We start from the raw sequence: 72089 nt of genomic DNA on the forward strand, positions 1-72089 counted from the left end.
TCACTGGGAAGCACTGTCATGTCATGGTCATGGTCGAGTCATAACACCCATGTGGGGGGATCGCTGGGTCCCAATGAAGGTCCTCAACCCCACACTGTGGGGACAAGCTTACCTTCCTTGATGACGTCCTCTACAGAGTGGTAAAAGATCCACTGGCAAGACACAAAAGATTCCAGTTTGTTGTTCCTGATCCCCTAAAATCAGAGGTGCTGACTGGTGTTCATGACCATGCTGGCCATCAAGGTCAACCATGCACACTCTCCCTAGCTCGTCAGCATTTCTTCTGGTATGACATGGAGAGGGATGTGCGCAACCATGTGAGGACCTGCCATAGATGTATTCTCAGCAAAACACCAGAGCCAGCTGCAAGAGCCCACTTAGAGAACATTAGGACTAGTGCTCCACTGAGGACAGAAATAACAAGTCTGTGGATGTTCTTGTGATCACTGATCATTTCACAAATTATGCACATGCATTCCCATGCCAAGACCAGACCGCTAAGAGGGTGGCTAAGAAGCTTTGGGATTAATTCTTCTGTGTGTACGGCTTTGCTCAGCGTATACACTCAGACCAGGGAGCAAACTTTGAGAGCGAGTTGATTGCTGAGCTCCTGGAGTTGAGCGGTGTTGGTAAATCTACCCTAAATCCTATGGGGAACGGGACAACAGAGAGATATAACCGCACTCTTGGCAACATGTTAAGATCTCTCCCCCCAAGAGCAAAGCATAAATGGCCACAGATGATCCAGTCCATGACTTTTGTGTACAACTGCACTGCCCATGAAACCACGGGATTTGCACCATTCTATTTGATGTTCGGGCAGGTTCCCAGACTGCCCGCTGACCTTGATTTCTGGAATGTCCTTCATGACAACACAGTTTGTGAGTATAACAGCTATGTGAAGACACTTGTGGATGATTTGCGCACTGCCATGTTCCTGGCCCAGGAAAACAGTGCAGTGGAGCGAAAACACCAGGCTGACCAGTACAACAAAAGGACTAAAGGTGTGCCTCTTGCACTGGGTGACCAGGTGCTGGTGGCAAACAAGGGAATCCGTGGCAAGCGGAAGCTTTCTGACAAATGGGAGCCTGTCGTCTATACAGTTGTGGACTCTAAACCTGCTCTTCATATCTACCGGATCAGGAATCGGGATGGGCATGAGCGTGTGGATCAGGAATCGGGATGGGCATGAGCGTGTGGATCAGGAATCGGGATGGGCATGAGCGTGTGGTGCACCGCAACTTGCTCCTTCAAGTGAACTTTTTGCCCTTGGACGTATGTTTGGATGAGAATGTTACCCACCGTGCTGTCAGCATAACCAATGGCCCCTCAACCCCTTATGTACATCAACATGAAGTGTCAGCTGTGGACACTGGAGCTGTGGACACTGGAGCTGCAACTGTTGCGACCTCTCTTGCTGATCCCCTGGCCTGTTTAAGTGTGAGTGAGGTGAGGACCATACAGCATCATGGGTCCAACAGTCCCCTGCCGCCACAGACCTTATCACAGATCTTCCACCACTACCTGAGACATCCTCTTCTGTCCTTGGTGGTTTGGGTGGTGAGGGTGCCTCCCCTTACTCTTCCATTCAGTCACAGCCTCCGCACATGTCGTACATGTGTGATTCTGGTTACTGTATTCAACTGTTTCTATGAGAGTTCCTATGCGATGTATATTGAGCCTACATTGTACATTTTTGTTTCTTTCTTTTTTTTGTTGATGGAAATGTTTATTTTGCGATGATGCCCAAGTTTTGTATGGGCTATTTGTGTGGTGTAAAAGGCACCTCATTTTGTCTATAGAGTATTTTGAGATTTTGCTGGACAGCGAGCAGGTCTCTGGTCTCTTAACCCTTTTTTTTAGGGTGGCTGATATTGCTGATTTATCCCACTGTGTGGTTATTTGTGGTTTTGGGCAGGTTTTGTTTTACTTTTGTTTTGGAATTTTGTGTAATTCTGAAGGGGTGAATGTAACTGGGTCAACCTTGTGTGTTGAATCAAATGTATATAATTACACCAAAATCTGTTATTGCCTGACAAGAAAATGCCTCCAAATCCAGTGTAGACTGTGTGTGTAGCTTGGAGCTCCTCCTCCTTTAATTTCTTTTTTCGGTGGAGTACTATAAATGCTTTCTGGGTTCCCCACCTCTGCCCTTCGTACAATTCTCCTGTGGGAGAGGTGGGTGTCATTGTTTCATTCAGTTTATAATCATAAACCATCCTAATGTTTCCCTTTGTTTATTATATGTATTTCTGGTCTCAATGTTATTAGTATGTATGTTCCTGTCTAATAATGTGTACATGTCAACAGAGTAGCATTTAAAAGTAGTAGTTTTAACAGTTGAAAGCCGCTAGTTTAAAGTCATGACAAACTGAACTAACTTCCGGGTTTGTCGATATCTTTATTTAATTTGTATAGGGGCTCGAGTAGACGGTACGAGTTACATGGAGGTTCTGCTTGTTATTCTTTCTGTCAGGTATGTTTTGCTGAATATATGGTTTATTCACTGTAAGATATTTTTACTATGTAGTTGTACTTCGTACAATTCTCCTGTGGGAGAGGAGCCCGAGTGGACAGTACGAGTTACATGGATGTTCTGCTTGTTATTCTTTCTGTCAGAAATAAACAGAGATCGTCTCCAAAGAGGTCCCGGTGTCACAGCATCATTCAAACCAACACAACGCAGAAGCACACCGGTCACATTTGCGCCACATTTTAAGAAATTAAATGATTACTTATAGATACTATCCAAAGGCTTTATCATCAAATGACATGGCCTTGATGCCCTGTCAGAGAGGAGGCACTTTATTTGACACATAAACAACCCAAACCCATTCTCTGTTTCTCATTCTCAAAGATGCAAACATAAATTTACAAGCCTTATTGTTAACAACGGAGGCATAATATAAACAGAAGTCACCTGACTGCAACTCCAGTTCTATGAAAAGTGCTTTAACAGCCTTAGAGCCAGCTCACTGTAGAGAAGGAGTCAGCAATCTTTTTGAGAAATTAAGTGCTGTTTAAAAATGTTCTTGTTAATCAGTGTGCAATATATATGTTAAGGATAATATTCAGTATAATTATGACATTGCATCAAAATTTTAATCTCCAAAGGAATCCATACAACCATTTTCTGTAACAGCTTATCATATTCAGGGTTGCAGGGGTGGGCTGGAGGCATTGGGCGAAGGCATCAAATTCTGCAAGTAACACGTGAAGCAAATCAGAGGATGTGGGTGGGGAAAACAACCAAACTGCTGTTGATGATGCAAATGCCAATGGCTGTGAAAGAGGTAATTTGCCATGTAGATGAAAAGGGCACACCGTAACTCTCTGGATGGGTGCTGGAGAAAAATATATTATGATACGATATGCTCATATATCTTCATTTCACAATCTGCAATACATCCGTTAATACTGGCTGTTTGCTTACCATGGTTGTACGAAGGGTTGTTTTATTGTTCAGGCGCCTTAGCAGATAAGGTGGTCCTTGTTCCCTGAGACAGCTCCCCAACACAATGGGTATCTATCTCTTAACCCCAACATTATATTAGCCCTTAAAAGATCAATGTACTCACAGCTGATTCAGGTGCAAACATGTTCTAGAAGTGAACTGAATATAAGGAGAAAATCTGGGCAGCTCCTTCCAGCAATGACCCTTGGCTGAATAATGTTTGACAGAAAAGGGGAAATAGATATGGAGAAGCAAAGGAAGGCACACACCAAACCCTGCTTTCCCCTAATTCACTGAACTTAAGTGAAGCAAACAAAAAGAGAAGAGAAGTGCAGAAGGCTTGGACTGTAAAATCTGGTCCTGGAGGTGGAATCAGTCTTCCGTGGTCCAGGGTTCTTCCATGCGAGAGAAAGTCAGGTGAGACTGGAGTCAGCCTTGGATGATGTCAACTGTTACAACCCAGAAGATATGAAGTGTGTCTAGGGGCAAAATAAGGGAAGTAACAACGGGAAATCTTTGGCTAGCAAACCATTTATTTAGGAACCAGCAAAACGGAGGCAGCAAACACACACACGCACACCCTTGGAGCTTCGGGCTCGTACAAGACTAAAGAAACACAAAGAGGGCGGCTGGTGGCAGGCACAAAATAAACTAAAGGCGGGAGCAGAACGCTTGCTCAGTAACTTAACCCCTGAAAAAGCAGCTCTCACATAGAGCTGCACCTCAGCAACAACAGACACTGGAACACAGCGTCGGTGAGCCTGTGTATGGGAAAACACAGCCTCCCGAGCAGCGCCAGAACAGTGCTTTTAAACCCTGGTGCGAAGACCGGAAGTGGGCCCAGCTGATCAGGGGAAATGGCCAACAGCTGGAGCATTAGAGGTGCGGCGAAAGGCGGAGCACCCCCAGGGGAATCCTCGGTGACGTCACGGGCACCCCGCTCCTCCCACAGGACCAGACGGCAGCAGGCGAGAAAGACAGAACATGTTTCAATACAAAAAACACACATTCCCTAACATGTCCCCGGATCCTGGAATCCGTAACATCAACCAAGGAGGCAAAAGTAAGTTAAGTGACTTCATTGAACACATAGGAGCGGAGAAGAAGGGACAGGTTTTATCTACATTTACATTTAGGTCATTTAGCAGACACTTTTGTCCAAAGCGACTTACAATAAGTACATTTGTCAAAAGAAAGAAACAAAGAAACCACAACATATCATTGCCGATAAAGTAAGAGCTAAAAATAGAACAAGTGTTAGATCCTCGTCTGAGTAAAGTAGTAGCTGCCTTAAGAACAACAGTGCTATGATCAAAGTGCTATAGGTAAGGTGTTAATGGGTCACGCTATGCAGAGTCGAGGTGAAGTCTGAACAGGTGAGTCTTGAGCCTTTTTTGGAAGATGGCAAATGACTCTGCTGTCCTGACATTGGTCGGGAGTTTGTTCCACCACTGAGGCGCCAGAACAGAGAAGAGTCTGGACTTTTCTGAGCGACATTTGTTTGATTTCAGCGATGGTGGTACTAGCTGGCCAGCTGAAGTAGAGGAGCGAAGTGCTCGCTCCGGGGCGTGTGGTTTGACCAGTGTTTGAAGGTAGATGGGTGCCGTTCCATTGATGGCCTTGAAGGCCAGTGCCATCGTCTTGAATTGGATTCGTGCTGCAACAGGAAGCCAGTGGAGGTCACGGAGGAGGGGGGTCACATGGGAGAATTTGGGTAGATTGAAGACGGCGTGCTGCAGTGTTCTGGATACGCTGCAATGGTTTAGTCGCCGAGGCCGGGAGTCTAGCCATAAGAGAGTTGCAGTAGTCAAGGCGGGAGATGACCAGTGCTTGGACCAGGAGTTGCATTGCATCCTTTGTGAGGAAAGTCCGAATCCTGCGGATATCGTAGAGGGCAAATCTGCAGGATCGGGCCACAGCAGTGATGTTCGGGTGGGCAGGATAGTTGATCATCGAGGATTACCCCCAGGTTCCTCGCAGTTGAGGAAGGCAATACTGTGATGCCCTCGACAGTGACCGACAGGTCCATGCGAGGGCAGTCTTTCCCCGGGATGAAGAGGAGTTTGGTTTTATTCAGGTTAAGCTTGAGGTGATGTGCAGTTGTCAACACAGAGATGTCTGCCAGACATTCCGAGATGCGAGTTGCAATGTGAGTGTCAGAGGTTGCGGGAAAAGAGAGGAATAGCTGGGTGTTTTGTCTGGAGAAAGGAAGGAAGCTGCTTTGTCTCTTGTTGGTAAGTCAGAAACTAATTGTAGATTTGGGTTCAGGCATTGTGTGAGTAAAGCTAGTTGTAACATTTAGTCTTGTGTTGATAGCTTGTTGTTGAAATCCTAGTGAAACTGCCTATGCTAAGTGAGTAATCAACTAAGTTTGAGCCAGCTCAGGTGTAGTGAATAGACTTGATTAGAGGGAGGGATCACACTCAGTACTTGCGGTAAACTGAGCACTTAAAAGGCTGTCACTACAGCGTCAGCTGCAGCGTCTGGCCATCAGAACGAAGACAGCTGAACAAAGACAAGGGAGTCTACCTGTGGGAGTCCACTGAGGTAGGCATAACATCTTACCCCCCCCTCGCAGCCATGTGTCTCATCCCAGTCAGGACATCACACTGGAGAAGATTTCACCGGAGACCCTTCACTCGAGGCTGTAACCCATCCAATCTCTGCTACCCACCACTCTCCACCGGTAAGGACCTTGAAGTACTAGGGGGGCTGTGGAACTGCCAGTCTGCAGTCAAGAAGGCGGACACCATTTCAGCCTATGCGTCCCTGCAGTCTCTCCACTTCCTGGCCCTCACAGAGACCTGGATCACCCCAGAAAACACTGCCACTCCAGCTGCCCTTTCAACTGCCTACTCGTTTTCACACTCCCCAAGACGAACAGGGCGAGGAGGAGCAACTGGGCTCCTCATCTCACCCAGATGGTCCTACCAGGTCCTTCCTCTGGACCACCTACCCCAATCTACACTTGAATTCCACGCCGTCTCTGTCACCCTTCCTTTCAAACTCAACATCATAGTGATCTATCGCCCACCCGGTCCTCTCGGTGACTTTTTGGATGAGATGGATGCCCTCCTGAGCTGCTCCCCTGATGATGGCACACCACTCGTCGTCCTCGGTGACTTCAACATCCACTCTGGAAAGCTGCACTCATCTGAATTCATTGACTTCTTTTCCGCATTTGACCTTACACTCTCCCCCTCTCCACCAACTCACCGCGCCGGGAACCAACTTGACCTTGTCTTCACAAGATCCTGTGGCATCTCGGCACTCTCTGTTACCCCGCTCACCGTGTCCGACCACCACTTTGTGACTTTCTCCCTCCCCATGGAGCCCACAACACCCCTCCCCTCTACGCCTCGAATGGTCACCAGCCGCCGCAACCTGAAATCCCTAACTCCCTCCGCTCTCTCCTCAACTGTTATCTCCTCGCTACCATCCTCAGAACAGTTCTCCTTAATGCCTACTGAGGAAGCCTCCTCCATCCTGATGTCCTCACTCTCCTCTTCTTTGGACACTCTCTGTCCCCCAATCTCACGACCTGCGCAATCATCTCCCTCCCCTCCCTGGCTGTCTGAACCTCTGCGAACCAACAGATCATTGTTGCGAGCGTCAGAGAGAAAGTGGAAGAAATCGGGCCAGCACGAGGACCTTGCTCACTACCACCACCTCCTCTCTGACTTCACCTCAACTGTTTCGGCAGCTAAATCTGCCTTCTACCTGGCAAAGATCAACTCTTCTGCCTCCAACCCCAGGAAACTCTTCTCCGTGTTCTCCTCCCTCCTCACCCCTCCTACCCCTCCCCCCCCTTCCTTCCTTACTGCCGATGACTTTGCTACTTACTTTACCAAGAAAGTAAATGACATCAGCTCCTCATTTACACCTATTCCCTCCCAGAAGACATCTCCCCCAACCCTCAACTCGGATGGTCTTACCAGCTTTACGTTAGGTTACATCTAACCGTGCCACCACCTGCTCCCTCGACCCGATTCCCTCCTCTCTTCTCCAAGACATCTCACACGACATCTTGCCATTCCTCACCACCCTGATCAACTCCTCCCTCACCTCAGGTGTCATTCCAGCGGATTTTAAGACAGCTACCGTAAAGCCTCTCCTTAAAAAACCCACCCTAGACGCTACTGACATCCAAAGCTACAGACCTGTATCTCTTCTTTCATTCCTCTCTAAAACCTTGGAACGTGCCGCCTACAACCAACTGTCATCCTATCTCTCGCTGAACAACCTCCTAGACCCTAATCAATCAGGATTCAGGGCTGCGCACTCCACTGAGACGGCCCTCCTCACAGTGACCGAGTCCCTGCGAGACGCCAGAGCCTCGTCCCACTCCTCCGTTCTCGTTCTCCTCGACCTATCTGCTGCATTCGACACAGTCAACCACCAAATCCTCCTCTCCACTCTGGCTGAACTTGGCATAACTGACTCTGCTCTCACCTGGTTTACATCATACCTGACAAATCGCACCTTTCAGGTCACATGGAATGGTTCTATGTCCAAACCCTGTTCTCTGGACACGGGTGTCCCTCAAGGCTCAGTATTAGGACCACTTCTGTTCTCACTATACACCAGATCACTAGGTTCTGTTATCACATCGCATGGACTCTCCTACCATTGCTACGCTGATGACACCCAGCTGTTCCTCTCTTTTCCCCTGTCCTCTGACACTCACATTGCAACTCGCATCTCGGACTGTCTGGCTGACATCTCTGTCTGGACAACTGCACATCACCTCAAGCTTAACCTGAATAAAACCGAACTCCTCTTAATCCCAGGGAAAGACTGCCATCGCATGGACCTGTCGGTCACTGTCGAGGGCATCACAGTATTGCCGTCGTCAACTGCGAGGAACCTGGGTGTAATCCTCGATGACCAACTATCCTGCACCCCCAACATCACTGCTGTGGCCCGATCCTGCAGATTTGCCCTCGACAACATCCGCAGGATTCGGACCTTCCTCACAAAGGATGCAACGCAACTCTTGGTCCAAGCACTGGTCATCTCCCGCCTTGACTACTGCAACTCTCTCCTGGCCGGACTCCCGGCCTCTGCGATTAAACCATTGCAGCGTATCCAGAACGCTGCATCACGCCTTATCTTCAATCTACCCAAATTCTCCCATGTGACCCCCCTCCTCCGTGACCTCCACTGGCTCCCTGTTGCAGCACGCATCCAATTCAAGACGATGACACTGGCCTTCAGGGCCATCAATGGAACGGCACCCATCTACCTTCAAACACTGGTCAAACCTCATGCCCTGAAGCGAGCACTTCGCTCCTCTACTTCAGCTGGCCGGCTGGTACCACCATCGCTGAAATCAAACAAATGTCGCTCAGCAAAGTCCAGACTCTTCTCTGTTCTGGCGCCTCAGTGGTGGAACGAACTCCCGACTAATGTCAGGACAGCTGAGTCATTTGCCATTTTCCGAAAAAGGCTCAAGACTCACCTGTTCAGACTTCACCTCGACTAGCATGACCCACTAACACCCCCCCCCCAAACCCCCCCCCCCCCCCCCTTACCTATAGCACTCTGATCGTAGCACTGTTGCTCTTGAAGTACTAGTTTACTCAGATGAGGACCTAACACTTGTTATATTTTTAGCTCTTACTTTATCAGCAATGATACTTATTGTAAGTCGCTTTGAACAAAAGCGTCTGCTAAATGACCTAAATGTAAATGTAAATGTGTCATCTGCGTAACATCTATGATGACATCTTAAAGTGACACTGGTAGGTAACGATCGTTCTCACTGAAGAGTGCTTGGCAAGAATGTCATGACTAAGGTCAGGTACCTGTAAGTGAAAGGGACAGATGAGTGTTGGGCTAGCTGCTCATTTACAAAACAACAGAGTATCAGACAAGCTGTCACAGTTGTGGAATACAAAAAACAACCCAAATGCAGACAAGGAGGAGGGGAGGACAGAACTAAAAAACAAACCAGTATGTGATGAGGAACACAAGGATAAATTGTAGACACCAGGACGGAACATGGACACAGGACCTGACAGATGCACGGACTGAATATACAAGAAACAAATCAGATAACAAGACACAGGTGGCAAGAACTCATTGGTGGAAACAGAAGGTACAGATCAAGACTGACGAGACTAATTAAGTCAACCAAATAAAGGAGGGCAGAGGGCAAGTGAAGTGATATTAGCCGATCAGATAAAAGGCAGATAGAAAGGCCTTTAATAGTATTATCCAGCTTTGCCTTTCACATTACAAACAATGCAGCAAGTGTTGTTTGTCCATGTGGAGTTTTGAATGCAACTGTGACTGCTGATTTGTTTCTCTCAGATGACTGTGTTCGCAGCTTTGAGAGCAACGCCTCTTGGTGACGTAGACCAATGTTACAAATTGAGACACAGTTGAGTGCATTGCCATTGCTCAGCCACTACTCTGGGCAGACACTGTGCATACTCCATACTCAATCACTATACAGTACATACAAGTAAATGAACAATTCAGTATTATTTTACAAGCAGACTATTTACACTTAAGTATGCTCAAGCAACAATTGGGCTGGTATCCTGCCAGCAGGTCTGTCACATCTCTGAAAATGGTACAGCATATTTCCAATATTATATAAATTAATAAATGATAATAATTGTGGGTTGTTTTCATTCAGTAAAAGATTACAGAAGTGGTTGTTGCAGACAAACCTGGTGGAGATCTTCACTCTACTGAGTGCAGCTTTCTTTTTAACCTTAATTGTATCCATTAACCGAACCACAATCCAAACTTGATTCAATCTGCTTTCATAATTTTTCTCAGCAGACAAAAATAATTAGTGCAATTAGTTCTTAGACAGTGGAGCCATTTCACCAAATCAATACCAGGAAAAGGATTTTCTGTGAAGTTCTACACTGTAACTCCTCTTTCAATTCCATGGATGATCTGTGTCTAACCGAATTATTCTTTCAAGAATATTTCAGCAGCAGGGAGTATTGTAAAATTCAATGTGGGATGTATTCATCATTAATATGAAATGTTTTTTTTTTAAACCCCAATTTCCAGTGCTTTTATTTCTCTGAAAGTACTTCTGGCAAGGTTGTTGAAAACAAATGTCCTAAGATTGAGAAGTTGTGGGTGAAAGAAACTGTGATCAGCAGATACACAAAAGAAGTCTCATCATGGGCAATTTATTCTAAAATCATCCAATTAGCGAGACCATTTATGAAATATTCTTTGTCGTTTTCCCACAATTATTTTCTTCCAACCCATGGTGGTTCAAGACCTTCATCAACCCTTGGGCATTGCACCACAAAAGGCCGCTCTTTTCTTTTCTTTTTGCACATGCATGGGCCCACTGGTGAGCTGGTCCCCAGAGTGCACAGGAAACTCTACAAGCTATGCACTAAGCTTGAGATGTTTGTGTTAAAGCTACTGTAACCAGAAAGGGTCACATAAACAGTCTGCCTGTAGCAAATGTTGTGCTGCCATTTGCCATTAACTATAAGACCCCTTTATACTTCCTTCTGTGTGGCATCCTTTTACTCTGTGGAAGTACATTTGTCATACATCAATATGATGGCTAACATCCATGCTGGCTGCTTCTCAGCTATATAGAGAGCTATTTCGGTCGACCACCGTTGGACCTTGTTTTGTAGAAAATATATTTGGTAGTCAATGGCAAGAGACAAATCATTTTGATTTTGAACGTTTGATTGAACTTAAAAGATTTAGCATGTCAAAAAAGTTTAATTTTGTGGTATGAGTGATGTAGTAAGCATATGAAAATATGTTGTTAGAAAGGCAACACCCCCACAAAATCACACACAGGTGTACACAAAAGGAGAGACGGACGGTGAAATGGCAAAACAAATATTTTAAAGAGAAAAAATAAGAAGGGAGGGGAAGCGGGTGGGCATCCGGGAAATGGGTCCCCTCTGAAGCTGGAGGTGAAGGCTGCTGCAACTTCAACTGGCGGCTAGCCAATTGGAATCTACGAGGCCCTCTCAGGGCCAGGCAGGTTCCCAGAAACGGGTTAGGGGCTGTAGCAGGTTGGGGTGCAGATAGGACGTTGCCTGACTGGGGAGGTGGTTCAGGATCAGGGATAGCCAGTAATTATTTGGTCCAATCAGACAAGAAGCTCCTCAAGCCAAGGCTCGGAGCATATCTCCTTCTGATCCTGCCTCAGAGCTTAAGCCCTGTCCTCCTGACTAAGAGCACCTTGTTCTGTCACACAGATATCACACAGGTTTGGACCCAAATGCAGCAACGAATGGCGAAGTGGCAATATAAATAGTTTAATGACAACAAATAAACTTACTTGAACAGTCAAAAAACGAAGGTAAACAAAGAAAAACTAGAATCGCAGGAACAAAGGGACTACACGATAGCCAAAAATAAAACTTACAGAAGGCAAAAAACAGAAAAGAGAAAACAGGAGCACACTGCACAAGGAAACCAATATGAACTGTAGAAATGTACACTGTAACAAATTGACTGTAGAATTTACAGTAAATACCTGGGAAAAAAGTTGCCAGTAAAGTATTGTAAAATTGCTGTTAATTACTGTAAAAAGGATTACAGTATATTACAGGATAACTTTTACAGGTTGTTGTTGTATATAAATTACAACAATGTGTTGTTTTTTTCTTCAGAAAAACTATTTGTAATCTAGTTTACAACATTATCTTGTATTCTATTCAAATTACAGAGGTTACCTGGCAACTAAAGTTGCCAGTAAATAGCTGTTGATACTTCACAATACAATATGTTGTTGTGAATGTTTTTACAGTTAATTTTTGTTTTTCAGCACCTTTGAAAAATTGCATTAGGTTTTCTTCACCTGTTAAATAAAACCAGAGTCAGAGCTGCAACAAAACAAAACTTTTATTAAAACTCAATAGTTTTACAGCATGCCTCCAGAACTCAATTTGAATCCCTATGAATAAATAATAATTAATAAAATAATAATAATAATTGAGAAATAAATACCACTCTCATATCTGCCTGTTAAATATAAGGCTTCAGACAGAAGCTGGTTAGCCTCATTAAGCACAGACTGGAAACAGGGAAACAGCTAGCCTGGCTTTGTACACCTTTTTTCTGGGCATTATGTGCCTTTAATGGACGTGGTACTTCTCATCTTAGTCTACACCAGAAAGCGAATAGGAGTATTTCCAAAAATGTCGAACAATTCCTTTAAAAAACAGGTCATGAAAATATACTACTTCTAAAACAGCTGGGCACTGTAGTTTCTGGCAGAAATTACCCAAACAGAAATAAACAGTGTATTTTGTAATAGGACAACTTTCAGCTATGGATTTGGTGAGCTAGTGAGTATTTGCAGCAGAAGAACGGTGATAACGCATTGACTCAAAATAAACTACAGTGTAAACAAAAGATTAAACGGAAATGTTGTCAATCTTCAACCTTAAAGGGATAGTTGGGAAGACAAGAATCCTCATCTTTTGCATTTGACTTACACTCAAAGCCATTCAAAGTCCATTAATCGCCTGGGGAGAGGAGACATGAGGATTGACTAAGCTGTTCTTCTTCTCATGCACCTTCCCACTTCTTTGGCTGACCAGCTTTGCCGTCTTGGTGCCACTGGTGGGGTTGAGTCCAATAAAACATCTGAAATCCCAAAATCACATGAAAAGAAACTTCATGAAAAAACTGCGCTCACAGCTGCTCCACAAGAAGAGCAGAATATCAGGTTGTGCAAGACAAGCTAATCATTTGCCCGACCAATATGAAAAACTGCAAAACATGAAAAAACTAAAATAAGGCTGTTAATCATTTTTCATTATCATTTCACTTGTGCTGTCCAGGCAAGCTGAACCAGGAAGTGGCACTACAATGCAATGACTAATACAGTGGAAATGTCATAATGGTTGTCCAAGACAACAACACAAAAACAATAAGCACAGCTTTAACTAACCACATTGGTGCCACACGTTGGGACACGTTTTGCATCAGGGCTTTCTGCCAGTGCAGCAAGGTTATCAAAAGTAGTTTACTTGAGCTAACTAAACTGATAAATTAGCACAGTTTATGCTTAATCCCAAATCTGTCAAATGCCATAGAAAATGATTACACAGTCAGACACAATCACATATATGACGAATTGTTTTTACCTGAAAATCGTCTTCACAGATGTGTGTTGGTGATCACTGTGCTGTCAGCGGTGGTGCTTTCCTCTGCACCTGTAACGTTGGTTAAATGATGCAAATGTGTCAACGTTAATGGAGGTTTTTCACTTTATTTGCATCTTCATCAGTCATTAAAAATGTAAATTAACTTATCAAACAGACTTTTTACAATTTACACAGTTCTTATGATAAATTCGGCACCATTGATTGATTGATTGATTGATTGAAATTTTATTTCGAACATGTAAAAAAAACAAAACAAAAATTGTTACAGAAATAACAGAAATAGAAATAGAAAGCATAAATATATACATGAATGACAAACAATTGCTTAAAAGAAAAGCATGTTCGAAAAGGAGTGGGAAGAAGTTTGCACTTATCTAATCCCACCCCTTCTCCATCCCTCATTTTAGTTAAGCTTCCTTATTCATAATTATTAATAACATTTTCATGTATTATTACTTATTATATATATATATATATATATATATATATATATATATATATATATATTCTTAATGTATCCAAATATAATATAATATATATACTTTATGTAAAATAAAAATGTATTACTTATATGTTCATATCAAATATATACTATAATAACTGTAGTATAATAAATATAATATAGTATAGTATATATAATAACTGTAATACTTTCCTAAAAAAATAAATACAAAACACGGATACAAAATTAATAAATAACAAACTAATAAATAAACAATTAACACCCAATGATCATCAAACACCCTCATCCCTGTACCTTTCGAGAATCATTTCCTTTAACCTCTTTTTAAATAATTTTATGTTTGGACATTGCTTGAGCTCTTCTTTCAAACTATTCCATAGTTTTACCCCACAGACAGAAATACAAAAACTTTTTCTGGATGTACGCACCTTTCGCAATTTAAATTTAAACAGTCCCCGTAAGAAATAACTCCCTTCTCTTTGGGTGAACATTCCTTGAATATTTGCTGGTAGTTTGTTATTTTTTGCTTTGAACATTAATTGTGCTGTTTGAAATTCAACCAGATCTGTCAATTTGAGTATTTCTGACTGTATGAATAATGAGTTTGTATGATCCCTATAACCAGCATTGAAAATGGTCCGTATAGCTCTTTTCTGCAAAATAAACAGTGAAAGTAATGTACTCTTGTAATTATTGCCCCAAACCTCTACACAGTAACTTAAATAAGGTGAAACCAGTGAACAATAGAGAATGTGTAGTGATTTAAGATCCAGAACCTGTTTGGCTTTATATAATACTGCAATGCTTCTGGACACCTTGGAGTGTATATGTTTTATGTGCGATTTCCAGTTTAGTTTTTCATCAATTGTTACCCCGAGGAATTTTGTTTCACAAACCTCAAACATGAATGTTATGTTAAGTTACACTGAAGTTTATTTACCTTAACATTAGTTCACAAAAGAGCTGGTAAAGTTAAAATACAGCTGAAATTAAAACTCTTTCTTTATGAGTCATACAAAGTCATACATTTTAATTTATAAGTGTGTATAGGACACAGAAAAGACACAGGTAATCAACAGGAGGGAACACACACAAGAGGACAAGGGAGTCAAGACACCTGAAACGAGAGGAGAGGTTAGTACAAGGAACAAGAAGTAACAAAATAAAGCAGGAAACAAAATACAAAATAACAGGGGGAATCAAAGAAACAAAAACGATGATCATGACCCAACAGTTGCTTAAAGATGGAGTCTACGATTTTTCACTTGAGCCAAACTTAAGCCAATAGTAGCCATCCGGTCCGCATGGCTACTATTGGCTAAATGTTCCGATCCAATCCTCGCTCACTCTCCTGCTCCTGCTCACTTCTCGTCCCGACTCACTTTCGCGTTTGACACTACGAGCGGATAAGACGCTTGTTGCCCTGAGCAGTTCAGGTATGGAGCAGGGCTCTCAAGTGATTTTGGCTGAGGCTGCAGCGTCAGCGAGGAGGAGGAGGGGGGGGATTGTGGCGAGCGATCGCCAAGCAGTTTGGGATCGGGGACGTTCTGCAGTCGGGGTGAGAGAGAAATCCGACCGGCACCCGCTGCATTTACACCGATAATGTTTCATCATTCGTGGCCGTATTAAACACTATTACTGCTTTGTACATGTTGTGGAAGTCCCGGACACACCGAGAAACTAAACGGTGTCCTGCCTGAGTTCATAAGCGGAGGGAATGTTCCCATTCTTTGTCTATGTAAGAAGCCGTGTAATGCCGGCGCGGAGCGGCAAGTTTCGAGAGATGGCGCCGCCACCCGCAAGCTCTCGATAATCTTTCAAACTGAGCGTTGTCAATCTAAAATAAAGACAGATTCAGCAACTGCATAGCTTATTTCTCGCCTAAAATGTTTTCAGAAACACATTTCGCTGAACTACTTCCGTAAAATAAGAGGGAGGTGGAAGGCTGCGAGGGGAGAACGATAGAGCTCGGAGGAGCACAGAGGGGAGGGGTGTGTGTGTGTGTGTGTGGGGGGGGGTTCAAACCTTTCAAATCGTAGAACACAGCTTTAAGTGACCTATCTCTCTAAAGCTACAATGCTTGTGAGTTGCATACTCATGTCATGGATCCAGGTTTCTGTAAAGATGTGGGACCAACATTCACCAACCTCCCTTTGTTGGGTTAGCCTGCAGTCTTATTGCATCCGTCTTCCTTTCCTACGACAGGACAGAAACCCGGAGCAGAGTGGGGAGTGGAACAACCTTAGGTCCTAGCTGGGTTAGCTTACCTGCCATCTCGGCTCTCCTCCCTTTCTATTTTGGTCAAGCTGCTCCGGCTATGTGGTCAGAAGATGCTGAGGGCAGTGATTGAGCTCAAGGGCTGCTACACTTTATACAATCCTTCCTTCACCAAGGTTGATGATTGTATCTCTGGTATATGCCATATGCGCTTCTGTAATAAAAACTTAAAAGACAAGAAATTGAAAAAAATGTAGGAAACATTATAGGAGCTATTGACCGTGGCATTGAAATGTGCCAATGTTGCCAAATTGTATGCCAATCTTTGGAAACCCATATAAGATAGCTGGGGTATGAAATGGTTATGGAATAATGCATACATGTTCTCCTTTAGTTTTAAACTGAATCTGAAGGATTAATCAGCATACAACAAACATAGACAACAAAAACAGTTTTGATAAGTCTTAAATTGCAGTTAAGCAGCAAAAAGACAATTTCACACAGGTTGCACACACTGTCACCACATGAATGGCGGGCAATCCACTTACAATTGTTCTACAATTCGAGCAAAAGTCTACTATCTTGTCTTTCATTCTTTCTTTTTTCATTTTGGACATTAATCATAAAGGCCAGCATGGGAAAGTATTCATAGTGTGTTGACTCTCTTGTCTGACACTACTGCTTCTCTCTATTTGCAGCTCAAATCCTGAGAAAAAGCCAATTGAACCGGTGTTTTTCAAAAACAGCAGCTTTTGTCCCCTCTGCATTGACTTCCAGAAAAACTCTTTTAAAGCCATCTCTCTTTTTTTCCCCCACAGCAGAACCTTTTTAAACACTGCGCCTGTGAAGACTGATACTGGAAATGAAAACAACAGGCTTCTAGAAACAGCATGGCCCACATATGAGAGGGAAATAATGGTGTCATGCAACAACATTGATAATGCAGAGGAAAAAGTGTCCTGCCAAGTATGGATTGTTGTGGAAAAATGAATCTGCCCAATAAAGATCAACAACCAGGATCTGCTTTTTCTCCGAGGTTTATTCCACTAAGTATTCTCATCTGCAGAGGAGGGACTGGTCACCCCTGCCTTCTGATGCAAAGGTTCAGACTCAGCAGGAACGACCCTGAGTCCAACAACAGTCTCTCTTTTAAGGAGGAGGAACCAAAGGACGGATCATGTCCTATCTTACAAAGACAAGATGTACAGGCATGGTCAAGATTTACAGAACACAGGCGTCATAGTCCTGAAATTATCTTATGTCAATGTGGCACTCATGTTCATATCATCTACAAACAGGCAATCATTTTCGTCATAGCATAACAGTCAGATGAGGAGATGCGGATCGACGTCTGGACTGACAAATATTCTGATTATAAAGTACAAACATCCAAAATTCCCATTACAGGATCTACCATGGAGAGAGAAAAGAGAAAGAAAGGGGGAGGGAGGGAGCGAGTCAGAAGGGGGTATTAAAATGGGGTTCTGGGTTTAATAATGTACACAGGGCAGCCTTGGTGGTCAGCTGCTAAGGGGAGTGACATTTACAGTTGAGGGAGAGAGTAGATGAAGTTAACCACCAACAGCAGGGAGATGAAGCTGTGAGGTTTCCTGGTGGTTCAGGAACAAATGCTGAATATGTTTAGGGGGGGGTGCAGAGGTATCAGTGCAGTAGCATTATATACATGTGTCTGATATACTGTTTATACTCTATAACTTATATCAGTACAACTCTATAACTTATATCAGTACACCGGCAGGCATTATGCAGATTTGTCGGCTTGTATAAAAGAGAGGTTAAAATATTATGGAGTCCAGAAATGTTACAAATAAAAGAGTAGATAATAGTAGATTTAAAAAACAAAAAAATAAACTTTATTGGTGCACGGTGGGGACATTTATAGTCTTACAGGAGCAAAGAGGATAGTGCAAGAGGCAAAAGAGAACAGACAGCGCCGCTCCCACCACTGCATCACCCGCTGTGCGTAGGGCACCAAATATATTATGAAAAATCACCATAGTCATAATAATTATAATGCTGATATTATTTCAATATAGAAATTGTAGGCACATTGTAGGCATGTATAAAACAGGCTCAGAGCGTACAGCAGTAGACATAATGGTGAGACCGCGGTGCCTGCACGAGCCGCCGGGCTATTCATCATCATGATCATCATCATCATCATCACCACCACTGTCTTCATCATCCGCGCTCAACAGCTGCACCGGATTCCCCGTCCAACACCAGAACGGCGGAACAGGAAGTCAGGTTTCGGGAACAAAACTACAACCTTTTAGGAAAAGAGCGTGTTTCATGTTAACTTGACAAGTCAAGTGTCTGTCAACACTAACGATTCCCGTTACTAACTGTTGTCTTTGAATGCTTACCTTTATCCTGGCCTATTTTTAGGAGTGGGAAGAGTGGGCATTCACACTGTAACAGCTTCCACCAGACCAGGTACAGAAAAGGAGTCTATTTGGATTTAGTTAGTTCGTTAGTTAGTTTATTGTCCCCTTAGGGAAATTTCTTTTCACAGTTATATGTACATTTTCACAGTCTTGTGGATATGCCATATGGCATGTAAGGATGGCATATAGCATAACATACAAACTAGACACCAGACATTTAAGACACATTTGACATAGATAACAACAGACATTTAGGCCATTTTGGCTAGTCATACAGTATATATGCATTAATTGAGGCAGACACACACATCATACATCACTGGGATACATGGGGAAATTGTTACATACGTTATCGGTGGGACTTAGTTGTAATGTGGATGGAATAATCACTCATCTGAGATAAGTGAGTGATCGAACAGAACATAGAATTAAAAGATACAATAATGTAGAATTATTAAATTATGTAATTATAAATGTAGGATGCATTTTATTCATGCATGCAATCAAAATGAGTCACACTTTCGAGACGTGATCCTATTTAAGATGAAGTAGCTTTTACTTAATTCTAAAGAATTCTCAATTCTAAATGGTATGAGACATTGTAGCATTTATCATTAATCATGATCATGACAGCAATATCTATTTGTTTATACTTATATACTATTGTATGAATTTCCCAGCAAAATGTGTTAAGCATGAATAAGGTCAATAATTTTTTAATTTAATAAATATATATTTTTGAGATGAAGAGCAAGCTGGTATGATGCTCCATTGGAATGCCGCTGTGTCCGTTGTCATTTGTCCCAACTGGTGTAAATGATGAGGACAAGACATCCTGTGCAGCTGCACCATTGTCATTGCAGCAGCAGGAGTTAAAATTGGCCGATTTATTTACTAATTATATTGTGGCGATTTCCATCCGTGTGTGTCAGTGGTTGGTTAAATGTGCGCTATGGTCTGTGTGTGGAAAAATGACAAATAAAGTGGGTCGTCTGGGTCACCATAATTTGAGCGTTTGCTTGCTAACAAATAGACATTAAGTAAACATAAAATCAGTCAAGTGTATCAGTGTTTAAATGAGCAGGCTGTCAAAATCAGCTCATGTCAACATCATGTCCTGGGTTGTGTCCCCGCTGGAGGAAGTGTAGGTTCAGAGCTGCCCCCTAATCACCGAGTGAGTGAGAGTTACATCAACTGATAACCTCTCTATGTCTCCTGTCTTGAAGGCTTCAACAAAAACTGTGATGATGCATTTCTTGCGGGGGCACACTATTTCCCACCTACTGAAGCTGTAAAACCTACAGTTTTATTGAATATGTGACCAGAAAACAGATGGGTTCTTTGACCTTCAAAGCAAAATCAACTCCACAATGATGAACTGTATATTTGGCTGTTCAGCATCGACCCAAAGTGTTCGCATTATCCTTCCCGAAGTAGTCCCAACAGTGTGCGTGGACAAGGGCATGTTGTTGCAGTTGCACTGCAAGGTCCAATCAACTGCTGACAACAAACCTCCAACATTGATTCTACAAGCTGTGGCGGTCAAAGCCCTTTCGACTCATGGCAGGAGGCTCAACGCTCGCCCATTAGACTGATGCTACGACAGTGTACCATCTCCTCTACAAGCTCTATCTGCTTCATTAAGACAGAATTAGATTTCAAACCGAGTGGGAATAAATATTCTGTTGCCAGTGAGGCCTGATTGGTGCCTATGTGATACTGAGACATTCTAATGGAAGCTTATCAGCTATAGGCAGTGCCTTGCAAGGATTCTGTGTAATACTGCTGTTTGCTCACAATCAGCATTGTGTTTAATAAATGTGGCTGAATATTAACTCATCTTTTGATCTGGCTTTCATTAGAACACCCAAAGTGAAGTAGATTCTTCTCGACAAATTAAGCCCCCCTCCATCCCCGCCTACGAGCCTGCATCGTATACTCAGGAGAGAAATGAGCAAGGACACAAATGCTCTTATTTAAAGATAACTGATAAACTGCTTAATTGGGGCTCATTTCCAAAGCTCCAAACTTTGTTATAAGTTATAACGTTTTCTCTCTATATACCGATTGCCAGGTTGCTTATTCAATTCCATTTCCACAAATGCCACATACACACTTCCACAGAGCAGGCTTTCCTTTTTTTTACCTTACGCCGTGCCAGATTTACTCCTGCAGTATTTTAAAACGTGTCATGTAGGACAGGATTGCGCCTGCCGTTGGGACTACTATTTCATTCACTGACGACATGTGCCCAATTATTAGGTCCGACACACAACCTCAAATGCTTCCCAGCCCATATGTCTCGTCGTAAACAAGCTACAGCACCAATACTTACGGGATGATCAATGACTTTTCCCGAAAGGCTAATAACGCACCACATTGTTGGCTACATTTTGATTACAAGGGCACCGCACTATAGTGTGTATTGCCTCAGTGTCGCATCTTCTGACATACAGTCTATACTGTACACTGACTGCAGTGGAGTGAGCTGTTCGACAATTCAGTCTGTCAGATAGGATCCTGTCACACTTACAGCTCTCCCAGGCATACATGAAACATGTAGACTTTGATTAGTCAATAACATGCCAGGGATCCCAGTGCTGCAGCTCTACCACATTTTATTTTCTATCAAAGCAATATAAGGACACATTTAGGTCATAACTAATCAACTATTATTCTCATGCCTCATTATAGTATACCCTTAGCTCATAAACAATGGACTGAATACATGTTCACCTGTTCATTCCCCCCATTAGGTCCACATAATGCCTACTAATTATGTTTGCTCATCTATAAGCCTTAATTATGCTGGGAGCTGATAATTAGCCAGGCTAGAATAGGTGCATATGTTTCTTGGCAGGATCTGGAGGTAATAATGGCTATTCTCATCTCTAAGGAGATACCAGGATTTTTCATGTAAGAACATTTTTAAGTACATTAGCACTTAAAGTAACGACATTGCTGTTTTTGGACATAATGGTGTACCCATGCAAGAGCAAGAGCATAACCATGCCATGCACAATCATACTATACTATTCCTTGCTTGATTATTTGGAGTGTTTCCGGCCTCAGAAATCTTATTTTAACATATTGTTTGACCAAGATTGATGGATTTTGGCCAACATGTACAGAGGTTTGGTGAATTCTTTTTTAACAAAACAAAATCAACATTTGTTTTGTCAATAGGATCTGTGTTAGCTGAGAAAAAAGAATATGGGCACATGATGAATGGACTAAACCAAAACTGCATACATGTAGGGCAGTCAAATATACAGTAAATAGGATACATGAATATAGAGAATAATGTTTGATGTAATGTATCTAAGAGGCAAAGCTTATTGTGTGTCCAGCCTGAGATCTGGTATTTTCGCCACTCACTGATGGGGTGGCATGTCAGATTGGAAGAACAAAAATATGGATTTCCATTGTGACACCAAGACCTTGAAAAAAATTAGTTTCATTCTGTTTCCTGTTTCCAATTCATTCTGTATTGTACTTCATACAGGGAACACAACAATACATTTGTTCCATGTAAATGTATTTGTGTAAATATGGCTCCTGCACAAACACTGGGTTGACTAATCACATATGAAATATCAGAATGAATGTAAAGCTTGTGGCAATATTACTTTTTTCAGTTGCACATTTTTTTTTTTAAATTGTGCATGTTTTTTAAGTACACTGTATATAGTAATACATCTTATAATTTTGGTTCATAAATAGCAGTGCCTTGTAATCCCATTTGGAATTAGTTAAATGTTTGGAATGACAGACGTACGTTATGATTAAAATAAGGGAATGATCGTATGATTTAAATTAGGCAAAAACTGTGGTTATGGGTCACCTTAATGCATAAAGGACACAATTCTTCATGCATTGGCACTGTATGTAAAAGCCTTTCAAGTCTATATGAGACAAAAGTAACTGCGATGTAACCCATTATGAGATGCTGAGGGTAACTGCTCCTGAAGTCAGGTGTTGTAGTATAAAGAGCAAAAAGGACTGGGTGGATGGATGGGTCAAACATGACTTTCACCCAGGAGACGAGTGCTCATGTCCCCTGTGAAACCAAGTAAACGTTGACTTATTTGACATACCTAACTGAAATTTCAAAACAAATTTGGTAAAAACGCCCAAACCACAATGTTTGACTAAACATACTGTTTACCTAACCAAGTAGTTTTGTTGCCTTGTTGCATTAAAAAGTGACAGCAAGGGGTTCTGACCAAGCCGGGGTACGTTAGGCAACCACTGCAGTTGGGGTAAATAAAGGGCCAATAGATCTTGGTTCATAGGTGTATTCTAAAGGCAATAAAAAACACATTTAAAATAAGCAAAGTTTCATTGGCTACTTTTCAAATTGACTCAGGGAGCTTTTTTATGCTTTGCGGTGCATTACTGGCCAGTGTTATTTTGCAATTTTTCCTGACTAAATGGAGCTCCTTTGAGGGTCTGTGTATAAAGAAAATCACTCAGATGCCCTTATGAGTATGAATGGCAGCAATAAGTGTTCCTTCTTGATTGGATATAAGATGCTGTGCCGGGGGAGAGCTAAATATTCAGATATGTGCTCTTTGAGGCTCCTGCTCTTCCTCTGGGAAGCCACAGCTGAGTGAAATGATGCAGATTCTTGATCGTCTGCACAATCACACCCCTTTCGAGGCCATCTATAATGCATTTACGGATAAAAATTGAAAGCACACTTGAGGACCCACTTCAGTGAGTGTGCTCGCACACACTCCTTTGCACACATACAAAAAAACACGCCCCTCCTCCACCACCTGCCCCTGCGACATACTCAAATGGACAGACATTGACACCATCATACATGCAGTACACAGTCTACTGAGTGGCATTTCCCTCGGTCCCTTGCTGCTCAGGGCTCCCTGGCGAAGCCCACGGTGTTCCAGGGTCAGCACCCCTGGGACAGGCCAAAACTCGATGTCTTAGATGGAGGTCGTTATGGAGAGATATGGGTGCGGTTGGGAGGGGCAGACATAGTTAAAGGAGAAGTATATAGTAGAAATGCCAGCAGGCAACACTGCCAAATAACACAACAATAAATGGCATCCAGTGGTGACTGGATCAGTTTCCCTCTGCTGTTGAACTAACGTAGTGGAGCTTCTGCAAAAATATTGTGTTTAATCCCATGAGTCCCTACAAACACGTCAAGGTCATATAAACTAATTGAATAACCCAGAATAACTCGGTTAGACTTGAATGCGTTTTCTAGTTTCTTTCGTTCGCTCTCTTTCTTTTTTTTTTTGCTTAAAAGCCAGAGTTACTAAACCAGAAAAATCTGCTTCTTCTGCTCTGCCCATAGAGATTTAACTCAAACTATGGGATTATTGCCTCCAGTGCAGCTCTGCCTCTGAGAAATGTTTGTTGAACTAAAACTCCAATTTGCTTTATATTGTCCCTTGCACTGTAGCCACACGTGATCTTGATGCTGTTGCACATCCTGTTAGTTGGGGTAAAAGTGTCTGCTAATTAACATGTAAAAATGTACAACATGTTATTATGTGTGAGTGCTATACTGAAGACCCTGGGGCTGAAGAGATGGAAAGTGGCTTCATGTTTGTTTTCCCTTTTGCTAATGTGCTCAGCCCTGCAGTCCAGGTGGCTATTTTTGAGTCCTCTCCCTTAAGTGACATGTTCACAATATCATACATGAGACACGGTGTTTGATTTTGCTTTATGAAGGGACAACAGCTTCATGATTCCTTGACCCTCAGATATTAATTATATTAATGGACAGAAGGTGAAACACAACTGGAGAACAAGGATATAGTCATGAGAAAGACCCCTCTTGCCTCCAGATAAAATAAGAAAAAAAAATAGACCACCAGAACCTTTATGACTCTACAAACCCTCCTGACTGGGGATTCATGATCTCTCTTCCTCTCTGAACCTTTCCCAAGTCTTAAATCACCTAGGAACGTGTGTATTGTGGTGTCTCCTCTCTGCTAATGTTTCATTTGCTTTGACATATCATATCACATATCGTGTGATAATTATGTGTAATGTGATGCACAGGAGCCAACTTTGACCATATGGGCGAGATTTTGTGTGTAGTTTTCACGAGTAGCATGTATTGCATTACATTTAAAAGTAAAAAAGACTGTAATCTGAACTCGGTCCGGCCCCTAACCATGCCCCCTGGCATGTAGCATTAAATTGTACATTGTAAATGTATGCTTGTATGTGTGCAAGAACCACTCATACAAGCAGATTCATTCAAAAGTGGCTTGTACGAGAGAGAACTCATACATTTTCTCTCATTTTTTATTTTTGCTCATTTTACGAATGGGCATATGGAACCGTTTCGTCTTTATTTTTCGGTGACCAATCGACCATCAGGTGACACGGCTGACGCTGGGATCTCAGATCTCTGAAAGCAACACTTCAACATAGGACATATGGGGCAGGACTGTTGATTATCAGTTGCCTGATCCAGATTCCCTTGTACCACGTGAAGAAAATAGACTGTGTGCCCAGGATACACTATCTAACTGCTTTAAATGGGCACCAAAAAGGAAAAATGGCGGAGCTTCCAGTGTGACATCATAATTTCTCTCATGTGGCCTATCCCTGCAGAGCATATACCTTTGTGAACTGCACCACCCCACACAGCCACATTCCCCCCCCCCCCCCACATGCAGACATCCAAAGATCCCGTTAAGCACCCACACACCACCAAGCCTCACACTTTCTCACCCCGAATAACAAACAATAAACCGACTTCACCAATACCCCGTATTTCTGAGCCTGTGCGCCATGCAGGCAAGAACATGCAAGACCCCCATCTTTGTTGACGTGTAAACTTAGTCAGACCTTCTTTGATCAGCAGGATCACATCTCGGAGGGGAATGTGATTAAAAGTGACATTCTAAATGCCAAAGAACCCTGGCAGCAGGGCGGATTTTCCACGCAGTGTGAAGTCGTAAGCTCATAAAAGACATACACCAGTGATTCAAACCATGTAGCCTGAGCCCACTATTATAATACAGCTCTCTCTCTCTCTCTCTCTCTCTCTCTCTCTCTCTCTCGCCTTACTCTTTTTCTCCCCTCCTCTCACACTCTCGCCTTCGTGCCCTCACTCCTTTCCCTCTTACACATCCTTTCATTTTATTCTCCCTTTTTTTCCACTGCTGGTTGAATATGCGCTTTGCTGGATGACTTTCAAAGCTACTTGTTCCACTTTCTTACATTTATGCTAATTGGAATGCAAATATTGAGGTTCCATTTTTAAGCCGTTGGTTTAAGGAGAGGGTGTGGGGATGAGTGACAGCAGCATTGACAACCATGGCTCACCACTCAGAAATGCGGCAGAGTTGTGAGAGATTTCCGGGGATGAGGAGTTGGCCGGCAGAAGCAAAGGACAAACAATATGTTCCTTCTCATCTCGACTTAATAACATTTAACACTGTGCTATTCTATTTTTCTTTTGCTTCAATTGAACACCATGAGCTCGAGTCAGGAGACTTTGAAAGGCCAGTGTGTGCTGAGCCCGAACAGTGTGCTCTTTTACAGTAGGTGTGGTGTTCGGTGTGTGCACACCAGCCTAATCTCTTGAGCCACAGAGGAGCACGGAGCAGGGGTTGCAATGAACTGAATAAGCCTTAAAGCCTGCGTTGATCAAATGACTTGCCCGGCTAAGGCTTCTTAAAACACACTTACCTGCAAGATGAGGCAGCCTCTCTCAAGTTACAGTATGTGTAATGAATACTGAGGGGTATTCTGTTTGAATTTGGCGTAGGTGAGGACATGTCAAATCATAGTGCTGAATGAGATGGGTACAGGTTTTTCTCAAAGAGAGAGGTGGTAATGTGCTGTGAAATGTTTCATCACTTTTACAATGAAAGTCCATGTAAAGAGAGGAAGGGAGCAGAATACAGAGGAAGCACAGGTCTTCAGTATTGTCTGAAGATATTAGGTATTTAAAAACAAACAGGATGAAAAGTGACTGGTGTTGCAAAATACAGGTGTTGCCAATAACCGGGATATTTGAAAAAGTAATATTCTTAATACACATATGGAAATATTGTGTAAATAATCCAGTGCTTCTTAAATGATTACAAAAAAGTTGTGTTTCCTCATTCAAGCACCAGAGGTCTGGGAACCTGAGGGCTCTTGGACTGCCCTCTTCTGGACACATATCTCAGATGATGATCCTGGACTCTGCTGGAGCCACTGTCCCAGTTTGGGGCTTACAGGATCTTAGCTTGGTTGTTGCCTACCACCTTTGGAGGTGTCTTCCATTTTGACCTCGGGACCTCCAGCCCATAATACTCAGCACACATGTTCCTGAACACTATGCCGGCCATTTGGTAATGCGCTCCATGTACGCCGTTGTTATTATAGGAAAGATGCAAATACAGAATCAGAAACAGTTTATTGCCATGCAGGTTTGCACATTTTGTGTGTGTGTGTGTGTGTGTGTGTTTAAGTGTTGTACAACTGTGTAGGAATGTACATACAGAAATGCTGACATAAAATCCCAATGAGTGCAGAGAAACACGTCTGCTGTATGCAGGGAGGATCCAAGACTCTTCAGAATGACTCATTCAGCTTACAGTCTGCGATCAGGTATCTGCTAGGTAGTGATGTCCAAATGAAGCTTCGTGAAGCATTTTCTTTATTTTCTGAGCCCAATAGATGGCGCTCTCTGTTCAACAAAGGGTTGAAGGCCGATATATTTCCATTGCTTTCAACCCTTTGTTGAACAGAGAGCGCCATCTATTGGGCTCAGAAAATAAAGAAAATGCTTCACGAAGCTTCATTTGGACATCACTACTGCTAGGTGCTTGACTCATACATTTTATAAATCCCATAGAGCTTACACAGTGACCGGTGAAATGTAGTATATCCAGCAATATTTGCAAAACCTGAGATATGAATTTCAGAATAAGACACAACTAAAATATACTGAAGCAGTTGGACAGTCACATGTTTCCCTGTTATTCATTGACTGAATACTTTGGATGAGTTAGCAATGCCAGGTTGCTACCATAGTTGTGCTGCAATAAACACGACCGTACTAATGTTTTGTTCACCTCATTCCCATTTACAATAACACTTCCCAAACTGAGCCTCCAAAACGGCCTGCCTATAATGTGTCTTGACTTGAAGATTATGCATGAAAAATGCCACCTGATGTTGAGTAGCAATTGATTGAAGGGCCTTAATTAATTAGTGTCATTTGGTCTTACCCTTCACAAACATGGCTCCTTGATCCAGTCCCAGTAAAACTACAATGTGTTTAGCTGCTGTTCTGTGATGTATTTCCTCGTCAAGTGAATATTTGAGGGATTTAGGTCAAGTCCTTCACATCTGATTGGACTGATAAAAAGTGGGTGGGAATTGAAAACATAATTTCCAATTCATTCTTTTGGACCCCAAGCTATTTCTGTTAGGTTTAGGAAAAGCCTAACTATAGTAAGAATGATAGAATGATGAAGAATGAGCAAACATTCATAGCCTCAGTCTGCTTAATGCCAAAAAGTGTATTGCATTGTTATGGAAAACAGTTCACAGACCAATCACTAACCAATGAATAAGACCTCTGTTGTTAACTTTACCATTAGAAAGGATAACTTACATTTTAAAGGCTCAACAGCATCCATTTGAGAGTAAATGGATGCCCTTCATCAATTGTGTCAAGAGTATAGATCTAACAGATGACCAAATGAATGATTAAACCTTTTTGTGGAGACTGTTGTTCCTGAGCTTGTAAAACGTTTTTGTGTATTTACTTAAAAACATGATGTAATCTGTGTATTATGTCTAAATTATCGTTGGTTTGAAATACCATGTGTTAAAAAAGGAGATTTGTACATTTGTTTGTTTATGTTTTGTTTTTATATTTTCGAGTTAAATATAGCAACTGTATACTGTGCCTTATATTATTTGGATGTCAACGACTGCATTTCACAATGTTAAAATACCAATAAAAATATTGTGGCAAAAAAAGTGGGCGTACTTAGAGATTAGCATGATACAGAGCTACAGTATTTCTAAGCCTAACTGTTTTTGTTGCCTAAACCTAACGTTAGTTTTGCTGAACCTAAGTTGACATGAAACCCAACATGAAATTGTTTCTGTGGTGTAGAACCATCATTTTAACCAATCACCTGCCACCGCCACGTTATGTGCTGCTGAAGAGTCAAGGTCATTGCACATATTTCTTTGAGATCAAGATGACAAAGATCCACAACAAGTGAAGTATGGTTTCATATGACCAGCTGGTGTCCAAAGTCTCATTTCATTGGACAATTTATCTTCAAGATAAATGAATTAATATTAACACTTGATTAAACTGGGAAACTGTTTTTTTTTTTTTTTTACTGGGACAAGTGATTTACAGTGAGCATACATCTATCTCTGTTATCATTTCTAATAAAACAGAAAAATAAGCAAATTATATGTCTATATGTTGTATTCTGAAGAACTATATCATGATCTGTGTTTTGTCATGTTCTGTTTTATTTTGCCCTCAGTGTCATTTCCTGTCTCGTACTTCCTGGTCCTTGTTGTTTCCGCTGTCTTGACTCCCCCACCCTCTCGTGTTGATTACCATGCCTGCCCTGATGTGTTTCACCTGTTCCTCGTCAGCTCCCTGCCTCCCTGTGTATATAGTCTGTGTGTTTCCCCTGTCTCATTGTTGGTTCATTGTTGCTGTCGATGTCGCTGTCATCTGTTACCCCCTGCATGCTGCACCACGTCATGTCCCTGGATTTTTCTCCATACCTGCGTCCTGCCTTCCGTGTCCCTTTGTGTTCTGGTTTTCTTTCGTAAGTGTTTCTTTTGACGGTCGTGTTTTTGCCTTGTGGTCTTCCTGGTTTGATACTTTGTTTTTGGTCTTAGTTTTTGTTTTGTATTTAGTTTATTATTGAAATAAATCCTTTTTTAACTGCATTTGGGTCCTCACCTCCTGTTTTCGAGTCCACGTCTTGTCCAGAACGTGACAGAATGAACCAACCATTAAGGACCCAGCAGAAACTAAACATGGACCCAGCCTTTTTTTTGAATGGACTCAATGAGGTTTTAGACAGCCTCCAGTACCTCCAAGTCTGCTTCGAGTGCGCAGACACCAGGGAGGAGAGGATGTCTGTCCGAAAGGAGGCTGGGGAGCTGATTTCCTCCAGGCCGTGGCTCAGAGGCTCTCTGCCTGACTGGGTTACAAACTTTGTTTCCGCCGCATCACCCTCCCCAGCTAAGCAGCTTACCAGCTCCGGCCCCAACCCGTTTTGGGGTACTCGCCTGGCCCTGGGAGGGCCAAGGAGCGTCCAGCTGGCTAACCGGCAGTTGGCTCGTCGGTTGCCGGCCTCGAGGAGGGGCGGCACGAGGAAGCGAGCCTCCCCGATGCTGCTCACATCGGTTCTGACGGGGGTCCGTCCGTCACCAGTTCCAGCGGAGGCCCACCCAGCCAAGCAACCAGCCCACGCCTCGGTCACAGCCAAGCCACCAGCCCACGCCTCGGTCACAGCCAAGCCACCAGCCCACGCCTCGGTCACAGCCAAGCCACCAGCCCACGCCTCGGTCACAGCCAAGCCACCAGCCCACGCCTCGGTCACAGCCAAGCAACCAGCCCATGCCTCGGTCACTGGCCTTCAGTCGGCGGCCCGGTCGACACCTGCCAGTGGTCTTCAGTCGGCGGTCCGGTCGACACCTGCCATTGGTCTTCAGTCGGCGGCCCGGTCGACACCTGCCATTGGTCTTCAGTCGGCGGCCCGGTCGACTCACTCCAGTGTTCTTCAGTCGGAGGCCCGGTCGACTCCCTCCAGTGGTCTTCAGTCGGCGGCCCGTCCGTCACCATTCCCGGCGGAGGATCGTCCGGCACCAGCCCAGACAGGGGTCCGTCCGACGCCTGCTCCCCGCAGCCGTCCGGGAGTCCGCTCTTTGCCCCTTCCTGTTCCGACGGGGGGCCGTCCTGCGCCTGCTCCACGCAGATTTCGGGAGGTCCGCTCGTCACCCGTTCCTGTTCCGACGGGGGGCTTTCCTACGCCTGCTCCACGCAGCCTTCGGGAGGTCCGCTCGTCACCCGTTCCTGTTCTGATGGGGGGCCGTCCTACGCCTGCTCCACGCAGCCTTCGGGAGGTCCGCTCGTCACCCGTTCCTGTTCCGACGGGGGGCCGTCCTACGCCTGCTCCACGTCGCCTTTCTGAGCAGCACCGTAGGCTAGGTCGCCCTCATGCCCGGCCTCCTGAGCGGCCCCGCCCGCTAGGTCGCCCTCATGCCCGGCCTCCTGAGCGGCCCCGCCCGCTAGGTCGCCCTCATGCCCGGCCTCCTGAGCGGCACCGCCCGCTAGGTCGCCCTCATGCCCGGCCTCCTGAGCGGCCCCATCCACTGGGTCACCCTCATGCCCGGCCTCCTGAGCCCTGCCCCCAGACCCCCTCCACCCACCCTACGTATCTTGAATCCCTCCTCCTGGCCCCCTCCACCCGCCCTACGTATCATGAACCTTGGGGACGTCTGGGATCCGTCCCTTGAGGGGGGGGTACTGTCATGATCTGTGTTTTGTCATGTTCTGTTTTATTTTGCCCTCAGTGTCATTTCCTGTCTCGTACTTCCTGGTCCTTGTTGTTTCCGCTGTCTTGACTCCCCCACCCTCTCGTGTTGATTACCATGCCTGCCCTGATGTGTTTCACCTGTTCCTCGTCAGCTCCCTGCCTCCCTGTGTATATAGTCTGTGTGTTTCCCCTGTCTCATTGTTGGTTCATTGTTGCTGTCGATGTCGCTGTCATCTGTTACCCCCTGCATGCTGCACCACGTCATGTCCCTGGATTTTTCTCCATACCTGCGTCCTGCCTTCCGTGTCCCTTTGTGTTCTGGTTTTCTTTCGTAAGTGTTTCTTTTGACGGTCGTGTTTTTGCCTTGTGGTCTTCCTGGTTTGATACTTTGTTTTTGGTCTTAATTTTTGTTTTGTATTTAGTTTATAATTGAAATAAATCCTTTTTTTAACTGCATTTGGGTCCTCACCTCCTGTTTCCGAGTCCACGTCTTGTCCAGAACGTGACAACCAGCAAGCTCAAGCACCTGGACTCAGTGTTGTTCTGCACTTCTCTCTCTGTCCAGCCTGGAATAAAGATGTTAGAGCATTCACAATTCAATATGAGTCGAGTAAATAGACTATTAAAAATACATTTGCTAAGATGACAAATACAGAACAGGCCTATACATTAAGCTGTCTCATGTCACATAGAATTGTATAGAATAGGCATGCAGCCATCTGAGGGCCGAGTACTTGGAGAACGTTAAAGCCCCAAGATAATATCCCTGTTTTACATGCATTTATTGCCTCTGCTGTGGAAAATTATTTAAATTCCAATTATATATTATATTTGATATAATGTTTGCACATGTAAATATTCAGTTATACGACTGAATTATCCCACTTTGTTTTTTTCTTCTGTTGTTCATTGTTTGCTTGAAATTGCTGAATTTTTTGATTCCTTTGAAGCAATTAAAGAGCTACAGTTTTTTTCTTTAATAGTTTGCTGATATTTTGTTTCCCCAGAGTTTTTTTATCTAGTCATTTAAGACATAAGACATTGTGTCTGTCTGCCCTTTCTTTCTGTGCCATTTCTCTGTCTTTGGTCTCAGCACACTACTCAGTCAGCCTCAAAGACCTCACACGAGTCTTTTTCTTTTTTAAGATAGGAGCCACAACATTTGTTGTTTGCCTGATAATCTGACATGCCATATCTCTCTGTCGTGGCCTGTGGGGCGGTAGAAAGGGGCAGGTCTATTTGTTCAGATGTAGGAGCTGTAAACCTGCAGTTATTACTAGCTATAAAAGAGCCAATGAAATGATAGGAGACAACAAAACATCTCTGTTAAGAAAATTAACACTATGGTATAAAAACCCAATTTACAAGACAGAACAAAATCACATCAGCAACAACAACACATAATTTAGGCAGCACAACTAAAACCACAAGATTGACAACATTAATTTATTGATTTTAGCCATGATATCACCTTGGATTTAAAACCTGTGAGGCTGCAGCTCTCTCTTCTAGAATTTGGCACTGAGCTCCAAAGGTTTGTCGCTCTAATAGAAAAGGCTGAGCTACCAACCCTCTTAGTTGATCATGCTTTACAAATATCTGCTAATTAGCGCAAACACAAAGTGCAGCTAAGTCTGATGTCTTTCGTTTCACAAACACATTCAAATGTTGACCCGGTGGTGGCGCTAGAAGAATGGTTTAAGGGTTACTAAAGTTATTACATTTCAAAAATCAGTTGGCTTTATCCTCTGGGGACCATGAATGTTTGTAGAGATGTTTCAGTCTGTAACAATGTGATGGAGCAATCGAGTCAACACATTCTCATTCCAACTCTTCACATAATGACACTTCGTCGGAGCCCTTGGCATCACTTTCTGGTAGTCCATTGCAGGGGCCCAGTAAACACAAGGTTCATGCTGAGAATTCACACAAAAACACTTTCTTAGGTTTAGGAAACAAACTAATTTCTTTTTATGCATTATGGTTGGGCTTAAAATGAATATGTAAAATTAGGTCAGGCAACGAAACCACGTAACAAAAAGCAGGAAAACATGTCTCAAATATTGCTAATGTAACATTGGGACATGGTGTCCATCAACGTCCATTCCGCTCTGCCTGTGTGGGTATTCCCAGTATTTATACTACATCATCACACTCCCAAAGCAATTTCTCTGAGCGTCTTTTAATGATGTGGATGGGTTTACATCATAGTCACTTGAAAGGCTGGTGCGTCTCCTCCAGACACCGAAGGGTGCCCTGTGTGTCCAATATCTGACACCGAGGGCCGTGACAAAGCATCCGTATTTGATGCCCTTGGAATGAAAATGGGCTGAATGACCAACCTCACCATCCCCAGTGCCGCTGCAGCTTTTTCTTTTTGTATCAGTGATTTCATTCTCTGCAATAAAAAAGACGATGAAGAGGAACTTTATGTGAAAGGATATTTCCCACCACGATAAGCACCTTGAAATTTGGAAATATTTGGGAAAATGTGATTGAGCCCAGATAATGATAATTAATTCAAATGTAATGTAATAAAAAAAATTAAATGGAATGAAAGAACCGAACTGCCAATCAATGTCTGGAAAAAATCTGGAAAATCAGAGTATGGAATTGATATCAATGGGTTAGTCAAAAAAAGCTGGGTGACCACGCTCATTAGTTCTGATAGATCCTGAGAAACTTGGCATGACAAATGATGCAGAATGTTGTCTTGTCCCTTCGTGTTACTGATAGTATGTATAGTTATTTCATGGCATGTTGTTATGAATTTACCGTTGGAATGTTTTTGGGTGAATTTCAACTGCTTTGAGAAGCTATTGAAGTCACATTTTAAAGAACCATTTCCATATTAATGCAGGGTTCCCACACCATGAATGCATATAGTCCTTATTCTCTGTGCGCTCTGCAAATCAAAGGTTCATCATATTTTGGAAGAACGTCGGTGATGCTCCGACCTGTGCGCTCTCTCTCTCTCTCTCTCGCTCCGTAGCTCGGAGACCAGGCCGGGAGCGCGTGCCGCTCTCTTTTGTGCCGGAGGAAGACGCTGGTAAAACTGTGGACCGGAACCTGTATCTCGCAGTTCAGCAGCTATACAGACTGTTTCCCAGTTCCTGGACTCTGTTCTCCCCATGGTAGGACGTCGAGGGTGCACACTCGGCGCCTACGCGGCACATACACACACACACACACACGCTCACCTGCTGCTGCTGCGGAGGTCGGTCTCTGGTTCACAGGCCGAACCGAGGCTCATGCCGTAAATAGCGCTAAGTGGCGCGCTTCAAGGGGTCAGGTGACCAAGGACTGAACTAATATTATTGTTTGTATTGAAAATGGTCAAATTAGAGACTTCCAGTGTAAATAATGCGCAGCCATATGGAGGGTTGTTAGTGCCATAATATTGGAGTGTAAGTGAATTGGTTTGTGTGTTTTGGGGCTCATTTTTTCAAGTGTATGTTTCTAAACCCCTATGCTGGGTTAATTGTAGTGATGTCCAAATGAAGCTTCGTGAAGCATTTTCTTTATTTTCTGAGCCCAATAGATGGCGCTCTCTGTTCAACAAAGGGTTGAAGGCTGATATATTTCCATTGCTTTCAACCCTTTGTTGAACAGAGAGCGCCATCTATTGGGCTCAGAAAATAAAGAAAATGCTTCACGAAGCTTCATTTGGACATCACTAGTTAATTGGTTTGCCCAGGGGAGGGGAGCTCAGCTCACTTGAAGAGGGCTTTTTGGTTGAGAGACATGTGGGTCCCAGTTGCTGCCGTGATTTTTGTAAATATTCCTGCTACTTTTTTTTCTTGCCACCTGAGGGTATTGGTTTGGTGTAAATAAAATTCACCGCACTAAAGTTCGCCGACTGAGCCATCATCTTTTCGTTGCAAAATAACGAACCCCGACAATGATATTAGATAACATATTGTTGAAAGTTTTGCCTACTTAAATTCACCATGTTGCTGGCTTGGATGCTTAAGGTTAACAATCAACACATCTCCCACAGTCACAACAATAAAATGACCATTAAAAGCTTTGTAAAGGTAACATTTATGGCAGTGTGACTATTGAATTCACTTGTAAACATGCTGCCTTTATTGCATTCACCTTTTACATGTGACCTTATAAATGAATAATTTCACCTGTTTTACACAGGAACAAGCAGTCGTTGATAGAACAGGAAGATATGGGAACGTTGAGGAATACTGCAATGCTGTAAAAGATGGGTTCTGAATGTACAAAAGTTTCATGAATGTGTGTTTCTGTCATGCTCTTTGAGGTTCAGTGTGTCTCTCATTTACTCTGTAAGTCTGCTCTTTTGTTGTTTACAGGGATATTAAACTAGCTATCTGCATTTTTCAGTTTTTTTTTAATTGTAATATTATTATTAGTCCTAAATCTAGTCTGTTAGTCAGACTGCCATTTTGGACCAGACAGAAATACACTATACAGGTGTATAAAAGCAAGCACCTAGGCATGCAGACTGTTTCTACAAACACCTGTGAAAGAATGGGACACTCTCAGGAGCTCAGTGAATTCCAGCGTGGTACTGTGATAGGATGCCACCTGTGCAAGTCCAGTCGTGAAATTTCCTCACTCCTAAATATTCCTCAGTCAACTGTCAGTGGGATTATAACAAAGTGGAAGCGATTGGGAACGTCAACAACTCAGCCAAGAAGTGGTGGACCACGTAAAATGGCGGAGCGGGGTCAGCAGATGCTGAGGCACATAGTGCGCAGAGGTCACCAACTTTCTGCAGAGTCAATTGCTACATCGCTGCCACTGGACTCTAGAGCAGTGGAGAAGTGTTCTCTGGAGCGAAGAATCACGCTTCTCCAATTGGCAATCTGATGGACGAGTCGGGGTTTGGCGGTTGCCAGGAGAGCAGTACTTGTCTGACTGCATTATGCCACGTGTAAAGTTTGGTGGAGGGGGATTATGGTGTGGGGTTGCTTTTTCAGGATCTGGGCTTGGCCCCTTAGTTCCAGTGAAAGGAACTCTGAATGCTTCAGCATACCAAGAGATGTTGGACATTTCCATTCTCCCAACTTTGTGGGAACAGTTTGGGGATGGCCCCTTCCTGTTCCAACATGACTGTCCACCAGTGCACAAAGCAAGGTCTATAAAGACATGGATGAGAGAGTTTGGTGTGGATGAACTTGACTGGTCTGCACAGAGTCCTGACCTCAACCAGCTAGAACACCTTTGGGATGAATTAGAGTGGAGACTGAGAGCCAGGCCTTCCCGTCCAACATGAGTCTATGACCTCACAAATGCTCTTCTGGAAAAAATTCCCATAAACACACTCCTAAACCTTGTGGAAAGCCTTCCCAGAAGAGTTGAAGCTGTTATAGCTGCAAAGGGTGGACTGACGTCATATTAAACCCTATGGATTTAGAATGGGATGTCACTTAAATTCATATGCGAGTCAAGCCATGTGAGCGAATACATTTGGCAATATAGTGTATCTCAACTTGTGGCTGGATCAACACAAACACATTAAAGATCCCCAGATGTTGAATCCTACTGACTGTGGTGATCCTTTGACTCTGTCTAGTGTCACCATAAGTTTGACATTTTGTTTTCAAAGTGAAATGTCTTGAAAATATAATTAGTCTTAATCAAAGTATTTTAAAGGTCCCATATTATGAAAAACACGTTTTCTCTGGTTTCTACACCTATAAACTGGTCCTCCCTGAGCCTGTCAACTCCCAGAATGAGGAAAACAAGCGACTCCTGCTTGGTCTCTGCAGCCCTCTCACTGGTACAATGGTGCTCCTACGGGCTGTTCAGATTCAGCTCCTCTTGTTACATAACGAAGGGAGTCATTTACATAGGCCGAATTCCTCTGCGTGACTATAGGAGATATCCGAGAGGGGGCGTTCATCACCGAGGTGAAGTTTGGTGTGTTCTGATAGGCCGAACTCCTCTGATGATCGGAGATATCCGACAGGGGGCGTTCATCACCGAGGTGAAGTTTGGTGTGTTCTGATAGGCCGAACTCCTCTGATGATCGGAGATATCCGACAGGGGGCGTTCACCACCGAGGTGAAGTTCGGTGTGTCCTGCGGTGAGATAGCAGTGTTTCACAATGTCGTTGCTCAGAGCTAGACACGCAAATTGCTCTGCTGTTGGTTGTACAAATCATGTACAAAGTGCTTATATTCTGTCCCAGCTACAGAAGAACAGAAGAGACAGTGGTTGCATTTCATTTTTAATGACAATGTGTCGGCTACGGTTTGTGTTAGCTTGTATGTGTGTGCTAACCACTTCACATCGGACTGCTTCAGTAATGAGAGTCATTACAAAGCTGGCTTTGCCTCGACACTGACCCAACCATATGGGACCCTGCAACTTCACCTGAGCCACATAGGCGATCCATAGCAATACATCCGCCGTAAACATTGGCGCATGTTATCGCTAGCGTAAGCGGCATGAGAGGCCGTTTAGGAAATAATTCATATTTGCTCTCACATGTTATATCATAATGTCTTACAAACACTACTATAGTCACGCACACTTACTACTATAGCTACACACACTTACTATCATACTCTCTCACAAACACTACTATAGTCATGCACACTTACTACTATAGTTACACATACACACTTACTATCATACTCTCTCACAAACACTACTATAGTCACACACATACTACTATAGTTACACACACTTACTATCATACTCTCTCACAAACACTACTATAGTCACACACATACTACTATAGTTACACACACTTACTATCATACTCTCTCACAAACACTACTATAGTCACACACACATACTACTATAGTTACACACACTTACTATCATACTCTCTCACAAACACTACTATAGTCACACACACATACTACTATAGTTACACACACTTACTATCATACTCTCTCACAAACACTACTAAAGTCACACACACTTACTATCATACTCTCTCACATACACTACTAAAGTCACACACAGATACTACTATAGTCACACACACTTACTATCATACTCTCTCACAAACACTACTATAGTCACACACACTTACTATCATACTCTCTCACATACACTACTAAAGTCACACACAGATACTACTATAGTCACACACACTTACTATCATACTCTCTCACAAACACTACTATAGTCACACACACTTACTATCATACTCTCTCACAAACACTACTATAGTCACACACACATACTATCATACTCTCTCACAAACACTGCTATAGTCACACACACATACTATCATACTCTCTCACAAACACTGCTATAGTCTCACACACATACTATCATACTCTCTCACAAACACTACTATAGTCACACACACATACTATCATACTCTCTCACAAACACTGCTATAGTCACACACACATACTATCATACTCTCTCACAAACACTACTATAGTCACACACACTTACTATCATACTCTCTCACAAACACTGCTATAGTCACACACACTTACTACTATAGTTACACACACTTACTATCATACTCTCTCACAAACACTGCTATAGTCACACACACTTACTACTATAGTTACACACACTTACTATCATACTCTCTCACATACACTATTATACTCAAAATTACTAAAACAGGAAGTTACTTTGTTTAAACAGGAAATAGTATAAAGCCTCATTCCTTGATTGGTGCACAGCTCTGGGAGCTTACTGCTAGCTAAATGGAAGCTGTGTGGGAGAACTGAAATCAAGAAGGCAACTTTATAAGTACAACTTTATAATTTTGTAAGTAGCTGCAGTTGCAAATATGATTTTTCCACTAATTTACCTTCTTTTTCAAAGCAACTTTTTGTTAGCAGTAAATGGTAATGAGGAGAGTATTAGGATTTTTTTCACTAATGCAATGAGGTGCCTTCAGCACATTGCAAGGGAAACTGACAGAGGCAGATATGACAGCATGATTTTGGATCGGTTATTCTTTGAGCTTAATGGATATGCACGTACAATTTTGTTCTTTAGCCAGCAGTTTGAAGGAGGTGTCGATCAAGAGAGCTTTGTAACACTGGAGGACCTACATTTATGTTTTTTTTCCATCATAAATTAATTTCAAAACTCAAGATCACTGCAAATGAGCCAAAGGGAAATGTTGACTTCAAGAGGCCCACCAACAGGGCTGGACTGGGACCAAAAATTGTCCTGGGCTTTTTCAACCGAGACTGGCCCACCAGGTATCGATGGAAAGACAATGAAGCCTATGAACAAACTTTTTTTGTGACAATGCTTGTACACTGTCGGGCACTGCCCCTCGGCTGTAATTGGTCCAGCCCAGAATCAATCATGACTAAGGGGCCGATCTACCAGTTTTGTGTACCAATAGCAGTGTTTCCCACTGGATTCTATCGTGGGGTGTCTTGCGATCTTCTAGGGGGGTCCGGGGGCATGACCCCTCCCCCGGCAGAAAATGGGGTTGAGGAGTTGAAGCATTCAAGAAAAGATGAAAACAAAAATGACTAAAACACAGTGCTAAGCCTTCCAGGATTCCCTAATTAGTTTTCACTGAGGGCCAAATTATGTCCAGGTTGCCATGTCGAGGGCCAAATTGTCTGTTTTTTTTCATTGGATCACTAAACATTATTTTATGTGCAAATGTTATTATTGTTGCTGCTATTATTTGAAGTATTATTATTGTAATGATTAGTACCAGTGGTAGTTGGTTGTAGTAGCAGATAGTAGTAGTAGTCATAGCCTGTGTTGAGGGACAGATAAAAATGTACGCTTGAAAGAAAATAAGTCTAATATCAACGATTTATTTATTTGAATGCCCCTGGAGAATATTTTGATCAACAACAAAAAACAACAGCACTACAGCAAGTGGTGCTCAAGAGGAAAACAATATTGTATAACAGTGGAGTTAATGATTTTTGTTTGCAGCGTTACTTTTGTCTTGTAATTTGCAGACGGTCCCTGCGCACTCGCCCGGCTGCCGGCTGCGCATAGAGATCAATGTTCTCCGTTCAGCTCGGAGGACGGCTTATTTACGGCGTATGACATACGCGCACGCACTGTCAAACTCGCGGAGCTAAGGGGGTCGGCGCGGGGGGACGCCTTGCCATGGCGACGGGGGAAAACAGAACGTTGATGAACCAAACCAGCCGCGAGGATTTCCCCTTATAATAAACGCTGCTGCCCTCCTGTTTAGGCCTATCATTAGAGCCGCTAGTTAAGTCCATTCAATGTGTGGTAAACACTGAATAGATATCATGACTAATACCATTACTAACACTAGTACCATAAGTAAAAAAAAAAAAAAGAAGCCCTGCTCCTCCTTGACCCGCCGCATTTCCACATCGACCGCGCTACGTGAGGGCTGTTGATTACGGTTCGAAATTTCCGACATTGTGGTTATCACATCGGAACGGGTTAAAATGTTATTTAAAAGTCCAATTGCCTCATTGACACGGTCCCGGTCGACCATTTTCACATGTTAACATCATAGACTGTATACATCCATGCAAATTGGTCATCTTAGAGGAGGCGGGACATTGTCCTTGAGATCCCGCTGGAGAGACACATCCTGTACCTACACCCGTGATGAGCCAATCAGAAACTGGAAATTCAAGTTGACTTCCGTTTCTATCAAACTCTCTCACACATACTACTATACTCACACACATCACATATTATTCTCTCATACATTCACTATTATGTTGTTCCATCCATAATAGCGTGTAAGAGAGTATGATAGTATGTGTGTGTGACTATAGCAGTGTTTGTGAGAGAGTATGATAGTAAGTGTGTGTGACTATAGTAGTATCTGTGTGTGACTATAGTAGTGTTTGTGAGAGAGTATGATAGTAAGTGTGTGTGACTATAGTAGTGTTTGTGAGAGAGTATGATAGTAAGTGTGTGTGACTATAGTAGTGTTTGTGAGAGAGTATGATAGTAAGTGTGTGTGACTATAGTAGTGTTTGTGAGAGAGTATGATAGTAAGTGTGTGTGACTATAGTAGTGTTTGTGAGAGAGTATGATAGTAAGTGTGTGTGACTATAGTAGTGTTTGTGAGAGAGTATGATAGTAAGTGTGTGTGACTATAGTAGTGTTTGTGAGAGAGTATGATAGTATGTGTGTGTGACTATAGTAGTGTTTGTGAGAGAGTATGATAGTATGTGTGTGTGACTACAGTAGTGTTCGTGAGAGAGTATGATAGTAAGTGTGTGTAACTATAGTAGTAAGTGTGCGTGACTATAGTAGTGTATGTGAGAGAGTATGATAGTAAGTGTGTGTAACTATAGTAGTAAGTGTGCGTGACTATAGTAGTGTTTGTAAGAGAGTATGATGTAACATATGAGAGCAAATATGAATTATTTCCTAAACGGCCTCTCATAGGCATCCTCTCCGTCTCTCTCCAAGTAGGCTATGACAGACGGAGCTCATTAGCATTTAAAGGTGCAGGCACAGAAACAGCCTGTTCTCAGGAGAGCTCATTTGAGCAACTTTTAGACAACTGAAATTCAGAACCACGGATGGGTTTGGGGCAATGCATATCGAATATAGTGTTGTTGGCCCTCTGACAGCTGTGTGAAATTGATGAAAAACAATATAATATGGGATCTTTAAAGCTTAATATTAATTGGTATGATCTTTGGTCATGATGGTCATGTTTCCCAGAGGATGAATTGTAACGTTGATGATCCTCTGATTTTTCAATGTGTCCAATATGAACATTACCGTGCTAACATGCTTAACAGCAGCATGTTAGCTGTGTGTGTGTATGTGTGTGTGTGCAAGCTAATTTGTAATAACGCAGTAGGTAATAGTTTTATGCTTGGAAACATAGCAGAGAGACTGACCAAACACCATTAGTCCATCCATGTCCTGCAATATCATATTACTACTAAAAGTTTTATTAATTGTTTTCAACCTTTACATGTATTTTTTATTTATTTTTTGTCGTAAGTGGTTTGCCTCATATATTTCTAAAATACAAAGACATAGGCGAGCAACTTTAAACAATGTGGTCAGTGTGTTCCAATTGAAGGCTTTGGGTCCAACTCCATTGTGTCATTATGCTTTAATTAACAAAAGTTTCCTGTGGTGTGGAAAAGAAATTGCACTGGCCTTCAAATCTTCAGTAATGAGTATAAAATAGCTTGTTTGGCTCTGCCAATATGATAAACTTACTGTTAGGATGATGTTGTCTACAAAGGTCATGCAGCTTTCACCAAGTTGAAAACAGGCCTTTTCAGTCAAACTCTTTTAAGAATTATACGGAAAGTTATCCAGGTGTTCTATGTGTAACCAGGTGGTTTGTGTTTTCACTTGAGTTGTTAAATACCTGAGAAATGTAAAGTTTATTTCATGTTATTTGTTGATTTATTTTGATTGTGCCATTTCTCTGTGTTAAAACTGTGAAGGAGATTGTCTTTCGCCACAGTCAGTTCTCAAATATGGTCACTAGAGGGCAGCATTTACCCTGGGGATTTGTTACTGCGCAAAGTGCATTATGGTCTTTGTTTTGTTTGTTTGAGAGATTTCATTCAGGAAGGACAGTCATGTGATGCCATTGTGTGAAGACGAAGGTAAAAAACGTTACATATCGCTGTATAAAACCCTTATATAAAGGTACCTGTTGATATTTGTAACCGATGATTGTATTTACTTTTGGTATCTGTAGATGCACTAATTCCAGATCAAAAAATGTACGACCACAGCAGTGCTAGTTCCACTGCTTACCTGGGCCTGAAGAAGGAATTGTTACTATTTTATTGAGCACCCCCAACTATATCACAGAACATTTAATCCTCGACAAGAGTCCTGAGCCCAGATCTTTACGTACAGCCATTTTTGCATCCCCAAAGTCTAGACTAAAATCAGAAGGTCATTTGGGGCTTTCCCTCAAGGCCCCTTGTAATGACAAGCCAGCCATTAAAAGAACAAGTAGGAGATCAGTAAGGAGATCAAGCAACTCCAATCAGTAGCTTTCAATAGGTATCAATAGGTACAACTGCTACTACCCCATACAACAAAAACAACCGTCGAATATAACCAGGGTTTTTAATCAATACGACTTAAGCAGTTATTTGACCAGCAGGTCTAGCATATCAGGTACATTTCAGCCATGACGAGCAAGGGCTATAATTGCAGCATTTACTTGGGTAATAAACATTCCCTCTGTGCTAGACATTCCGGTTGCATCTCTGCACTAATTACCTTTCACTTCAGCATTGTGAAACTTCATCATGCAGTTTGTGTTAGTGTGTGGGTTGACCCCGTATGACCATAAGCCCTACACAGCAAGTATGAACTGAATGGATGGATATACTGTTTGAAGGTTCTAGTTCAGAATCAGTTCAGGTTCAGGAGGTGCTTAGCCTGCTGCCACCGCGACCCGATGCTGGATGGATGGATGGATGGAGGTTCTAGTATGTCTACCAAAATTATATGTAATATCTTATAGCTATTTATGTATCAAAATGCTTTAAAAGCATATCCATGAAGTTAATAAATGAAAACCAAATAAAGGTGCAAAATTTTTATAATGTGTGCTGAGAAAAGATTGTGACTGTTGCAATATTGATCGGCACAGATGGGGTGAATATAAAAATTGATGTGTGACACCTGGTCTGTGTTTTTATGTGGACTGTAAAAAATTAGTTAATGAACGGGAAGTGCTTCCTGGTCGATGGTGTGCTGTTTTTCATATTTTAGGCCCTATCATGTTGCTATCAGCAGATTGTGGTTTAAGATACCTATAACGTCTTCTCTTTCTCCATTCATGAGCACATTTAGTTTTCTTTTTCCCCCTCTTCTTAACACTTAGCTTTTATGTTGATATGTGATGTGTGACACAAATAGCTTTGTGTTGGCTGACAATTAAATTGCCCCTGTTATTGAGTTATTTATTGCATTGAAGTCTATTCCATGAAGTTATCATTTGCTGAGACACTATCTTTACAACTTTCTAGAAAAAAAAATTGCAAAATGCAACACGTTCCCAGTCCAGTGAGTAAAATAACACAGCTTGGTAATTGCTCCCAAGCTTCAAACTACAAAGCTCTACGTTCCTCTCTAACGGCACTCTTTCACGTATCAGTGACGGAGGAATGCTTGTTAAATGCATAGACCATCCATCCATTATGTGTAACTGCATCTTGTGGGGAGGGGGGGGGGGGGGGGGGGGGGGGTGGTGACTGGACGGGGGGGGGGGGGGGGGGGGGGGTGTGACTGGACATTTGGCAGACTGGCCAGTCCATCACGGGCTTCAAATTAAACTTCCATCTCCACAGGAAGTTTGGTTTTGCCAACAAAACCACTTCAAGTCAAGTCACGTCAACCACACTTTTCTTAAACCTAATTAACGTCTCATGTGGTTAGCTAGTGACTATTGACACTAATCATTCACATTACATCACGACTGATGTAACATGTCATTGTTTCATTTTAGTTTGACACAGGACACGAACAGCGGCCTCCTGTATTAGTTTTTTCTGAATGCCTAAACACTAACAGTGATTCTTGCACTCATCTCTGAAACCATTAAAACTTGTAGCCAATGCATTTACCAAGTGTGCCAAACTGGATGCACGTTCTCTGCTTTACACTCAGTTTGTAATTTTATAACACTGTTTGCAAAACTGTAAACACAGCTTTACACTCAGTTTGCAATTGAATAACATAGGTCTAGCAAAACTGTAAACATTGGTCTAGACATTGCTACACTATTTTTGCCAATTGCCTTTCCACATTGACACATGTGAAAACAATTTAAGATAATGAGTTCACTTACAAATCAGAGCTTGAGCACTATAAATAGGCCACAGGCAAACATTTGGTTTGGACAACAATGGAGACCAATATTGGACAGAGGGTAAAAGGAGTGAGAATTAGAGGAGGCGAGGAGGGGGAGGAAGAGGAGGACGAGGAGGTGAAGAAGTAAAGGGGCGTTCACATTGCTCTACATTGAAAACCAATGTAAATGGCGCGATGACACGCGATTCAGGCGGCGGCGCGAATGGAGCGTCTGGCGCGATGAGACGCGGCGCGAATGTCGCCGCGTCTGACGCGAATGGCGCGTCTGACGCGAATGGCGCGAATGGCGCGAATGGCGCATCTGACGCGGCGCGAATAAAGTTGAAAATATCGAACTTTTCAGGCGGCATCGCGCCGCGACATCCAATCAGCGACAGACAGATGAGCTGAGATGGACGGGCTGCATTACCAAACAACCCGACTCGGGAAGACCCGGCCTCACACCGTCAGGGCTGAGCCTCGATCAGAAGGACTCAGGCCCCCGCGCGACACCAGGCAATCGGTCTTCCGTACGCCACATTTCCCACGTCCGCCCGCCCGTCGGACGGGGATTCGGCGCTGGGCTCTTCCCTCTTCGCTCGCCGCTACTGAGGGAATCCTAGATAGTTTATTTTCCTCCGCTTAGTAATATGCTTAAATTCAGCGGGTTGTCTCATCTGATCTGAGGTCGAATGTGTCCCCGACTCTGGGGAGAGGTGCGAGGGACGTGGCTCCCGGAGGAGGCTCACGGACTCTGGCATCGGGTACCCCGAGGCGGAGGAGGAGGGTCCGCCGACGTGACCCGCCGGCTCCCCTCAAAAATGAGCGTCATGCGCGAATGAAGCGAATGACGCGAATGACGCGAATGAAGCGAATGACGCGAATGAAGCGAATGAAGCGAAAGACGCGAATGACGCGAATAGTCCAAAATGATCAAGCGGCGCGATACACGCGTCTCACGCGATTGTATTCGCGTCTATCGCGTCCGGTGTGAACGCCGCATAAGGAGGACGAAGAGGTGAGAAGTAAGAGTGGGACGAATAGCAGGACGAGGAGGTGAAGAAGTAAGAGAAGGACGAGGATGTGAAGTAATAAGAGGAGGACGAATAGGAGAAGGTGAAGAAGAGGAGGAGGAAGAGGAGGTGAAGAAGTAAGAGGAGGACGAAGAGGAGGAGGAGGAACGAATAGGAGGACGAGGAGGTGAAGAAGTAAGAGGAGGACGAGGAGGATGAGGAGGTGAAGAAGTAAGAGGAGGATGAATAGGAGGACGAGGAGGAACGAATAGGAGGACGAGGAGGTGAAGAAGTAAGAGGAGGACGAGGACAAGGAGATGAAGAGGAGGAGGAGAAGGAAGAGGTGAAGTAGGACGGGGGAGAAGGAGAGGACGGGGAAGAGAAAGGGGAGTCAGGAACTTGACTTTACTTTACTTTACTTTTTCAGTTATTGTAACTGATGAAGTCAGGGCGACTGTGGTTGACCATGTTGTCAACGATAGGATGAGCATGAGGGAGGCTGGGCAACGGGTTCAACCAAATCTGAGACGCTATACTGTTGCAGGTATAATCCGGATATTTCGTTTCGAAATGAGAACCGGTTAGTAACTGCAAGTGCTCTAGTCTTACTGGTACAGTAATATGGACTGTATTTTCATAATTAGAAGGATCTATCACTAAAACCATTCAAATGCTTTTCCAGAACTGCTAGAAAAACAGTATCTGGTGGAAGAGGTTGATTTTTCACCCCAGAGCAGGAGACCCACATTGTAAATATGGTCTTTGCAAATAAGTGGATCAGACTCAGAGAACTGCAGGACTACATAATGGCAGACAACATCATATTCCAAAACGTCAACAGAGTAAGTCTCTCTGCACTGTCTCGTCTACTGAAACAATAGAATTAGGATGAAGCAGCTGTACCGAGTCCCTTTCAAAAGAAACACTGATCGTATAAAACAACTGAGATATGAATAGGCTCAGATGAGCTATACGATCCTATCATTGGTACTGGATCTGGAAGTGTATGGTGCTACATCATATTGACTGATCCCTGTCTTTTCGTACTGTGCTACATTGTTTTGTCTTGTGTCTTTCAGAGAGTCATGGAGCTAGAAGCAGATGCAGTGCATCATGAGCCAATATATGTAGTTCAGTCAGGACCACTTTGTCAAAAAGAATCTTTATTTATTTGCACAAGTTTCATTTGGCGGTATGGTACTGTTCTGGGACTCCCTGCTCTTCCACGCGCTTGCGTGGAAAGCCTGAGGCAGGAAGAGCACCTTCCTGGGAGCGTAGCAGCAAAGAAAACCCCCAGACAGAGCAGAGCAACCAACAAGAACAATGGTAAGGTACATAACAGATGACGGGAGGAGCTGGGCTGGAGGTGGGTTGAAGACGCCGGCAGAGGAAGCAACGAGGGAGGTCAGGCTAGAGCAGTTTAAATAGCGCGCTCTGAATGCAATTTCCCAATAGGAACCAAGCACGGGGAGTCAGCTGAGCCGTCAGCTGATCTCCTCGGTTTTGACAGCTATGCTGTTGCTGCTGATTTAGGCTTGACGTCGTGGCCTGCCAGAACTAACGCTACGCTTGATATGAGGCAGGTTTTAACATTGCAAAAACAAGGGGCGTTGTATCGATCGCCAGCCACATCAACGCATAGCCCTTCTACAGGCGCTTGTGGAGACATCGATCAGGGGTCTTGCCAGGGCTGGATACGGCACTCCAGGCGATACTTTCCACGCTGCCTAGCTCAAGACGACATCGCACGTGATGTAGATAAAGTCTTATGCCAGACCCACAAAGAAGGCGAGATGTAGCCTAATTTTTCTTTTCTTTTTTTACTAACACAAATGTTTTTTCTTTTTATGTACTGCACTTTTGTTGTTTGAGGAGTGAACACTTTGAGAAACTTTTTCCCTTTATTTGTATTGATAGTGTGTTATGTTCAGAATACACTTCCATACTTTACACATTTGGCTATTGTATATGTGTATGTGTGTTTGTATGACAAAACTTTATTGCCACATGCTGCCCTGCACACAGAAAAAGCAAAAGCCACAAGTGTTTTTCATTTATACTATCGGTGTGTAGTTGGTGCTTCATGTGCTTATTCAAATGATGGTTTGTGTGTACTGTATTGACGCAAAAACAAAAACTTTCGCAAGAATTGTTTGCTTTTGCAAGAGATGTATAATGTTTTGCTGGTTTGGTGTAACACCTGGTTCACACTGGACCCAGTGCGAGTTTAGATACACAAATATGATCGCGTTTGTCAATCGCGGTATTTTATTTTGAAAATTGCTTTTATTTTGAAAATTGACCGGATTGTCTCGTGTTCCTCTGTGTGATTTCCTGCCAGAATTGACGCGTTCGCTCGCGGCATGCGCAAAAAATAGAGCAGACGCCGAAACGATCGCTTCACGGCGCGGGAGGGCCGCGCCTATTCGCGGCGCGGGAGGGCCGCGCCTATTCGCGGCGCTCCGCGTCTGGTGTGAACGACACCGTAGCTTAACAGGGGCGCCGAATGGAAGCGGCGTAAGGTTTTGCGGTTAGCGTGTAGAGTTTTGCAAGTGTTGTTTGACCCCTCTATCTGCATCATTTCATGTCTTGTCAGTGACAACGGGGTTGCAATGCAGCAGGTAAAACGTATACAGCTGGTAGTAGTAACAGTTATAATGATAATAATAGAAAACAAAGCTAAGAGTCTTCAGCCACGCGAGTGTGTCTGTCAGGCTGTACCTACACACAGCAGTGTTTTGAGCTGACGCTAGCATGCTAACATGCTCACAACAACATAGTTAACATGCTGATGTTCAGCAGATCTAATGTTCACCATGTTCACTACCTCTGTTAAGCTTGTTTGCATGCTAATGTATGCTAATTAGCACTGACCGTTAAGTACAGACAAGGCTGATGGGAATGTTCTGAAGGTATTTGGCCCTAAACCAAAGTGACACGTTGAATAAACATTTTATGATGCAGCATTTTAAATAACAGCTAATTGAACTTGTTGGATTTGTGCTAATTCTGTCCCTGTTGTGGCAGTTTTTTATGAGTCCCTGATCGAGGAAACTAAATAAAGATTATCTCACGTAATGTCCCTTTAAGTTACGACCAATTTTCATTAGTACTTTACAAGACTTTTAGCCAGTACACGCTTTAGTCAATGTTTCTGAGGGCCAAATGAATGTGGTTTATTGAAGGCCATTAGTACTTGCTTGTATTACAGAATGACATTTTTGGAGCTGTGGAGACAGGACTTCCTGTCAGCCCGCAGCACTTCTTACACCGACTCAAGGCTATGATAAAAAGGTCAGTGGTGGGCTGACTGGGCGAGAGGAAGAAAAACTGAGGAATCAAACGCTACAGACTGTAGGCTGTGTGACCACACATAGATGTAATAACAGTCTACCAGGCACAAAGGCAGCAGAGCCATGGGGGAGAGGAAGGAGGGGAGACATAAACACACTCACTCACACACACTCATGGTAACATTTTTCATAGATCCTAAATCAACGTTATTTTAGTCCCCAAAAACTGCAGCACTTCTGCTGCTGGGCTCTTATGCTGATGTGATAACATTACAGAGATATGTGTGACCTCTTTAATGTTAATAAATAATAATAAAATAAAATAAAACTGCACATAGACTAGTTTGAATCAATGTGATGAATCAACAAGATGGGAGATTGTTTTGGAAAATGCTGCAGATCATTAATTAAAGCTGCAGAAATGACCCTGAAACAGCTATCTGTCCTTAAAAATCCATTTATCTATTTCAATATTTGAGGGACTGACATCGGTGATTGCTCGATTTGCAAATATGCACTCATCTGTGCAGCGGGAGGGTTGTTCATTATTCCATAAAAAAGTAATTTCATCTCAACTAACACCAAAAAAAAGGCACACTCATCAGTGTTCATCATTTGTACAACAAAGAGTTTTAAATCTTATCATTAAAATAAAGTATAACGAATACAGATTTTATTTATATGCCAAGCAGAAATAAACATTAAGCGGAACATGTATTTACTTTGACTTCAGAGGATTTCTGTCACGATTCAACAAATTTTTACATTCATTTTTACATTTTACATTTATTTTAAAGTGGTAACTTCTTAAACTGTCATTTCAGCTATTTTCTGCTGTTCCTCCTCCTTTGCCGTTCTTCACACTTATTCCTCAGACCCTCAATACAAAGCAGGATCCACTGTCCTGTGGTCACTGACTGCCATAAGTGCTACAAATGACTTTTGTCATTTCAACTGCCGTCAATATGCTAGATTATGAAAAGCAGCATGCTTTTCGTCAAACTGCTAAATTGATGGAAAATATCAGGAACCAATCAGATATGGAGATGCGGTTGCTCAGGGGCCACAACGTGTTACAAATGCTGCCGTTATTGAGTTTGACAGGGTCTAATAGGAATCATATCTTCCTATCTTTCAGACGGAGAGAAAGAAAGCGTTTCATTTTTTCCTCCCTACGATTGGAATGAAAGCTTGGAGGAGCGCGCTGCATCTCCTCTTTCATTTGCTTTCTTCTTCAAAGCAGCTGAATGCTTGTGACACACTCCAATGAGAGCTGCACATTTGTGAAACCTTGCCACGCTTTCATGCCATCACCTAGCAGTGCTGAGACATCGGCGGCAGGGCCAGTTCATCCTAGTTCCAAGAAGACTCTTAACGCCTCCTCTTCTTCGTCACGCCATCAGGCCATCGCTCCTCTTCCTCGTCCACATCATGAAAAAGGAAATGTCTTTGAGTGAGAGGAATGTGGGCTTTGAGTGAGATTATTCTGAAATGCTCAACACCTGTAACTTAGGTACATTTACACACTATGTTTCAAAGGGAAATATTGCATGTTTTACTCATGACATTTATTTCCAGATTTTATAAATTAAACCTATTTGCAAGGAGTTGGGGAACTTTTAGCATGGTATTACAGTTTTTTTCAATTGTTTACATGCAATTTTGAAAACCGGGTTCTTTTTTTCAAAATATAATCACAATGATCCAAACACCAAACTCAATTTGCATAATTCCTAGATTGTTTGCAAAATGACACACTTCAGTCAAAACATACTGTGGCGCCCGCGGGACAGAGGTAAGGAGGAGGGAACCGGGGAGCATAATAAATAACGTGTATGTACCGCCGTGGCGCTGTTGCCACCGCACTCTATCCCTCCAAGGCACCGCGCAGGGAACGGACGGCGTGCCATATATGGAGTTCCGATTGCCCATCAGAATCACCGGCATGGAGGAACACGGCTGGGAGGAAATCAGCGCAAGATGACAGGAGGGGATAAAAGGAGACGACGGAGAACACGTTCCGGTGGAGAGTAAGGAGATGATGAGAGAGAGAGAGAGAAAACTAAAAGCCCTGTGTATGACCCGCTTCTGTAGGAGAACCCAGCGCCCTGATCGACCCCCGGACCGTCTGACTACCCGCCTCTACTTCGACCCCCGCCTGCCTGACCGCCGCCTCTCCCGCCGAGCCTCGGACCGTATGACTGCCCGTCCCCGTGTACCGAACCCCGCTCTCGCCCAACGACGTCGCCTCAGCCTCAGCCCCCTCAAGCCAGCCCTGCACTCTGCGGCATCAATAGCATCCCTGCAACAGTCTTTAATAAAGAACATTAATTGTGAATTTGGTGTGGACAGCCCTCTTTTCCCTGAAATTGGTCACGTAGCGCCTTCTCGTAACCCCGAAGGCGCCACAATACACACTTCAGTCAAAACATATACACATATTTGTGAAAATGCTATTAGTTTTCATTTAACCAACACAGTCCTCAATGATCAGACACTATTGCAGCCAGTTTCACACTGCTGTGATAAATAAAAAACACATTTGTAAAAAAACTAATTTTAGGAAATAGCATGTGCTAGATTTTTGGCCAGACATTGTTATGTAAAGGATAATTTAGATGTCAAAAAAATTGTGAAAACCCACAACATTCTTCATGATTAGTTTGAGATATAGGGAGAATGTACACAAATAGGCCTACTATAAACTTACCAAGCACTGCACAACACTGATGCTGCAGACTGAATATTTCAAGTATTTATTTTATCTACCTCTTCCTCTATCTCCTTCTTCTCCTCTTCCTCTACCTGGGGCTCCTCCTCTACCTCCTTCTCCTCTTCCTCTACCGCCTTCCAGTGGCGTGCACAGACATTTTGGGGGGCAGGTGCTCAGTGAAAAATAAGGGCACTTTATGCGGCATGTAGAACTGACGGCTGCCTTATTATAGCAATGTGAGATTTAAAAAATAAATAAACATTACAGGCACATGTTGAACGTTATATGCTATTGTTTTATTTCCCACAGAGCTGCTCCCCTGGGCTGCCTGCTGTAGCTCCCTTTCTTTTTCCCTTCTTATCCTCTCCTTTCTAGGCATTATGCTGCAATTGGTAAATAAAAAGAGTAAAAAGTAGCCCTGTGCCTTGTTGAAAAAATATTTCAACAAGGCACAGGGCTACTTTTTCTGCAGGCAATTGGGTATAGCCTGTTTGTCATTTAGCAAATACATTACTGCAAGTGTTAATTATGTAGGCCTAGCCTAATGTAAACCTACACAACAAGCTACTAAATATTCATCTTAAGTAAGTATACAGATAGATTCACATGCTGTAGGATACCAATGACAAACTCTACTGGTGGTCATCATCATGTCATATCTATTACTGATTTTGGGTAGCGTCTAGCTTGTGAGCAGCCGATAATTTATGCCCAGCTGTGTGGCGTTGAGACCGGCTACTTCACAACAGAGACAAATAAATGCAAGTTGCAGCTTGGCAACTGAGGCGCGTTCACACTGCTTTTATTTTGAAAATTGACCGGATTGTCTCGTGTTTCTTTGTGTGAAAAAAACGAACTTTCAAAAGGGCACTTGCTTGGTCCAGAGTGCAAGGGCAGGTGCTTTAGCACCACCTAGTGTCTACCTGTGCACGCCACTGCCGCCTTCATCTCCTCTTTGAGCTCCCCCTCTCATTCTCACTCTTCTTCTTCTAGCTCCTTCCATTTTTGTTGAAGACAGGTGAACTCACCGGCTGCCTTTTATAGCACACCTGAGTGCTGCATTTTCAAATAAGCACATGTGTGCTTCCACACTTGGTGGATGTGATTATCCAATTTGTTCATTAGTGTGGTCATTGGCAATCCGGGGCTTTGTAATGACAAGGAAGTAACCTCACAATCCTTATCTGTGTCTAAGGTGTGAAAATGTGAGTAGCTTTTTAAAAATCCCTGTGTGTAATGTTTTGCAAAAAGGGTGAAGCAGACATTGTGTGTAATGTTGTGCAAATCTGTGGAGGTGTTTTGCTCCTTGGAGTAGAATTTCGCAAATTGTGTGGACATTTTTATTTTAGTGTGTAAACAATCGTTAAAAACTGTAAACTGCTTTGAGGCCCCAAGGCATATTTAAGCATATTTATGTTGTGATGTTTATTAAATGTCAATGCCAATTAAACAAATGACTTTGAAATGGGGCTGCACGGTGGTGTAGTGGGTAGCACTGTCGCCTCACAGCGAGAGGATCCCGGGTCGGCCCGGGCTCCTTCTGTGTGGAGTTTGCATGTTCTCCCTGTGTAAGTGTGGGTTCTCTCCGGGTTCTCCGGCTTCCTCCCACAGTCCAAAGACAGGCAGGATGGAGATTAATTGGTGACTCTAAATTGCCCGTAGGTGTGAATGTGAGTGTGAATGGTTGTTTGTCTCTTTATGTTGGCCCTGCAATGGACTGGCGACCTGTCCAGGGTGTACCCTGCCTTCGCCCAATGACAGCTGGGATCGGCTCCAGCCCCCCCGCGACCCTGAATACAGGATAAGCGGTAGCCAATGGATGGATGGACTTTGAAATGATCCTCTTCTATTTAAATGATCCTATCCTTCCACCATGAATCTCCTCGTTGAACCTCCTTCCCAAAGGAGATGTTTTTATATAAATACATGTAAAATTGTTGTTGCTTATATAGCTTGTAAATATATATATACAAAATAACCTCAAAGTGCTTATAATGTGTGGAGATAATTAGAGTTAAGACAGAGAAAATGTACTCGCTGGCTCAGTTTGTTGCCACAATTATTGTAAATTTTGCGGCAGGACGTTGATAAGGTACATGGCAACAATGTGCATGGGGCCCCTTGTCTGTAGTTAGCAGAACCACCAAAGAGTCCCCACAAAACTTCTCTGAGGATGTCCTTTAAAGTTCCCATATTATACTGTTTTTCATCAATTTCACACAGCTGTCAGAGGTCCAACAACACTGTTTTCGATATGCATTGCCCCAAACACATCCGTGGTCCTGAATTTCAGCTGTCTAAAAGTTGCTCAAATGAGCTCTACTGAGCTCTCCTGGGATTAGGCTGTTTCTGTGCCTGCACCTTTAAATGCTAATGAGCTCCGTCTGTCATTGCCTACTCGGAGAGAGGCGGAATGCCGCTTATGCTACGCGGCAGCATGTGCCAATGTTTATGGTGGATGTATCGCTATGGCTCACCTATGTGGCTCAGGTGAAGTTGCTGGGTCCCGTATGGTTGGGACAGATCCTTTTACGAGGGTCAGTGTCGAAGCAAAGCCGGCGTTGTACTGACCCTCGTTACTGAAGTAGCCCAATGTGAAGTGGTTAGCACACACATAGAAGCCGTACCCGTAACAATGAAAAGCAAGGGACCAGACCCGGACCGTCGTGCACGGTGCTCTGTCGGAGACAGAGGGAGGATTGTCTCCAGCTTCACCCGCACCGGGATTTATTCACGGAGCACCAGCTGGATCACCCAGCACCATGAACGGTAAGTCGGGTGCACTCTCCGTGCGTGCTGTCGGCCGTGCGTGCTGTCGGCCGTGCGCGCTGTTGGTCCGCGCTGTTGGTCCACGCTCTCCATGCACGCTGTTGGTCCGCACTGTTGGTCCGCACTGTTGGTCCACGCTCTCTGTGCGCACAGTCGGTCCATGCGTGCCGTCGGTCCGTGTGCACTGTCGGTCTGTGCTCTCCGTGCGCGCTGTCGGTCCACACTCTCCATGCACGCTGTCGGTCAGCCGCTCTCTCTGTCTGCCGCTCTCTCTCTACTTTTAGCTAGCTAGCTTACTACTATTAGCTAGCTAGCAGTTTCTATTATATATTTCTATATTCTATTTTTTAGTTAGCTAATTCTATTGTAGTTAGCTAACTATTGTAGTTAGCTAAGTAGTTAGCAAAGCTACTTAGCTAACTATGGTAGTTAGCTAAGCAGTTAGTGAAGCTACTTTGCCAAGTCACCAAAATAAAACTGTATGTATGTGTATGTATATTGATGTGCATCTCAAAATATTATTGTGCTTTTGATTTTCTTTATCCAGAGTATGGCTGTTCGCAGATTTACTACTGAGATGGTTATAGCGATGCTGCAGGAAGAACCAGATGAGGAAGATGAGGAGGCAATTTGTCCTGATTCAGAGTCTGAAATTTCTGATGATAATGACCCAGAATATTTGCCACAGGGTCAAGCTGGAGTTGCGGGTGTGTCTGGGAATCCAGCTCTCCTACATGAAGAAGACTCCTCTGATGATAGAGAAGACTCATCTGATGAGTTCCCTGAAGAGGAAACTCAGACCCAGTCCAATAGATTGAGTAAAAAGGGATCATACTGGAATTAGAATCCCCCCACTCATGGCAGAACAAGAAGCCATAACATCCTGAGGAGCTGCCCAGGACCTACACCTGGATCAACAGCTGTTTCACCAAAAGATGCCTGGGATATGTTCATGAGTGACAACATCATTGAGGAGGTTCTAAAATGCACCAACTTAGAGGGACGAAGAACAGCCACAGCAAAAGGGAAAGAGTGGAGAAGCATTGATAAAGAAGAATTCATGGCCTTTATTGGTTTGACCATCCTTGCAGGGGGGAGAAGAGCAGGGATGTGGCCTTGCGGGAGCTGTTTGTGGATCTGCTGCAAAATCCAATTTACAAGGCCACCATGGGGCTTAGGAGATATGAAGATATCCGCCGCGTCATACGGTTTGACGACAAGAGGACCAGGGCTCTGCGACTGGAAACAGACCACCTGGCTGCATTTAGGTACGTGTGGGACTGTTTTCTGGACAACTGCAGAAGACGGTTCATCCCCAGTGACTGTGTCACCATAGATGAGCAGCTTGTGCCATTCCGAGGCAGGTGCAAGTTCAGGCAATACATGACCAGCAAGCCTGCAAAATATGGGATAAAAATCTTCTGGATGTGCGACGCAAGGGTACATTATGCAATAGATGGAATTGTCTATACAGGGAGACAGCCAGGAGAGGAGGTTCAGAAGAACCTTGCAGAGAATGTCTGTTATAAGAATTTTGTATAACCTCATGTCTTAAAGTTTTCTTTGTTCAGGTTACAGCTTTATGTGTTGAACTGTTTATTACTTTAGTATCCCCATTGATGACCTAAATGTTATCAGAGGCCTGGTAGTCATGATGTCTTGTTCTGCATGAAGATTAACTGTCAATGACGCATTATCTCCTGTGCCTTTAAAAGGCTCAAGTCACAACAGTGATTTGAGCACTTTCTCTGTAGCATCCTCACACGTTGTTGCATTGTAACTGCTCCTCTTGATCAAGATTAAAGTCAGACGTCGACTTTACTTATGTCTCCGATCTCCTCCTTGGGTGAATTTATTCGTTTATGGACAAATTCTTTTAACAATGTCATCCAACAATTGTGCAGTGGAATCAGACAGTTGAATATACAGTACAATAAATGTATATGTTTTAGCACAATACATACATAATTTTCCCCAATCTTTCATAATGTGTATTTTATTTTTTTATTTGATTTCTCTATAATAGAATAAAATGCAATGCACCAGATTATGGGGTTAGAATTTAGAGAATTCAAAGTAAATTTACAATCTTTTCCCCCTCTCATAGGTCGCAACATCACAATGGACAACTTCTTCACCAGTGTCCCTCTGGCTGAGAAGCTCCTTGAGAAGAACCTGACCATTGTTGGGACTCTTCGCCAGAACAAGCCGGACATACCACCTATCATGAAGCCATCCAAATCACGAGAGATTCATAGCTCAGAATTTGGATTCAATGGCAACATGACCATGATGAGCTATGTGCAGAAGAAGGGAAAGGCTGTTGTCCTCCTGAGCACCATGCATGATGACAAAGCAGTGGATGACAGCAGTTAGAAGAAGAAACCAGAAGTGATCCAGTACTACAACAAAACAAAAGAAGGAGTGGACACAATGGATCAGATGGTTAGCAACTACTCATGTAAGCGGAGAACCTTGAGGTGGCCCATGGTTCTCTGGTACAATATGCTGGATGTTGCCACCCTCAATGCCTACACCAACTTCACCGCACACCCTGATTAAATGGGTGGTGTGAACAATGCACAACGGCTATTCATCAAGGAGCTGGGCAAAGAGCTTGTCATGCCACATATGAAGAGGCGCATGGAGGGCACGCCCAAACTCCAAAAGCATATTATTGAGGCAATGGAAAGATGTGGGTTAAAAAAACAAAACACAGCCACCAGCCAGCCACAAGAGGACATCAGACAGGAGGGCCAAAGGAAGAGGAAGAGGTGCGCAATCTGCCCAGTTTCCAATGACAGAAAAGTCAGCAGCCGGTGTTCCCAGTGCACCAGGCCTGTGTGCAAGGAGCACAAACACGTTGGGCCCTAGTTTCGTAGACCAGGCGCAGTCAGCTCTCAGCGCACCTGCGCCACGCCGACGGGGTGTGTCCGCCTGGACTTTGCAAGTTTCGTGCACCGCGCAGGCTCGCGCAGGCTTGATTCAATTAGTTGAAAGTATAAACAAGGCACGCACATCCAAAAAACTGACGCTGGGTGCTGGACAAAAAAGTCAATAATGAAAAAAGGAAAAATCCGCACACCAACAAGGAGCTCCAAAGCACTAAAAATGTTATTATCACCGAAAAGGAGTAGAAGTAAGTAAAGTAGTAAAGAAGTTGGTTCGTTCATATCAGGTGATACAGAAAAATAGAAAGTTAGAAAAAATCCATCCGATGTCACCAAAGTAACAGGAAACAGAGATCTCGAAGTAATGGTACATATGTTATAAAACCATAAGCTTGGAGAAAAATGTTACCATGTACCACTAACACATCCCATTATAGTCACATATACATATATAACACTGAAAAATAAAAACCATATGAGGGTAGTATCGCCCCACATACGCCTCCACAAACTTAAGGACATCAGATGAGTTACAGTAACTGTAAATATACACACACACACACTCGTATTGTGTCAGATCTAGGCAACCATAAACACATTTGAAAGAATACATTTGAAAGAATCACAGGTGTGTCGATCCCACACATTATACAATAATGATCACAATAATAATCACACACATCTCTCAAAGAAAAGGCCTCAGATCAAAATCTTCATTTAAACCTCTAGGGGACAGTGTGTCTAAAGTGTATATCCAGAAAGCCTCTCTTTTAAGTAGAAGCGCATTTAAGTCACCTCCACGGCTGGGTTGTTTAACCAGTTCGATACCACAGTAACTTAAGGTTGACACACTATGGGAAAAGGTTGTGAAATGAACAGCTACTGGACTTCTACTATCATGAGTCCGAATATTGGATCTGTGCTCAGATATTCTAGTTTTCAGTGACCTACTAGTTTTACCAATATAGGCCAAGCCGCAAGGGCACTTTAGCATATAGATCACATTTTTAGAGTTGCAAGAAATGACGCCCTTTATGTTAAAAGGTTTGCCAGTGCGTGGGTGACTAAAGGTAGAAGTTTTGTGCGTGAAGTTGCACTGTGAACAGTGACCACACCTGTAGTTACCAAAAGGGACAGAATTTAAGAAATTAGGTTGTGTAAGAGTGGGTAGGTGAGCTCTAACCAATAGGTTTCTAAGGTTAGGCGGTCTCTTAAACACAATGCGTGGTGGTGTAGAAAAACATTTAAGTTGTGGATCAGACTCAATAATGTACCAGTGTTTTTTTTAAATGGACTGAAAACCACTACCGAGGGGTGAGTATTGAACCACACAGTTTAAAGTAGGCTCCACAGCCCGAGGCCTAGTGTTGTTAAGGCTTTCTGACTGGGTGACATTTTCGAAACGTCTGCAGGCATGTGTGATCCATTCATTTTTGTATCTCCTCTGTTGAAAACGTTTCACAAGTTCTGTTGACTGAGACTCAAAGTCTGCATCTGAGCTGCAAATGCGGCGAATGCGACTGAATTGGGAAATGGGCAAGCTTTTTTTAAGGGGGATGGGGTGAAAAGATGTGCCATCAAGAATGGAATTTCTGTCTGTACTTTTGCGGTACAGATTCGTGCCCAGTTTATTAGCGTTCCTGTAGACAAGAATGTCCAAAAAGTTCATCTGATGTTCATTGTAGTTCATAGTGAATTTAAGATTGTAATTATTGGAATTCACATAGAGCAAGAACTCATTTAACTGTGTCTCAGAACCTGTCCAAATAAAGAACACATCGTCAATATACCTCCTCCAGTGTGTAATGAAGGGAAGGTGTGGGTTGCGAGAATGGTTCAGGATGATCTCCATTTCAAACTTGCCACAGTACAGGGAGGCGAAACTCGGGGCCATTTTTGCTCCCATGCTGGTGCCAGATACCTGTAGATAATAGTCAGAGTCAAACAGAAAATAATTCGAAGTGAGAACAGTCTCAATTAAATCCACTACACAGCCAGTGCTGGGGATGTCAACAGAACGTTGGTTGAGAAAGAGCTCAGCTGCTTGTAGTCCTCCTTCGAACGGCACGTTGGTATAGAGGAATTCTATGTCCATAGTCACTAAGAAACAGTGTTCATGGTTGAGATCGATCGATTGAATCATTTTGATGAAATCCATAGAGTCTTTTATATACGTGGGCAGAGAAGTGACAAGAGGTTGGAGAAAAAAATCAACGAATGCAGATATATTTTCTGTGAGGGAGCCTATGGCTGCACATATGGGTCGACCAGGAGGAAAAGTAGTAAAGTTCTTATGGATTTTGGGGAGAATATATAGAACGGGGATAACTGGAAAGTCCACCGTCATGAACTTGTATTCCTGTTGGGTAATTTCTCCTGAATACCAAAAACGTTGCCAGTTTGTTCTTAATGCGCAATTTGAAGTCTTGTGTAGGATTGGAATTAAGTTTACGGTAAACGGCAGTGTTGTTGAGCGGTCTCTGTATTTCCCCAACATATGATGTCCGATCCATAACAACTATGGCCCCACCTTTGTCCGCACTTTGAATGACCACAGATGTGTCCTTTTTTAAGGAGTCTAATTCCGCCCTTTCTTCTGCTGTGAGGTTATGTGCCAGTTTGTACTCTCTCTTTGTATTGAGTAGGAGTGAGACATCCTTCTCAACCAATCTGCAGTAAGTATCTAAGGAAGCACTTCTCTTGGGTGGAGGGATGAAGGTGCTTTTACCTCTAAAAGGAGTTCTCATTGCAGTTGAGGGTCTTGGATTTTCACCGGGTCCGAGTATGGCTCGATCCCGAGGAGTCTCAGTACCTTCAATGACATTAGCAGAAGAGTGGACAGGGCTGGTGACGTTGGCACTAAAAAACTCTTTGAGTCGCAATGTTCTAAAACATTTCTGAAAATCCACCATGGTGTCAAAGTCACGGCAGTGTGTGGTAGGAACAAAGGATAAACCTCTGCTTAAGGCACTAACACATGGGTCAGACAGAGATTTACAGGACAGGTTTATCACATTCTGTACCTCTGGCGTCTCTGGCGTGTCCAGTACGGCTCTCTGGCCGGAGCGCCTCTTCCCTCGCCTGCATCTTTTTTTCTTCCGTTGTGTGGTCGAGGGGGTTCGTTTCTTCTCTCGTTGTCTAAAAAAAGGCGACTTGCATTGGATTGCGTGCTGGATTCAGAGTCGTATTCTAGGTCCATGGTAGATCGGTGATGAGCCCCGCCGTGGTTGATGCGTGTGGGTGGCTGCCCAGTCTGCTACCTCTCATCTCTGGATCCACGGCGTCTGCTCCCGAAGGACTGACTTCTCCACTGGTAAACCCTCCCGGCTTGGTAGTCGGCGGTGTCTCGCTCAAACTTCTTCTTCTTGGAAGCAGTAATTTCTTGTATGAGCTGGCTGTTGGTGTGTTCACATTCGTCGAGGAGTTGTTTCAACTTCGCCTCGTCCTGGAGCTCGTCTTGTAGTTTCTGTTTAACTTCTGAGATCTCGTGGCGTACTCTCGCGAGGTTGGCAGACACTTCCTGGATCGTGAGAGCCATCAGGTCAAAAGAACATTTGTTCAATATCTCACACCAGCGATCGCAAAAAGTTTCATTGTCCTTGCTGATAATAGGGCCTTTATTAATTCTGAGGCCCCGTGGAATTCTTTGCGCACGCATATAGTCGCTGAGTGTGACTGCATGTAGAAACAAACGTGTTTCTCTCTCTTGTTGTTTCACCAGGTCTTTGGAGGAGATGGCAGGAGACTCACTTGTCATGCCGCTGAAGAGTGAATCTTTTAAGATGATGCGTGAGTAATCTTCCAGGGTGAACTCCAACGTAGCAGACTTGTTCGATTCCATCTCAGAGGTAGACTGGTCAATGCAGTTTCGTGTCGCAGGCTCGCAGCTGAGAGTGTTCATACAATCAAAGGGTTGGTGACACAGCTGAGGATACTCAGGTAATCAAGGTTGGAGTCATGCGGGAGTGCTGTGCAAAACAAAAGTATTGAAAGTATAAACAAGGCACGCACATCCAAAAAACTGACGCTGGGTGCTGGACAAAAAAGTCAATAATGAAAAAAGGAAAAATCCGCACACCAACAAGGAGCTCCAAAGCACTAAAAATTTTATTATCACCGAAAAGGAGTAACGTTTCGGGCTCGCAGACCCTTCCTCAGACTAACACAGGTGAAAGCAGTGAGCCTCTAATATAGTCTAGGTCACATGATCAACCAAGTAATGGGTAGCACGTCTTGAGTGCACCATATTCCAGAAAACATAATAATAATAATACATTCAACAAGAAATACATATGGAGAAAATATATAAATGTGCACAAGCATGCTATGGCAAAAACAACATGACACTATCATCAAGTATAAAGCACCATTATACAGTCATGTGATCATGACTGTATAATGGTCATAGTAAAAATAGTAGTCATTCGTAGTGCTTTGGAGCTCCTTGTTTGGAGCTCCTTGTTGGTGTGCGGATTTTTCCTTTTTTCATTATTGATTCAATTAGTTGCATTAAATCAATAATGAAAAAAGGAAAGGTCAGCCAAACTTTCACTCCGCCAGCTGTGATTCGCATTGAATGAATGGACTTTATTTACGCCTTGCGCCGAAAGTAGACCAGGTTGGAGCTGGCGAGCTTTCAGCGCAGTCTCGGCGAGGCTTTTTGCCACGAAACTTCCGCTACGCCAAGCTGAATCTGTGACGCCTCCCCCTGCTGCGCCGCCACACCCATCTTGGCGCAGGCGATCCACCAAACTGCCAAACTGACCGTGCGCAAGGCTGCGCAGGTCGAAACTTGCATTACGCTGCTCCGCCACCCTGCGCCGCCCTGCGCTGCGCCACGAAACTAGGGCCCTTAGTGATCATTTGTGAGGCATGTAAAAATTGAGATGGCAATTTGTGCTCTTGTGATGTGTTCAATTGTATTTTATTTTGTTTCGTCACATTTCATCAGTTTTCAGTTGTTAAACTACAGATACAGTTCAGTTCGATAGCCGTGTTATCTGTTATTAGAGGTATGTGTATGTGTGACAAAATGACAAATAAACATGTTACAAATATTAAATACATAAGTGGTTGGCCCCACTCACTGCTGGAGTAATTACTTGAAACAAATTATTATTATAATATTAAGTCATTTAATTTTAAATCACACTTGAATGAATGGGTCATTTTTGACTTTTGATTTCAAAAGATAGAACAAAGAAAAACTCAGCCAACATGATATAACCATGTGGGTCATTTTTGACCCATGTTGTGCATTAAAAGGGGTGTGCATATGTTGTGCATCAAAGGGTTAAATAACTCCTGGTATACGATGGTCTGATATACAATATCCAATATTTCACAAAATAATTATAATAAACCAAATGTGTATAGCATGAATTTGTTTTTAATGATTTTTTGCTCCAAGTTAATTATCTCATGACCTCTTTTATAAACTACCTAATGGGTACAGCCAACACAGTAGAGTCAAATCATATACTAACATATGCTAGTATCTATCTAGTCACCTAGATCAATCAGTGTGGCCAAAAATCTTTACTTTTGATAGTTTAAGATGATCTTACTGATGATACTTTACTATTACACACACACACACACACAAATATATATATATACATTAACACATTAGGTCTTGTGCTTTGGTAAAGGATGTTGACGGTAATTAAATGTCACAGAGCGTTGAGCCTCCCAACCTCCAACAAACACGTTTCTTTTTACAGTGGTGGGCGTTAATGAGCAGCTCTGTCCATCAAACTATATACGGACAAAGCAGCTTTTTAAGCCTCGGTCTCTGAAGCATTGGGCAATTAAGGACACCTGCTTTTGAGTTAATTGCTCAATTAACTCATCCATCATTAAAATAAAATAGGTCACCTGAATGAGTGTGTATACACACTGACCTATGGGATGAGAGAACTAAGAAGAACACAGGTGTTTGGTTTTTTGACGCTCTTTGCAAAGCATGAGGAAGACATCCACCATATGTTCCAACATTTCACGATTAAAAAATAATATTTGAAATCAATAATTTAAATGAAAATTGGATCTCCAATGGATCTCACGCGTTGTTCAACTTTACCTTGCTTCAAAGGCCAGTGTAACCTTGAAGGAGAATAAAAGGAAGTAGGAGTGCTCCGCTCCCTCTCATGCTCTGCCAAGCAACACAGCGCTGTCGAGGAGTAAAAATGGAGAGGACAGAAAAGCAGACAGCGTGCCTGCAAGGAGGTGAGCTTTCTCTGCACTCCTTGTTGTCGGCTAAATCCCTGCAGAAATGTACCCTGTCAGACGAATTATGTGTTTTCTGAAGAAACGCCACATATAGATCTGTTGCTGAAGGACCCCGTCTGCACATGCATGCATTATGTCTGTGACACACACAATTATCACCTGTGAATGCTCCAAAGGCAACAACAACCAACAGGGGGGAAAAAGGAAAACATGGCAGCGTCGATGCTGATTGTACTGTAATAATCTGCATTTTGTCTTCACAAATGTTTGTGATGTGATTAAAAGGAGCTGTTATTGCCTTTTCATTTCAGTTCAACAAGCAGAAAATCGTCCTTCCTTTATCTCATGCTAATGTGACAAACAGTGTGCTTTGTGATTTCTGCCAAAGACATCAAATGTCTTTTTTGATGTAGATGGTGGTGGTGGCAGACTTGCTGGGAGAATGGAAGAGCAAAGAGGAGGATGTCAAGGGAAGAGAGATAATCATTCATGGAGGGTGTTTATTGGAACAAGTTGTTTACACTTGAAATACTCTAATCATAATCATAATAATCATAATCTGGCAAAGGGCTTTGTAAGCAGTCAGCATATGTATCTGCTATTGTCTATTTCAGTAACAATCAGTCTTTCACAGGAAGCTCGGGGACACTGGTGTCTGTACGTTTGCGCTTGGTGGCTGAATAATAAGTACTAAAAATAAAATATGACCAGTAGTAAAGAGTGAAAATTAATACATTTTCAGTTCACAAGCAGCTATTGTTCACCAAGCATGACTTCCCACCATGTGTTTCCATCGATGGACCTTTTCTGTGGTATTAACATAACAGCTCCCCCCAGTGCTAGGAGGGAGCAAGGCCAAGCCCAACAAAAGAGACATAGTGAGGACACTAAAGACACGGAAGCTTTCATTTGGCCTTATGAATTAATTCATAATTTGAAGGATGTTTACAGTCATAAAATAGTTACCACATATCCCCCATGAAACAAATGAAAGACACACGCACACACACAAAAAAACTAAGGTTTCTCTGAATGTCTATGCATATAGATGTTAGTATGGTGAGAGAGTGCTACCTTACGGTTAAAGTCCTTCCAATGTTTCATTTGCAGCACGTGTGAAAGCCACAGAGCGTCGTGTGGACGGGTATAAAACAGCATCAGCAGCTTGTAAATACAGTAAAAGAGTCATTTTATGATTACAGTTCTCTGTTCTCCTCCAAAGAGCTTTCGGGAGCCTCTTTTCAGATAAGTCGTGTCTTACACTTTCAGATCGGCTAAGTAATGATGTGCGAAGCTCTCCCAAAATGAGGCATCATTTTCCAGAATTATCGCCTTTGCGAAAGAAACCGTTTTGTGATGCCTTGCGCTGACTGTTAACAGTCTTGCTATTGTAATCGTATTTAATGTACTGCATGGTTAAATAGGTGAAACTTGAGAGGGTGAGTTTATATATCAAAAGTCTGAAAAGAAATTCCAAATTCTATAAATTAAATAAATCAATATCATTAATCTCGGTTAGAGTTCCTGGCCCTGTGAAAATGAGTACTGATGTGAATACTTCATCAATCTCTAAAATCAAAATTTTCCTGGCTTCCCATGCTGTACCAAAAAGAAAAAAAAATTAATTCACAATTTTAATCTGGCTTCATGAAGCTATAAAGGAAGAGAGAGAGAGAGAGAGAGAGAGAGAGAGAGAGAGAGAGAGAGAGAGAGAGAGAGAAAAGAGGTGTAATATAAAACCAAATGCATTAGTTGACAGGGCACCGATAAATGTCAAATCCATCACGCAGTGCGAAGTAGGGGGAATTGATCTCTTTCCATTTGGAGCATTTTTTTCTTCCGCACAGCCAGTCAGCATCGGGCTCTGCTGCCTGCCCCCATTACAAATGCATCAGTATGCTCTGTAATACCCATGTCCGCTATATTCCCAAATGCAGCCCCCAAAGTCAGTTGAAGGTTGTCGGCAGCTCATGTAAATGAAGCTTGATTGTAATAGTTCTAAGTGGATTCCACCCACACAATCCTGTCACATTTGCTCATTGTTATCTCCCCCCACCCTGCCCCACAACCCCCCACCCCCACCCATCAGGGTTCACGCCGTAAATAATAAAAGTTGTGTCACTTTGCAAATTTACCAAACAGCTTATCACTTATTCATTGTGGTGTATCACAACAACTCCTCGGTGCGCACAAAAGCCAGGCAAGTCAGACACAGCCTTTTGTTAATGAACTTGGAAGATTACCAGATCTGAAAATTAACTGACGGTGCTGCTGGTCCCTGTCCCCCCCCCTCCTATTTAACCACCAGAGACAGGAAGAAGCGCTAGATGGTTGTGAAAAAGTACAGAAAATATGTTGTTTTGTTTGTCTTGTTCTGGCTATTCTGCTGTTAGCCTTCAGTCTCAGGGAGAAACATGCCATCTTTGAAAAAGATGGGAAACACTGAGCTGTAAGATCTCATCTAAATTCCTCCCAGCCGCTGCTTTTTAAAGGATGAATCGGCTCCAGGACAGCAGTTGAAGGTGTGTCACGTACTTATGGCTCAGAACTCAATTGGATGCTTGAACTCTCTCCCAACATCTGAAGTGCAATATGGAATCCATCAAGAAAAAATAATGCTCATGAAATTCCAACTGGACAGCAGTGAATTGGAGACGCTGGGACTATGCAGCAGTTAGGCGATTGAGTTAACGGCACAGCACAGTTAACTTTTAGGGCCTCTTTGAAAATGGTCTTACGCTGTTCATTCGTCGCAGCCCGCGTGGCCCCTGTAGCCATTTTCTGCCTGGCTGCCTTTAATTCTGATCCACAGCCACCTCGCTCGTAGACTACAGCGAGGTACAGAGACAGAATATTCCCAAGGTGCACCCTGAGAAGCCAGAGATGGAGACCGGGCTGATTCGTCAGATATGAAAAACTGCTAAACTTTTATGTTTAATGCAGGCTAACTGATTCCAGCCCACACCAAGCTTTAACAGCACATCCTTACACATCAATTTACATATTACGTGCCAGCACCACGACGGTGACAATTTCACTTTAGGGTGAGGAAACACAACCACTTTATTAGGTTGAGGAAAAACATGTGTTTCGTCTTAAAGTGGCAGTCTGTAAGATTTGAGATGCATGGCTTATAGCGGCCTCTTTGGCAGTGAATGGAACTGCAGGCGAGCCTCTGGGACCTAATCTCCCTCACCCAACAGTGTCGACTGTCTCTCATCTGTGTGATGCCTTCAAATGCTCCAAATGCTTTGATCCTCCATTGTGAGTCAGTAGTAATGAAATGTACCTGGTCAAACACTTTAGACTAAGCACTGTAAAACAGGACAGCTCCGTTTAGTTAAGTCCACTTACTTCCTCTCTTTAACACAAAGAGCTCTAACAAGTTTTGGATTTTGAACTCATCTGCGTGAGTTTTAAAAAGTAGAACTTACTGTTATTAATTGTGTTGACTATTTGAAAATGTTATCAGATAAGTATGTGTTGATTGAACTTGGGTTTCAAAGTTATCAGATGGGGGGGCGGGCGTGGGGGAAAAGGCAGGAGTGGGCCAATGGGAGCTACAAAATTAATATTTGGACTTTTGAGTTTAATTGTCTTCTTTAATTCATGGCAAGGCTGAAGCATGAACAGAATAATTTAAACACCGCAGATAAGTCATATATCATATCGAAATACAGACACTTTGTAGTAAATGATCAAGGACTACTTCGACACGCGGGAAGAGACTATGCCTGACAACGGCCTAGAACCGAGGCGGAGTAACACGACGCGGGGACCGAAGTGACGAGTGGTGAACGCGTCGAACTAGATTTTTTTTACACGAGGCTGAGGAGCAGCAGGTGAGTTTAATTATCTCTAATTAAGTCTTTTAACATTAACCTCATGTGTAGTAACGTAATAACGTTAAATGTGTAGGTTGTGCTTTTTTAATAGCCTGGAAAATGTGACTGCAACATTAGTTTTTATTCGAGCCCGACATGAGTTAGCTAGTTTGCCTTACTATAGTTAGCTAACTGCTAGCTGTTTTTTTCCTCGGTCCCCTGTTACCGGTATGTTTTACACAGACAGATGGAGCTTGTGTGACGGGACGCATAGCTACCGTCACGGTAGCGATACGCTACCCAGGACATTATTAAGAGACTGAGTGTAAATGTTGCCTGTGTGTTTGTCTATGTGTTCCGTTATCTAGCACCGAGGCGGAGTAACACGACGCGGGGACCGAAGTGACGGTGAACGTGTCGAACTAGATTTTTTTTACACGAGGCTGAGGAACAGCAGGTGAGTTTAATTATCTCTAATTAAGTCTTTTAACATTAACCTCATGTGTAGTAACGTAATAACGTTAAATGTGTAGGTTGTGCTTTTTTAAAAAATGTGACTGCAACATTAGTTTTTATTCAAGCCCGACATGAGTTAGCTAGTTTGCTATAGCTAACATGTTAACACAGCGTAAATGTTCGTCTCGTCTTGTGTTTGTATAAGGGGTTGCGTGCCGCGTCAACGCGGTTTAAATTCACGAACGCAGCTCTCGTGTTCCCGTGTGAGATCTCGCGTGACATGTATGTGCTTCAGATAAGGCTGCTGTCTTGAACTGATTGGAAGTGTATACAAACTATCCCGACGTTTTTACCCACCGTTATTAACTTATATTTGGCCAAACTGCCACTAATTTAAAAGTATACTCGTTTTATTCTGGACGAAATCTTCAGTGGTCTCCCTCGTTTTGCATTGCGTTCGGTAATCGACACTTACGGACTATCCTTCGCGAGGAGCTGGCTGGGGTAGAATTGGTGAGTGTTCTTAACTGTCTTCTGTTATAAACTTCGGGTTCATGAACTGAGTTGTTGGTGCTTCGTTTTATGTGTAGACACCCAGAGCAAGCTGCTGACGAGGTTTGCCGCTGTTTTGAGCAATGTTAGTGGTTTAAAAATGCGATTTTGAAAGCGTGTGGCTGTTGGCCCCATGCTAACCCACTGTTTGCGATTTTGGACTCTAGCTTCCGCCCGTGCTAGCTCTGAACTGCGTGATGAGCGAAAATTACTTCCTCCACGGCTTAGTTGATGTATTTTCATTCAGAAAATAGCTTTATTTTCAATTTCCGCCAAACTTACACTTTAAGTGTCTGAGAACAGTTGAATTATTACTTTGGTTGACAGAGGAGTAGGCTGATGACAGAGGAGAGGATATGTGATGGCACAGGGCTGTTTACCAGTTTAAACCATTGAGTTGAACAGATTGTAAAATATATTTATTTTAATGTTTAGTCAGAGAGGTAGGAAAGGAAGGATAGGATATTAAATGCTTAACTAATCATTATCAACTGGTTGGAGGTTTTAGAGCCTACTTAACTCATGTAGGCACTACTGATGAATTGAATAATAATATTGATTTGTGTTTTTGTTTTATTCAGTTTATAATGTCATATTCAACATCACAATTTACAGTCTTCAAAATGAACAGCAACACTACTTATATCAAACCCAAACTGAATATTTTAAACACCATAAAGGTTTTAATTCTTGCAGGGTTGTTGAATCATACTGCATAAGTGTTAGCTAAACGTAATCCAATAAACTAAATGTAATTGAAAATAACATAGAATATTGGTTTATAGTTGTTGTTTTTTTGTAGTTAATAGATAACTGTTATTAACCACTAGTTGTCTAAAAAATGTTATGTTAATTACATTTTTAATTTTTCTGTTCACAGAATTCAAGCACGTCCAGTTCATGTGGAAATGTAAGTTTTGTGCCTTTTCCTCCAGTGGCCAAGGAAAAATAATACAGCATTATAAAGAGCATCATGGACATCACCGGAGGTGTTCAGGCCTTGTCTGCATTTATCAAGACTGTTTGAACACATTTCAAACCCAAACTGAACTTAAAAACCACTTGAAAGAACATTCAAAAGGTCATAAAATTGTGACCAAGTTATGCTGTGATTTGTGTACATTCTCAGAGCCTAGTAACATTATCAAATATTGTGCCCATCTGAAGACTTTTGGAAGTGCAGAAGAGAGAGCCAGATTTGCACCTGCTCGATGAATTGATGACTGCAACATTCTCCCAGCGAAGACAAGAGATCATTGGTGACGAGCCACTCATTTCTGCAGTCAAGGACAGATGGCCTGCATTGTTTAGTGAGAGACAGGTAATTCTTTGCCAACTGAGTACAGCATAGAAATCCTATATTTTGTTGTTATAGGTAGTCAAACTATGCACTATATGTTGCAATCATATTTGTGTTTTTTGTGTATCCCTTAGAGCTCTATGCTGCTCTTATTTTTCCCTCACTCATTGCCCTTTTCTCTGCTGTTTTATTATTGGTTTCAGCTCAGTGCTGAGTTCAGTAGAATCGTCACCAAAGACCTGCTGGAGTCATTCCTGGATGGACTTGATGCCTTGGTGCCAGGTGTTCTACAGATGTACGGAGAAGCTGCTGCATCAGGCAGGAGGGTGCGCCTGAGCAGTGTTCTCAGTTGTCTTCAGAAGGAGGTATGTACTGCACAGAAATCATTTCTTGTTAATTTACTAAAATTAGTATTCTGGCTTGGGTATCTTATTCACAAACTCGTCTTGTTCTTGTAGGACACGAACCAAAACAAAAGAACAGCTGTCCTACTTGGTCTTCCATGCTACCTTGCAGAAGATTCCTCTGACATAATCAGGATGTGTGATGTAAGACACCGTATTTACACATTTTATATTACATTGTTTTGTTTTAACATTTTTTATTTTCATAAGTCGTAAGGGGTAATTTTTTACAAATAAAATAGTAAATGAGTGAAAAATTAATGAAATGTGCCCTTAATTTAAATTGAAAATGTAATGAAACCTAAAATGCAGTAACTTAACCAATATATAATAAAATATCCAGACTTATATTGTTTTTAAATAATGTAATGTTAACATATCACATTAGGCTACTTTTTAAAATAGCTTAGTATGTAGTATAGTATATCAGAGAAGGGTTTGCTGGGATGATAAAGTAGTAGGCTGCATCCTAGATTTATTTTTTTGGACCACATGTTATATGCTAGTTAAGAGGTGTGTCCCGGAGTTTCTGTCCATGTGCATGTAGCTGTATGATGCATAGTCTATTATAATCATTCTTTCATTTCAAATGCAATGTATATAACATTGAATTCTTATTCATACTTAAAATCAGAATATACTACATTTTTGAGAAATAGAGAACATTCAGTACATTTTCTCTCAGTTTAGCTCCTCCTAGTGGCCAAAATTACTGTTGGTTTGTTTTATTATTTGGGCTTAACAATGAACATTCAGAAAGGCAATGACAACACTCACTCAATTAATGTCAAAGACATTTGTAGCCTTTCTCTATTAGCCTAGCAGTGATGTTTAAGTCAGTCAGTTAAGATGTGTGTTTTTGTCTTTATGTTTTCAGGCTCATGGTGAAAACCTTGACGTGCTAATGAGCGGGATGCAAGTTGGACTGTTGATTGGACACGAAGGCCCTCTGCATGATGCATTTCCATTGGATGTTTTCAACATGGCTCTGGTAGTAGAGGAGAAGATCATCCTACATGACCTCCGAGATGTGTCCACAGGCTTTGCCATGTTGCTGGGTGCAATCTACTGCCTAAACCTTGAGTACCCACGTAATATGAAGTATTCTTTTGAGTTCCTTCAGAGGGTTGTCATGAACATTAAACCGGACCAATGTTCACCCAGAATCCATGGACTCAGAAATAAACTGCTTAGATATCGCATGTAAACAAAGAAATGCACTTGTCAAGCAACTACTAGGAGGCAGCAGTTATTTGGGAAGCTTGCCTTGTTCTTTACACTAGCATACAGGTTTTCATCGGCTTGGTTTGTTCAGCACAAGTCGGGTATGCGTGACAAATGTGTCACTTGTGAAGTTGAAAAATCTGAAATTGTTGAAAAATCTAAAATAGTTTAAATGTGCAAAACATTTTGAGGTATAATGAAAACAAACTTTTGTTTCGAATTGTGGTTAAAGAATCTTTTAGACGTGGATGTTGATGTTTTGTAAAGCTCTGCGTATACCACATTTTTCCTCTGTACAACTTCGCCATACTTATTCTCTCATTCACAGTTTTAAAATTGTGTTCAATTAACACAAATGTAAGTGAGGATAAGTAAGTAAGTATTTATAATGTACACCATTTTTTTTGTTCATATGACGATATGGACCGGTTATCTCACTTTTTGCCTCTTATGACACCTGCCCATCTGTCCCCCTTTCCCCAGCACTCTCGGTTGTCAACCTCAGTGAGG

Source organism: Eutrigla gurnardus, assembly GCF_963514095.1.
Source record: "Eutrigla gurnardus genome assembly, chromosome: 1".
Classification (NCBI taxonomy): Eukaryota; Metazoa; Chordata; class Actinopteri; order Perciformes; family Triglidae; genus Eutrigla; species Eutrigla gurnardus.